Source organism: Crinia signifera, chromosome 7, assembly GCF_055691185.1.
Source record: "Crinia signifera chromosome 7, ASM5569118v1, whole genome shotgun sequence".
Taxonomy (NCBI): Eukaryota; Metazoa; Chordata; class Amphibia; order Anura; family Myobatrachidae; genus Crinia; species Crinia signifera.
Window position 1 is genome coordinate 32,467,571 of NC_139223.1, and position 72,089 is coordinate 32,539,659.

Consider the following 72,089-nt stretch of genomic DNA (forward strand, 5'->3'; position numbering starts at 1 on the left):
AAGTATTTATATTGCGCAGCAGATTCCGTTACAGTTTCTTATATAGCGCAGCAGATTTCATTGCACTTTACAATAGTACAAGATGAAAGACCACTATATTCTAGTGTTAAAATTGGGCGCTAATAGAGCTTATAAAAATAAGACTAATATAAACAAAATTAAGTGATATAAATTGGTTTATAATTTAGCTGCAGTCCTCTTACATGCACCAGTACAAGTACACTATGACTGCCTATTCCCTGGACCAATATATATATATATATATATATTTGCAGTGTTTTGCCGGCACTCCCAATCTCCTCTCAGCAACGGCCCGGTGCACTCCAGCACAAATAATACAGGGTTCCAATGAAGGAGTGCTGGCATACACTAGGGGGAGAAATTTAAGAGATCGGCTGGTACATGCCGACATTACCAATTCCCAACCTGTTATCACCCCCCAATGTGTACACTAAACCTCCGGGATGTTACAGCTGTGGCATCTGTGCTACGTGCAAATTTATGGTTAGCTGTAAAGCCTTTGAACATCCTCGTTGTGCAAAAAAGTATGATATTCGCTCAGTTTTGACGTGTACAACTACTCACGTTGTATATATCATCACTTGTCCATGTGGCTTGAGATACGTAGGCCAAATTACTCATAAGTTCAAAGAGAGGATGGCGGCCCACCAGGTCTTCAATCCATCTCACTCTCAAGGGGAAGGAGGTGGACCAACCTGTCCCTAGACATTTTAAACAGGCTGGCCACTCCTTAGAATCACTTCGATATTATATCATCGATCAGGTCCCCCCCATGGCTAGGGGAGGATATAGAGCCAAAAAGCTCTTGATCAAGGAGACACAATGGATACTGAGACTTGGGACTATCAGACCCGGAGGTCTCAATGATAAAATAAACTGGAATAGTTTAGCTTAACTCGCCTGTTTCACTGTCAGTTTTAATTAGTCAGTTTTCTTATTGGAGTATTAGTCAACCTAAAAGTCTCCCATATAGAATACGCCAGGGTTGCCGACTTTAATATTCTCCTCTCCGGGAGAAGCCCGGAGAGGAGAGTTTCAGCAGCTGCTCGGGGGCGGGGCTTGAGCGTGCCGTCACTAAGCCCCGCCCCCATGATGTTAAACAGGAGAATTCAGGCATCTCCGTGGAGGGGGCGGGGCTAAAATGACGGGATTTTGTCATTTTAGCTCCGCCCCCTCCTCTGAGGCCCGCGGATTGCAGCATTTAAATGCCGCAATCGGGGGTGCAGCGGACCCGATTTTCGGGAGACTCCCGGCCATTCCGGGAGGGTAGGCAGCCCTGGAATACGCCACTCAGTATGATTATATCTTTTTCTGTATATTTTTCTGTATGTTTTTCCTCGTTTATTAATTTTTTTAGCAGTGATATTTGTTCTCACTGTTATTTTCACTGTGGTTATCATGTGTTTTAATGTGGTGTGGCCCTCTGCTTCATTACTGGCTTACGATCGCCTATGCCAGCCCCCCAGTGACAGATGGAGCCCTCAGGCGGACTGGTGGAACGCAGAAGTTAGCAGCTGGAACACAGGAAGCTGCGCTCCGGTGACAACGTCTGGCGAACTACAGGAAGCAGGATGAGGCGGTGCTGGGAGGACGGACGGCGGCGTGACGCGCTGTAGAAGCGGGTATGTATAAATCTGTGTTTGTTTAATGTCATACTTGTTGTCCACCTTTCCTGTAAGGGCTGCTATCCTGACGACAGGGATGCTTCCCCGAAAGCGCTTGAATTGTGCTATGCCCTAATATACTTGTTGCTTTATCTACCCATCCGTGTGCCTCCTTCATTAGAACCATATATATACACATAACACATAAACACATACACAGTTCTTACTTTTAATTGGTAACTTGTAAATAATTCATTTATTCTTAAAAATATATGAAAACAATACATGTATTATAGGCGGCCACCTACACATTAATAATAGCAATACATTGATTATCAAAATTATATCAAAATATCATGGAATTAAAAATGAGCCTCTGAATAATAGTGTGTATATAAATGGATTAAGCACAGTCCATATCCTAGGAATAGGTCACTTGCTTTGCAGTCACACAATATTGATAGATATATCTCCAGATAAAGTCTGTAGCTTTAAATTGGTGTTGGGCTACAACACCCACTGTATATAGAAGAAAACGTTCATCGATTTGTATTAAGCGCACGATAGCGCGTCTCTCACCTGCGCACACTGTGCACTATGGATCCAGCCGATGTTTGAGCGTAAGAGCGTCCCTCCGGTGAGAGGGCTGTGGGGGGACGCCGTCTGGATGTTGGATCCCACAATGTTTGTATTTGGTAATTGCGGCGGGCGGCTAGCGCTTCTCTCACCTGGGCTGCCGCTTGCTCCCAATCTCACCGGAGTTCTCTTTGCTGCTCCCTGGATGTGATGGCGGTTGATGATGTCAGATCTACTCCGGTCGTGCTCCAGGTATAGGGTAGTATATACAAATATTGAATGGACACTGGATACATGCAGACACAGGAGAGACAGTAGATTAGCTGGGTAGACCTCTAACGCGTTTCGCCCTATCTGAGGGCTTTTTCAAAGAGTATATCTTTACAATAGTAGATAGTGATAAAACAAACTGGGTAACAACAGACAGACTTGGAGGTAGGAGGGCCCTGCTGCAAGCTTACAATCTATAGGGATATAGGAGGGAAACACAAGGACAGGCACCAGTAATAGCATAGCAGTCACACCAAGTTACAAGTCCAGAAGGGAAGCTATATAATACATAAGTGCCTCAGAGGGTTATGGGTGTAGAACTTAAATATGATAGGCTTGCCTGAAGAGGTGAGTTTTCAGGGAACACTTGAAAGTTTGGAGCAGGGGCAGAACTCCGGGAGGCAATGGAGGCTCCCGCCGCCGGGGCACTGAGCCTTGAAGGGGCACATCCACTCTTTCAAATGCCGGCTCTTGGAGCAAGTTTCCCCAGCAAGTTTCTCAATCGGCTGCGGTTCGCAGCGCAGGCAGTAATAGACAGCTGCCGGCGCTGCAGAGCTCAGCTGATGCCAGCGGCTGTCCAGTAAAATTTGAATCTGCAGCCTGCCTGCGGTTCAAGAACAGGACGGCGGGCAGACGGGCAGTAGCTGGCGGGAGGTCACATACAGATAGGCACAGAGTGCTGGAGACACAGGGGGTATTGCCACTCACTGCAGGACAGGTCCAGACTCCTGTGGCTTTGGTCACCGTGGCTCCAGGCTAAGGTGGGGGCTGCTCATTTTCTCACTTTCCCCGATTCCCCCCTCTCCCCCTTACATTATTTCTCTCTCTCTCTCTGACACTCTTGTTTCTCTCTTTCTCTGTCATTCCCTATCCCTCTCATTTTCCTCCTCTATTTCTCTCCCTCGCTCCCCCTATCTCATTCTCCCTTTCTAGTTAGCTATCTATCCATTGGGGGGGGGGGGGGGTTGGGCATCAACGCTTATCTTGCCTCCGGGCAACATGGGCGAACTTACGCCACTGGTTTGGAGGATAGTGGAGAGTCTTATTGTGGGTGAAAGGGCATTCCATAAGGATGGGAACAGCCCGCTGAAAGTCCTGTAATAGTGAATGGGAGCTGGCGGAGAAGAGAGACGCAGATCTTGTGCAGAGCGGAGTGGTCGAGATGGGAGATATTGTGTGATAAGTGCAGAGATATATGCTGGCGCAGTGTGGTTAATAGCTTTATATGCGAGTAGAAGTATTTTATATTGAATACGGTAAAATACAGGCAACCAATGGAGGGACTGGCAGAGCGGATCAGCAGACGATGGGCGTCTTGCTAGGAACATCAGCCTAGCAGCAGCATGCAATGCTGCCACCAGGAAGGTCCTGGGCGGCTCAAAGGGGATGGCTGGCAACTTCTCAGAGGGAAGAAGTCTCCCTTGTGTATGCCCAACTTAATCCTTTGAGTGGCAAGGGAATTTGTCAAAAGAGGTGTGAAAATTGCCAAGCAAACATTTGTATCCATCATAATGACTAGACACCTCTCAATCATCACCCATTAATCTTCTGCCACCTTTCTGATACCATGTGACCTGATTGCATGACCATACATTCTGTGACGCATGCGGTGTAGGTGGTTTCTCATTTTCACACAATAATCCCTCCTATACGTGAACATCAGCATTGCATGCGGACGGGGCGTGACTCAGAATTAGTCTTCCTATGAAGAAAGGTTATGTGTTCCCCGGAAAATTGCTAGAAAATACTGTAGTCATGTTTATTTCCCTCCCATGTTTCCGTGACAGCAATCACTTAGCCAACTTCCCAGCATGATTAATTGCTCCTGCCAAGGTTGTGCGATCTCTGTGCACCAGCGTAAGCCTCTTACAGTGTGGTGCACATATGTAGCTGTATAATACCACCATGTGGTTACAGACAGAGTGGCTGAGTCACAGCTCTCTGCACCGCAGTGAAACAAGTGGGCAAGTAGACCATGTCGGAGTTGCCAATAGCAACCGATAAGCTTTGACTTAGCATGCATAAAATACGTTCTAAAAATGATCAGTTTAAGCTGGTTGCTAGAGGCGATTCTCCACTGGTGCGCTACTCCACTGTCTTTAATGTTTAATCGGCATGGACATTGGTGGGTTTTCTGTTGATGGTTGCCATCGATAGTACCATTGATGGATTACCTTGATGGTGTACAATCATTCATGGTTTAATCCACTGATGGTCACCTCTGCTTAAGCTGCAAACCAATCAGAGCCCAGGGTAGGTGTCAGAGCTAGGCTCCATGTCCTGACACTTGGTAGCTCAGGATCATCAATGGTGGGAAACCATCTGGTTCTCCCCATCGATGGAAAAAGTAGCCACCACAATCAATCATTTCAAATCATCGATGGTGAATTGCTATCGCTAATGGTTAATACCTGAACAGCTCATGGGGGAAGTGCGAGGGCTTTATCGGAGTGTTCAATACTTTTGAATTGATTGTTGATAAGGAGCTGAGCAGCTGATGTCTCTGTGACACCCTGTGTCAGTTACCTCACGGGGTTTGTTGGCTTAGTCAGTACAATAATAATTATGTAAAGTAAGGGTATTGGCCTATAAAATGTGTTTGTTTATGGCAGAATAACCTTGGTGAGCGATCTGATAGCAGATGGGGATTAATGCAGCGAGCTGAGTCTGGCACGCATGGGAAGATCCTTCCATGTTACAGAATCATCCCAGTCACTGGGCAGGGGGCTTTTGGCAGTCAGAGAGACCTTTGCTCTGATGTAACCAAATCCTTCTGTGTGAGGATGCCATGTGGCCTCTATGCATAGCTGCCTACCCTCCTGCATTCTCCCTCATTAGTCTAGCCATCTCCCTGATGTCACCTAGACCATATTACACTGTGACATCATAGTTACCTCCCCTCCTGCATTCTGCAGGAGACTCCCTGACATAGCAGCAATCTCCCTCTCTCCCTCATTAGTCTAGCAATCTCCCTCTCTCCCTCATTAGTCTAGCAATGTCCCTCATGTCACCTAGCCCACATTACACTGTTACATCATAATTATCTCCCCTCCTGCATTCTGCAGGAGACTCCCTGACACAGACGCAATCTCCCTCTCTCCCTCATTAGTCTAGTAATCTCCCTCATGTCACCTATCCCACATTACACTATTACATCATAGTTACCTCACCTCCTGCATTCTGCAGGAGACTCCCTGACATAGCAGTAATCTCCTTCTCTCCCTCATTAGTCTAGCAATCTCCCTCATGTCACCTAGCCCACATTACACTGTTACGTCATAGTTACTTCCTCTCCTGCATTCTGCAGGAGACTCCCTGACATATCAGCAATCTCCCTCTCTCCCTCATTAGTCTAGAAATCTCCCTCCTGTCACCTAGCCCACATTACATTGTTACATCATAGTTACCTTCCCTCCTGCATTCTGCGGGAGACTCCCTGACATAGCAGCAATCTCCCTCATGTCACCTAGCCCACATTACACGGTTACACGGTTGCTGTGTAACAGTGTAATGTGGGCTAGGTGACATGAGGGAGATTACTAGACTAATGAGGGAGATTGCTGCTTTGTCAGGGAGTCTCCTGCGGAATGCAGGAGGGGAGATAATTATGATGTAACAGTGTAATGTGGGCTAGGTGACATGAGGAAGATTGCTAGACTAATGAGGGAGAGAGGGAGATTGCTAGACAAATGAGGGAGAGAGGGAGATTACTTCTCTCTCCACAAGTAACATCTGCCCCACCTGCAGTGCACATGGTTTTCTCCATCTAAGAAGGAATTTGTCAGAAAGAGTGAACCAAAATAACCCCGTAAGTGTTAAAGGTGTAAGGTAAGGTCATACCAGTCACCAGAAAGGTGAAATATGTTCCGGCTTCTCAGCGACTCGCCAATGGCACATCTTGGAGATGTGGCGATAAGGATTTTTTTTTATTTCAGCTGCAAATTATATTAAATATGGCCTTGAGAGATAAAGTACCAGCCAGCCAGCTTCTGCCTTACATTTTACAGGCTGTCTTTGAAAAATGACAGGAGCAGGTTATTTGATAACAAAAAATGTAAAAGTTTTATTATAATAATTAATTAGTGTATTTCCTTAAAACGACTTCTGCTCACCTCTCTTTCATCATAACACACAACAGCAGAGCTATAGCTCACTATATATATATATATATATATATATATATAAACTTTGATCTTTTATCACACATCTTCAGCTCAAGGGGGCTGCAAAGGGGTTTTGTGAGTCAGTAGTGATTGTAGCAAACATAGCACAAGTGGGGAGAGATCTATCTTAATTCAGCCCTCTGTCTTTCTTTCTTGGTGCCCCTCTGACAGATGGAGCCTGGTGGCTAGCACCTCCAATGTCTCTAGGAGTTACGCGGCTTACACTACACCTCCAATGTCTCTAGGAGTTACGCGGCTTACACTACTGCTTAGGGAACCGCACAATGGCCTGACTGCACTTCAATTTTTTTTCATAGATTTTAATAGAAAAGTGGGCCTGGCGGGCAGTGAGTGCAGCAAGCGGCACTTCCCTTTTGGAAGGATGCTCAAAATAGTTTCTAAGGGCCAGATGTATCAACCTTCAAAAAGTGATAAAATGGAGAGTGATAAACAGCCAGCCAATCAGCTACTAACTGCAATGTCATAGGCTAGTATTGAAAAATGACATGTGGGAGCTGATTGGCTTATCACTCTCCACTTTATCACTTTTGAAGCTTGATATATATGTCCCAAAGTCATTTTCCAGCTGTTTCTACAGTATGAAAGTTTTTGATGGAATCTCAAATTTAACCTAATAAAGTAAGACATTTTACCTCAATTATGGACATCCAAGACCAGATCTACTAAGCCTTAGAGAGTGATAAAGTGGAGAGAGATAAAGTGTTTGAAAAATGTCAGTTTACCTCCGTCCACTTTATCGCTCTCCAAGTCTTAGTACATCTGTCCTCAAACTTAAATGGCTATACTGTGTAATATTTTCCCATTTTCACACGAGAACAGCTAATGTCGTAATATAAATGAATACATCTAAGCAAAGTAAGAGACACCTATCTGTAATAATATACAAGCGGGTATTTTACACCAGCTGAAACAAACAGGTCTGGCAATGAAGCAGAAAGGATCTGAGGTAGGCACAGACATCAACCATCGATGATTCGAAATCATTGATAGTCTATGACCAATGTTGAATACGTTTGCCATCGACAGGAGAGATTCAGATGGTTTTCCACCATCGACGATGCAGAAGCAAGGAACTTTTTTTTTTTACAAAGGGCCAGTACACTGAGTTTAGCTCCGCCCCTGACACTCCTGAGAAGCTCCGCCTCCATGCTCTTATTGGCCCACAACCTACCATAGTGTAAAGCAGGGCTGACTATCGATGGGTGAAACCATTGAGGGTTCTCTTGCAGATGAATTCATAGCATTCAGGTTGCCCATTCAATGGTACCATCAATGGCGACCATCGATGGGTAACCGGCCGATGGCCATCCCTATTCTGAGACCCCGGTGAAGGTGCATGATAATGATCCAATGCACGTACCTGCCAGTCGTTCATCTAGCTTGCTGATCCCTTCAACATGCGGAAAGATGAACGACCTATCGTGCACAATGTGGCACACACGTTTCCTGTAGTCATGACGAACTATGTAGCAATGATGTATTATATGATTTGCAGTGTTCTGGATTTAAATGCAAATTGTATAAGAGATTGGATTGGTCATAAAATCTATCCGTGTGTGGGCACCTTCAGGGTGTGTGACCATCATGGAGCGATGTGTGGGTCTCACTAAGGGCGAGATTTACTAAAGGGAAAATGCCGTAAAACCCCCGTTTTACGGCATTTTCCTATGTATCAATAAACGTCCGCAGCGTCTGGGTGGCGATACCCTATAGAAGCCTATGGGCTTCTTTCGCCGCCCGCCGTCCGCGCGCCCACCCCCTCCCGTCCTCCTGTGATCATCTCCTCCCCCTGGTGTCACAGCCGGCAGGACATCTGGCTTCAGGGGGAGGAGGAGACACAGGGGGACGCTGGCAGCCGCTGGGAGGTGACGGAGACCCCCGCAGCCAACATCACAGGTATCGCGGGGTCTCCGTCACCGCAACCCGATGCTGGCCGCATATGTTAGTACATATGCGGCAGCATCGCGGCGGCTGCCGTGCGAAGGGCGGCGATGTATGTTAATACATCCCGCCCATAGGGGGTTATTTTGGTTCACTCTTTCTGACAAATTCCTTCTTAGATGGACAAAACCATGTACACTGCAGGGGGCAGATGTAACATGTGCAGAGAGAATTAGATTTGGGTGAGTTATTTTGTTTCTGTGCAGGGAAAATAGGGACTGCTTTATTTGGTACTTGTATACTTTCACGGCTCCCATCGCATGCCATATGTAGTGGCATGCGATGGCATGCAATGCGATTTTTCCAGGTTTTTTATGAATTTGTTGTAAAAATCACATGCCATCGCATCGCATGCCATGCGATGGCATGCGATTTTGATCACAAATGCATTTAAATTAGTAGCAAACATATTAAATGCACCCCAAATGTCTTTTTTCACACTGTACCACCCCCACTATCAATGCCAACCCGAAGCGTGGCGAGCGCATCGAGCCCCGCGAGGGGACGCGGATACCTGTGAAGCCCGCGAGGGGACGCGGATACCTGTGAAGGTATCCGCGTCCCCTCCCGGGGCTCGCTGCGCTCGCCACACTTTCTATTCTCAACTCCACGCCGACGTGGATAGTGGGGGTATGAAAAGGTCGTAGGACGCGCACCGCCGCTCCTCGCGGGCTCGCTGCGCTCGCCACGCTTCGGGTTGGCATTCATAGTGGGGGTGCTACAGTAACAAATGCCCTTTGGGGTGCATTTAACATGATTTTAACACATGTCAATGATTTCTGTGAAAAATGGCATGGCATGGCATGGCATCACTTCGCATGCGATGGCATACGATGCAATGCGATTTTTTCATATACGATGCCCATCGTGGGAGCCGTGATACTACACAAGTACCCCTTTATTTTTACACTGCCATATAGATCTTACTTTGAAGTAAAACCCAACCCAAATCGAATTCTCTCTGCACAAATAACATCTGCCCCACCTGCAGTGCACATGGTTTTGTCCATCTAAGAAGGAATTTGTCAGAAAGAGTGAACCAAAATAACCCCCTTAGTCCTACGTCTTCATGGTGACAAGTCTTATTATTATTATTAATATTTATACTTAGTCTACCCCCCTGCTCCGCCCCAGCCCATAGCCACTGGCTGGCACCCACAGACAGCACCATGTTCTGCACACATGCCCCCTGTTATATGGGCATGCCTGGGAACACAGTATGCTCCAATACTGACCAACTTTATATATGATGACGACTTCACCCCACAGGGTGGCAGCAACCGGCAGCGTACCAGCCGTTTAGGAGCTGCAAGTCCCAGCTTGCTGCATGCTGGGACTTGTAGTTCCACAGTAGATTGACATTCAGATCAAAGCCTACCCAGTTACTCCAAGGGTCTCATGTGGGTCCTACTACTAGTAGCACCCACTCACCCCCCCTCCCCCCTGTTAGTATAGCACTATACCCCCTTGTCACTCCTACCATACATTGTATCTGTCTGTAGGGTACAGTGTGGCTGTCTCTGTTATGGGAGCAGGGAACCAGGACACTCTCTCACTCACTCACTCTCTCTCTCCCCCTCCCTTCCTTGCAGGCTCTTGTTTCCCTCTCTCACCCTCCTCCCTTCTCTCCTCCCATCATCCTTCCCTGGCTCCCTCACACATCTCTCCCTGGTCTGAGGCTGAATCAGACACCCGATCCTCTTCCACCCGTGGCCTCTTCTGCGCTCTCACCCGGAGTTGGGAGGGGTGGGGGGAGAGGAGCACCCTCCCTGCCCCCCTGCTGCACACAGACCCTCCTTGGCACAGAGGAGACCCCCACAGCAGGAGGAAGAGAAGCCCAGTGGGGTGAGTGTGTGTCCCCCTTTTTCAGCTTTTGGTCTGGGTGGTGTTCATGTGTATGCATCTGGAGGGGGGTTACACTGTCCCTGCCTTCTCCATCAGCAGAGGAACCTCTCCCTCCCTCCCATCCCTCCAGCTGTACAGGGGCCTGTTGCATGAGATGTGTAGAGGAAGAGGCCTCTTAATTTTGGGTATGGGATGCATGCACCCCTCAGCTTCCTATCTTCCCCCTCCTCCAAAGACTGGCATTGAGGGACCCTCCCTCCACCATGCCCTCAGACATTCCAATGGGCAGAGCATGTTGGCATCTTCTCAGTGTGCTTGCTAAAATAACCTCTGCAGAGCCTGCCCTCCCTAAAATATTATCTCCTGGCACAGAGCTCTCTGAAGTGCTGCACAGCAGTGTTCTGTACCCCACCCTGTGCCTACAGGAGGGCACCCGTGCCCACCAGCACTGGATAGTGGAGCAGTCTAGCACATCTGTATAGTTAGTTAGTTGGCTATTTTATATAGGGACCCATGTAGTAGATTGCAGTAACCCTGTCTGAGAGTAGCTGAGGGGGTGGCTGCTATGGCTGTGGGGGAGGTGGGGGGTAGGAGGAAGTTAAGGGCTCAGGTCTTAAGGAACATTGTGCTTCTTGTATTGTTAGGAGGGTCTTGTCTTGGCATTGTGTTATTGTTGGATAATCCCGTCCCCCGAGCCCTAAAATTAGGCTCTTTAACGCTTTGTGTAACAGACGAGACAGTATATTGTCACTTTTGTGTACACACTTCATGTATTGCCTATATATACATATATTTGGGTATTATCTGTGTTGATAAATTTTAAGCGCCTTAAGCCTTAAGATTTGTGCTAAATAAAAAAAAGTTGGGCGTATAGGGGGTGCGTACTGTAGGAATTCACTTTTAAATGACGTACTTCACAGGTATGCTGCAGTCAACACATGCACTGGTCGGTCTGTCAACATTCCACAGAAGTAATACAGCGATGATTGTATTGTTCTAAGTATTATCAAATCTAGTGGCAGACATTACCAGCATGCACTGCGGCTTGGCCCATGCTAAATCTCGCCCAACTTACATGATGGCAAAGACCGGCAGGCCTGGCGGAGTATGCTAACCGACGCAGGGGGTGACTGCCTAATAAAGTGTTCCCCTTGCATCCGAGCCAGTAGCTTTAAGCACTAGAGCGTAAGGCCCAACTCTATATCATAAAAAGGTGCTCCTTACCTCTATGGGAGGATTTCAAGTGGTTTGCGCCCAGGCAGCCAGTAAATGGCACCCAATGGGGCAATTCAAGTGTTGTTCTGTTCGGTGGGTGGCAGTGAGCCATGGGAGCACGGTGGCTAGGATTGCATACGTCACACCAAATGTGCTCCTTTTGCATAGAATGTATCGTATGCGATTCACAGTCGTGGCTGCGGGAAATCCTTGTGTCAGCCATGGCGATCTGTGGGCCCTATCCGATACACAGGACCGCGTATCGGAGGTCAAACACATACGATAAGGTACTTTTCACTCAATTTATCGGCCCCAAAGGTCGAAATCGTGTAAACAAGGGTCGTACCGTATAAGTGTATGGGCAGCTTTAGATTTAAATTGACTAAAGTGGGAGGTTTTACAAGTTATCGATGTTACCCATAGCAACCGATTACTTCTAAAAACTCACACTTGAATACATTTACCTCTAATAGTCCATTGCTATCCCCCCCCTCCCCCAAAAAACAGGCAGTAGAATGAAATTGAGCTACACTTCTGATTTTTGGGCCCAGTTTGTGGATAATGTTCTGTATGACGTAGATCATGTAGGAAGCAGATCTAGCAGACATCCAGATAGCAGATCTATCCAGTAAGTTTGGCAACCCTGAAGTTTTGCTTGTGCAATGTCTATTTCCGTGGTGTGAATGTGGCAGCAGCAGTGGGCATGGAATAAGGGCCGGCAGCCTAGCATTACTGTGCAGCCAAGATGAAGTGTTTGTGATCATTAGGTGATTGTGGCAGAAATGCAATTAGCGGAGGAATGCCTGGGAGTATTGCACTTAACAGTACCATGCTCCTTCCGTGCATTCTGATGTGACACATCCTCCGGATCTCCAGTCTGCATGTTCCGTGTACATGTTGCCTGCACATGCGTACTGCGAACCATGCACGTGCGTAGTCTATCGATTATCAGGTCTGAATAACCCCCTAAGTCCTCATTCAGAATGTACATAAAATGCATTTGCAGCAACTAATTTGTAGGCGGCAGCTGTGGAAAATGATGCAAATGCCTCTGCTGCCTGACTTTGCATTGAGGACCTTATTCTGATTGATTCGCAAGGCTGCAAGGCTCCATCAGACGCTGGGGGGGGGGGGGGGCAGCGGCTGACATCCGGTGATATGACAGCTGCCCACACAACGCACCCGCGTCATGGCCTCATGAAACGCTGGGCGTTCCTATATGGTAATTTGGCTGCCCGGCGCCCCCCGTCCATGGTTTACAGAATGTTCACCATGGGTGCATTCACTCTGCGTCTGCAGATGAGCAGAAATGCGTCAACGCACAACATTGGTACTCCGTGCGAATGCACGGAGGATCGAATGATCTGAATAAGGTCTTGAGACTCCACCTGCAGCGTTGCAAATCCCAGCAGAAATGACGCCGGATACGATGCATATCAGTCCATTCTCGAAGCACTGAGTAGCGCTAGGGACCGGCAGCAAAGACACTGGAGACATTGTAACCTCCTCTACTGCAAGTTACTGTTCAGGTCAACCCAAAACGTTTTTAGAACACGTATTTCAGGATCTTGACGGAGAATTCTCTAAATAGCACATTGCAAAAGCTGGCCATATTAGTACATAGTGCAAGGAGAATGCTTGCATTGGTAAAGGGACGTTCCACAAAAACGTATAACCCTATAACCCAATCTCACCCATTAAAACAAGGGTACCCCATTTAAGTAACGTTTGTATATTAATATTTATGGTACTTGTTTCCTAGCACGGCGGCCAGATTTTCTACGTATGACAGCGTAGGGAAATCGCATCGCATGGGCCATTATAGCGGCATGCGATGCGATACGATTTTTTCATGTATTTTTTGTTTACTCATTGTACACCACTATATCGCATCGCATTGCATCGCATGTCCCGCAAAATCTCATGCGATCGCATGCGATTTTATAGGGTGTGCGATGCCATGACATTAGGTATACAATAATATGATTGTATGTCCCAAAAATAGATTTAACGCCCCCCCCCCCCACTATCCTCGCCACCCTGAAGCGTGGCGATCGCTTTACTTTACATGTATTCCGTGTCCCCTCACGGGGCTCGCTGCGCTTGCTACGCTTCGGGCTCGGTGGCTCGCTGCGCTCGCCACACTATATAACATCAGATCCGCGCCGACGTGGATAGTAGGGTAAGGAAAAAGTCGCAGGACGCGTTGCACCGCCCCTCACGGGGCTCGCTGCGCTCGCCACGCTTCGGGGTGGCGTGGATAGTGGGGGGTGCGTTAAACCTATTTTTGCGACATACAATCATATTATTGTATACCTAATGTCATGGCATCACACACCCTATAAAATGACATGCGATCGCATGCGATTTTGCGGCAGATGCGATGCGATGGCCCGGGGCTGAGATAGCAGTGAATAAATTACATAGGAAAATCACATCGCATGGCCCTAAAATGCGATGCGATTTCACTATGCAGAATAGCCCACTAAGCAAAAAGCTTAGTGGGCGCCGTGCTAGGAAACAAGTACCATATTTATTTATATAGCGCCGGCATATTCTGTTGCACTTAAAAGCTTGGTATACACGTGTAGTTATTCTATTATGGTTATGGATGGTCTGACAAGCAAGGGGACACCTCTGTTACAGTCGGGCCAGCAGCAGTATCCCACAATGCATTGCTGTGTTCCCAGCCCTCATTAATAATTTTTTTTTTTTTTATGTAAAATGATCACTTGTGCTCATGTGTTACTGAACGTTTATAGAAGAGGATCTGTTCAGGCTCGTGGGTCATATGGTATTTTGAAAAGTTTTGTTCCCAAGCGAGACATTGGAGTTAATTTGTTTACCTCAGACATATCAGCCCAGTCAGTGTCTTTTTTATGGGATTACCAGTCAGACAGAGAACGGGTCAGGAAACGGGTACTGTGCCTTCATATATGACAAAACAAGGGAAAGGACAACTGTAGTTTGCTAACGGCTTATACCCAGCTCTTGCGTTAGGATTTGCAGCACCCTAGTCAAAAAATTCAATCTACTGCCCCCCCCCCCCCACTCCGCACTGCCACCAATACCCACTTTCCGGTCCATCAATTAAAAGTGTGGAAGTGGCGTCTGAGAAGTTCCACAGCCACCACCTGTATTAAGAAGAACAAGGAAATCGTCCTCATAGAGGCCCTTATTCTGATCGGTGCGGCCGGATCCGAATATGCGGCCAGGACCGTGCGTGCGAAACCCCGCCTTCCATACGTATCGCCAACTCCGTCCGTACGCAGTAAGAAGCTGGCCGAACGGACCGCACGTGTAATTTTCATGGAATACGCCTCCTCCATCTCAGGGAACCTCCCCCATCATTCGATGGTCGCAGACCATCGAATGCAGGACCGAGTGGTCCACCAGCTCCCGCAACCTCAGACCACACGGACATTTTTCCGTGCAAAATCAGGGATCTGGGCGGGCAGCTGACATCCGGCGATGTCATATGTCCGCCCCCTACACGTGCGTCACGGCCGCATTACCATACGTACGCCCAGCGTTTGCATGGGAACGCCCATGAAACGCGGGGCGTATGCATATGGTAATGAGCCCAAATAGCCCTTCACGCCCCTCTCCACCCCCTGTTCGGAGTGTTCACATTTCATGCGGGATTTTGCCGTACGCCCCGCTTGCACATGCGCAGACACAAAACATCGGCGGCACGAACGCACGCGGATATTACCGCACCAACCAGAATAAGGGCCAGAGATCCTTAATTTTGACTCAGTGTTGCTCCCCCCCCCCGGATCCTGGCGCCCTAGGCAGCTGCCTAATTGTAGATCCGGCCCTGCATATACTGTCTTTATGACTAATGAGCACCTCTGTGACCAGTAGCAATCAACATAAAACAAAAGCTGTAAAACAAATTGAGTTCTATGAAACTAATAGTAATAGCAACATATGATAATTAGTTTTCGTGTTCAGCTTTTGCCCAGGTGCCAACATTTTTAAATATTGCCCAGTGGCACATTGCTGGTGATCAAGGTGCATACATACAGGTTACTGGTGATCCTGTCTGACGACCTTGGAGAACTTGTATCCCCGTCATATTAGGGTTACTGAATGGTAATAGTGCACTTTTTAAATTTACACATCTCGTGAATACATATTAATGGGCATGGGCCATTGCGTCGACCCAATTTAGGTTGACATACATTGGGTCGACCATTAAAGGATGACACCTGTAATAGGTCAGCATGGCTAAGGTGGACAGGGTTGGAAGGTTGACACAAGCAATAGGTCGACATTGGGGAGGTTGATTTTTTTTTTGAGCCGACATGCGAGGGGACGTGGTACACTTTGACGGTGTCAGTACTGAAATAAATGGAATATATACTGTATAGGGCAGTCAGGGACAGTGTCAGTGTGTAACCATGGACTTTGTGCCTTGGAGCAATCAGCTTACGCCTTTATACATTGCAGATGTCTGTGTGAATGATCATGGAACAATCCATAGGAAGCCACTTATGTTTACCTAGAACACATCTCACAGTGTCAGCTATCCGAAATGCCTACTCTTTATTTGTGTTTGTTTGAAGCACCCAGTGCGGTGCTCATGATGTACTGAGGAATTAGATATTTGGACCATATCCCTTACAACCATAAGGCCCCTTAGGTTACGGGAGTCTTCAGGCATCAAGACTCGGGCAGATCTTGAAGATCATACGCAGCTTTCCCTGGAGAATTGGATCTTCAGCTGGAGAGAGGGTCACAATGATGGTTCCCTCAGTCCCTTCACGAAAATATGACACACACACCATTTAAAAATGAACAAAAAGCACGTACAAGTGAGGAGTGAGTGAAAAAGACAGTGGTGGCCAAAGTGCCAGTCACGGACACTGAACCATTCGATTGCAGTGGAATTAGGGTGATTCTTAGCTGGCTGCTGCTGTTTTTTTTTTTTTTTCTGCGTGGGACAATACATTTCTTTCCCCAATGTGCGACAATATCTTTTTTTTCCATGTGGGGTCAATGTTTTTATGGTTTTCTACCCTGTGAGGACAATGTGTTTGGGGTGTTTTCCTTTGGTGGACAATGTGTTTGGGTTTTCCCCTGTGGGGCATAATGTGTTTTATTACTGTGGGGACCAATGTGTATATTTTTTTTTCATGTGGAGACCAATGTTTGATTTTACTAGGACAGTCCTTACCCACCTTGCCCCCTGGTCACATTCACTTTTTGGCATGCTACACCCCCTTTTTTTTCAGAGGCACACTTGCAACTTGCGCAAATATACCTACTTAGTTGATCACAAAGAATGTCCAGCTTATAAAGTCCAAAAGTCTGCGTTGTAAGATTAATGGTATAACAAGTTCCGTGTCTTATGTAGTATAATGGTTCTCACCGACATTTCTCTTGGATAAAATGACGTGTTAAGTGTCAGTGTCCAACCAATTCAATCACCCCCTATGTGTAAGTAAACATGCACTATACCATTTTAATGGGTACGATGCGCAACACTGTACTTATCTTCCTTACTGCAAGCTATTGTCTTCTGTTATCAGCAGTTCTAGCATGCTTTACAACCGTCCCAATTTCAGCAGCACTGCTACTTCTGAATTGTCCCTATCAACGGGTAGTTGACAGGTTTGCCTGTTCTCTGGGGTAATGAGGGGGCTGTAGCACGGAGACGGGGAGGAATAATTTATCTGCTCAGCTTATCTCCAATGTTGTGAGGTATGATTCCAGTATCCCTGCGCTGTTCTTTAATGGGGATCACTATAATCACAGCCCGGATCTTTTGTAAACGAATGACTGGTCATTTTCCATAAAACAATTTGCATTTTAGGTTCAGTGTTCTGTGATGGGAACAAGACGGGGTATGCAATAGCTCAGCTGCGATTAGATAAGACACCTTTTAACTGGAAGCTGAATGCGCCAGGAACAAATACAATAAAACATTCAAAACCATTGCACAAGTCAGTCATTTCTATTAACCACTGAGGACGCTTCATCCAAATAGTTCCGATTTATTGAAACGTTCATTTAGAGGGGTGCAAGCCTAATGCCTGGTACACACCAGGACGACTAGGGCCCGATCCCCTCAATCTAGATCCAATTCCGACCAATTGGATGTAGATTGTAGGTAGATTGGGCCCTTTTTTTTCCTGTTCTGGTCCGATCCCGATCCGATGCGCGGCCCCGCGGGTCGGTCGGTCGTTATTCAGATCCTACCTGCTGCAGGTAGGATCTGAAGAACGACCATACAGCCGGGTTCAGGTCGCCATCGGATCGGACCCGCTCACGGTGCACATCGTGAGCGGGTCGTGCCCCCCCGCGTCACCGTGAGCGGGTCGGACGAGACACTGACGACCCACTCACGATGTGCATCGTGAGCGGGTCGTCGTGGTGTGTACCCTACATAATGTTTTGCACAGTATTTATCACCAATTTGCATACAGATAGCAATTCAAATGCATTGTTCAGTCTGGTTTTCTATAGCTTGGTACACAGTGGAGCGACGGGGATATGTTCCGAATCCCCGATAGCCCAGATCGCCCGTACATACTGAAGGATTAACATGCATGGTGTTGCTAGTGATGGCGCTAGGTTTGATGTGCAGCACATCAAACCTAGCGCCATCACAAGCGCCTGCAAGAGCACGCATATCCCGCACACACGCAGTGATATGCGCAATATGTAATATCACTCTGTACGCTGGGATTTTGGTGCGGAGGGTAACGCACTTTGTATCTCCCACCCTACGTTTGAAAACTGACAGTTAAGGAGTCATTGGGGTGTATTCAATGCGGCTTGCGAAGGGGTTAAACGGCGGGGATCGCCAAAAACAAGCGATCTTCGCTGTTTATTCCCCACGCCGGCCACTCACCCTATTCAACGCACCTGGGAAATTCCCTCAAACAGCGAGGCTCGTGGCTAATGCACGGAGCCCGCTGCATTTAGCCGCGAGCCTCGCTGTTTTAGCGGCCGCACACGCAGTTTCCCCCTAGCTCCAAATACCTAGCGAGGGGGGGAAACGGGGTGTGGCAGGGGGTCAGTTCAATACTGTCTGAATACTCCCAGAAAGCATTGAATACACCATATTGAATTGTACTTTATCTCTCTCCACTTTATCTGTCTCCAACATTTATATAAAGATAGATAGATGTCCCTTCCTCATACAGGCTGCCTATGGATAGGTTGAGGCAGTGGCAGTGCAGGAATAAGCTGGGCCGGATGGGACCAGACGCTAACGATGTGTTGCTCGGCAACCTGACATCACGGAAAGTATAAATGGCACCGCCGTGCAGTTATACCACTAATGAAATACTGTGGAAAAACATTGTACAGTCTGACTGGTAACGGTACACAGAGCAGAGGCTGTTATACACACGCATACTTCACATAAGGCTACTTTATTTATTTGTTCTCTAATTGCACCATTGTGCTAAACAAGACACGTTGCATATTAACTCAGGATAAGGGACTCCTCAGACATCTCCACAGACATTTACTTTAAGTATATGCTTGTACTTCTGATAAAACAAATATATTGATAATAAATAACAAAGGGGGAGATGTTTCAAACATTGGAGTCAAACATTGTTCAGAAACAGCCTTTAAATGACAGAAGCTGATTGGATGGTACTAAAGTTGGCTGTGCCAATGTTGATATGGATGAATGCTGTAATGGATCAAGTTACTGAGATATCACTGAGGTATGAGGCAATGTGATGTTCCTAATGTGATGTAATATCCTGTATTCAGAATGTCCAGGTTCCAGGAATCCACTTCCTCTGAAAACTCCCAATTTCCAGAGTTTTCTGATTGCTAGCCCATTGGGCTCTTAATAATGATTTAGGGGGAATCCTATTAATCGCTGATTAACTTTTGACAGTCATGGCCAAAAAATTACAGTGAAATGCGGCCTGTCGCAAGTTAGCACTCTCCCGCAATTTGCTCTATTCAATTGCAAATTCGTGAAAATATATTCTTGCGTTAATTCCTGCCATCAAATCCAGAGAAGTGTAGGTAAAAATGGCGAAATCTGCTATCCCCCCCCCCCCATTGGTGGTCATAATAAAAGTATTTGAAGTACTTACATTGTGTAAATTGGGGCAGTACGGATGGTGTAATGGTTAGCATTACTGCTTCAATTCCCACCATGGCCCTATCTGTGCGGAGTTTGTATATTCTCCCCGAATTTGCGTGGGTTTCCTCCCAAAATGTACTGGTAGGTTAATTGGCACCCAACAAATTAACCCTAGAATGTCTGTGTGTGCGTGTGCATGTGGTAGGGAATATAGATTGTAAGCTCCACTGGGGCAGGGACTGATGTGACTGTTCAACTTTACTTTGTAAAGCGCTGCGGAATATGTGTGCGCTATTTAAGAAACTGGTAATAAATAATATGAATATTTCTTAAAAGAATGTAAACAAAAAACTTATAGAAGGCAAGTTTTTCAGAAAAAAAGGTGCTCAAATTAAATTGGGGGTACATAAAATGGGTATAGGTATATCTTTGGGTCATTTTAAGCCACTTTCATAAAAACTTCCCCAAAAAGATTTGTGATACAAAAAAAGCACCCAATACATACATGCCTACTTTTATTGTTGCCTCTCTGAGAGAAGCCTGGCGAGGCACACGTCAAGGGGGCAGGGACATGGCTGATGTCCCCAAGCCCCATCCCCATGCCACACAAATGCTGCGATGCGGGTCCATTAAGATGGGGCGGGGCTTAAAAATCTTATCATTTTAGCCCCTGTCCCCTCTCTGCGGACCTGCAAACTCCTGTATTTGTGTCAGCGGGGAAGGGAGGTGTGGGGGCTCAGAGTAGCAAGCGGGACACATGCCCACATTCCGGGGGGCTGGGAGGGGACCCGATTTTCGGGAGCCTGACAGTCATTCCGAGAGGGTAGTCAAGTATGCTTCAATATACCTGTCATGTGACATGTCATGTTATGCTGCAAATTGTGGGTCCTCGGCAGGGGACGGTGCTAAAATGACGCAATTCTTTTAGAATTGCATCATATTGGCCCTGACCGCTCCCTACAAATCGGCAATGCCAACTGATTGCCCCTTTAAAAAAACCTCTGAGTTAGACCGGCATCCCACACTGCCGCCGAAATCGGAGGCTATTACATTTGGTTTTGAATATAGGTTTTGTATATAAATATTGCCATTTTCTTGCATATCAGGTTCATCAGGGCATGCTGAGATTTGTAGTTGTGCGACAGATGCGAGCGGTGTATTTAATGGCCCCTCCTGGCTCTTTTACATCTGGAACACCCTGAGCATGGCCAGTCTGCTGTAGACATTATCCCTCCGTCAGAATGACTTCCATGTGTTTGGATACGGCCCAAAATAAGTGTGCGGCTCTCTGCTGACAAGCGTGCGCTCGGGAACCTGTGTCGACTTGCTTTATTACCTAACAGGATGCAGGCCTAGGGGATTATGTCCTTATAAAGACACTGCAATGTGAGCTCTCACTGGGAATTAGCACTTACACAGCCAGGATTGTAGAGGCTCCTATACACACCGCTGTTAGTAAGGTGGAAACCTCGGTAACGCGCTATAACGGCCTCTCGTAACCCTACGGTGTTGTACATATTTAGACCCAGTAAGTTAAGATGGCTGCCATTGTGACTGTGAGATCCAAGTAACAGGATTCCTATTCTAAGGGGGAGCTCTCCCAGGCCTGCTAAACAGGACATGTGATGGTGTTGCCATATAACAACCAATGAGATTCTAGCTATCCTTTATCTACTACAGTCTACAAAATAAAAGCTAAAATCCAATTGGTTGCCATGGAAAGCTGTTCTACACATGTGGGATCCAGTAATCATCCAGCTGGTTTGTGTGGCTGGTTATCATGATCATTGTCAGCTGGATCACTTGACCGATGTTTGGCGGAGTGTAGAGACTTTGTTGATTCCACAAATCTTAAGGTGCCCATACACTTATACGATATGGCCCTTTTTCACAGGATTTAGACCCATCGGGCCGATAAATCGTGTGAAAAGTGTCGTATGGTATGTTTTACCTCAGATTTCTTTCCGAAGCGCAGTTGCCGTACGCATTGGATTGGATACGGAGATCGCCATGGCTGCCACAAGGATTGTCAAATCCCGCAGTCATGACTGGGATCGCCTAAGATACATCAAATGCAAAAGGACTGTATACGATATATCGTATGCAATCTTGTTGTCTGGGAGATGCCGGGTGACTTGGTAGGGTATCACATGCGATACCTCGCAGTAGTGTATGGGGGTCTTTACAATGGGCCTAGGGGCACAGTAATGTGACACATTATACAACAAAATGGCTGCAGTCTGCACGTGTGCAGTAGCGCATCAAGCAGGAGGTTACACTTCTCTGCAGACTTTAGGTCCTAGTGCCCAGCATGTACGTACAGAGAGGTGTCAGTTCCGGCACGGACCGTGCTCTAACCGCTTCAATCTGCAATCTACATATGTCGGATGTGGTAGAAATCCATTAGTTTTCTTTACTGAGATATTTTTCCCACGTATAAGCAATTCTAGTGACTGAGAACTCGCCCGTCAAACTGTGCCCAGTTCCAAGGATGATTCCTTCATTCCGGAATAGTCCATGAATATTCTCCTTTATAGCAATTCATGAATCACTTTCCATCTCCGCTGTAAAACAGTGGAGGTTGTATTCTCTTCCTCTTCCATGTATTACAAAGCTCACTTGTCTCTCTTCCTGTCTGCGTTATCACAATATGTAATATTGTAGAATAAGGCCTGACACATCTAGCCGGCCAGCTGTAATACAAGTCTGAGGAGTCTGCCGCGCACATTGAGAGGTGTAGCTAAGTTCCCCAACTGTAAGATGCCAGGTTATTACGCTGGGAGGCTGATACTGATAACTCTGTAGATCCTGCGTGTGTGATGTTATAGGACTGATTTCTATGTAAACCAGCCTGTTGTTTCAGCTGTGCGCTGTTTAAACATGCATCTCCGAAGAGCATGCTGTTAAATCAGCAATTTCACATAGAGGATTTATTAGTATTATTATTTTATTTCTTTAAATATTAACTTATGGACCTTTTACGCATGCATCTGATTTTTATAGCTCTCCCCTTTTGCAAAATCGTTTCCTTTTCAAAATCTCTCTGGAAATGGCAAAATATGGCTGCCAATAACTGGCAGACTCACACATTTCTTAACAGCAGCCTGAAAAAACATTTAGTTCATCTAACTTTGGGCAGATCAGTGCTTTAAAAGAAAAAAATAATTAATCCCGATGGTGATTTGACGACACAGTCATCTAGGTCAGTGGTTACAAACTAATGGGGCCTACACACGGGGAGATTTTACTGAGCGATCGGAGCGATGCTAGATCGCTCAGCAAGTGCCAGCACTGTGTGCTGAGCGATCTGTCAGGATCAGTGTTCTCCAGTGAACATCCGATGGCGATTAACTACATTTATCCAGCGTGCTGGATTATAATCACTGGGTGATAGCGACGCTATCGCTATGGCTCCTACACATGGAGTGATGTAGGGGCATTTTCTATGCGATCTACTGAGATTGCTTAGAAAATGCCCCTAAATTGCTATGTGTGTAGGCCCCATAAGCTTTGTTGAGAGATAAAGTAAACAGAGATAAAGGGCGGGATGTACTATTACTCGCATTTCTGTAGTGAAGTGTAGTTGTTTTTTTCGTGATGATTTCGCTCTCTTTTTGCGGAGATCTCCGCGTTATGTACTAATTTTTTTTCCTATCTTCATGTCCGCGTTAACTCTGATATCCGTCGGAATAGTTACGCATTTTTTTTTTTTTTTTGCGCATGCGCAATGACGTTTACTCCTGTCATGTCAGTTGTTTCTGTGTGTGCTGTGCGGCGCGGGTTTCTCTCACTCCCAGGCGCCACCTACTCTGCCCATCACCATAGCCCTACCACCCCTCAGAACCTACTGTGCCCATCACCAACGCCCTACCTCCCCTCAGAAACCTACTGTGCCCATCACCTCCGCCCTACCACCCCTCACACGTGCCTATCAATTCAGCCCTACCACCCCTCACCCTAACAACATCCCTTGCCCTAATTTAACAATGACGACACCTTAATCTGCTTCAAACCAAACCCCATTTTGCAATTTGGCATTACCTCAAACAAATAATCCATGCAAACATCACATTGCCCTCATGGCTATCCAGCAAAATGCATTCTAATGAGATGCCCACAAGACAACCAACGCCTAACTCAGACAAATAAAAAAAAAAAAAAATTACCTTCTTGTTTAATATATTTGTGACATAAAAAAAACCCCCATGAGATAAAACAGTGTATTAACGCCTGAAATACAAGGCGAATTAATTCCACACAAAGCTGAGCGCTGCGAGTGTTAGTACATCACACAGGCGCTTCAGCTACACAGAGATGAATGAGGGGATCTGCCGCGCCGGAAACTCCGCGAGAACAGAAGCCGGCGGAGTTTTTTTTTTCAACAACACAACGAAACTTGATTAATACATAACACGAAGCCATTGCGGACGCGAAACATGGATGTCTACGGAGCGGTAAGCGTTAGTACATCCCGCCCATAGTGCCAACCAATCAGCTCCTAACTGCCATGTTACAGGCTGTAATTTACGAGGAGAAATGACTAAATAGCACGACCTTATAAACCATTTGAAGACTGTCATACTTTAAACCAAAACAGGAAGACATTTCCCTACATTTAAATCTATGTTTGTTGTTGCAAATACGGAGGATACTTGGACATAACTGGGAGAGGAACAGTCCTGGATTTGCACAATATGGCCTGGGGAAGTTTTATACACCAGCGGTTCCCACACTTACTTGGATCATGGCACTCTACAGTATCAGCATTTTTTCATAGGCCAAAAGTTTCCTATTGAGAAATCAGCAAAATGATTACATTAAGTAAATTGTGCTTCTATGTCCTCCTTAGGTTCTGTTATATAATGGCGCACAGGGTTACGCTTCTCTTATACCCCTTTCGCACCAGCCAAAATTCCCAGGTTGGCCCCGGGAACTACCCACGACTAGCGGGTCAAATACCTGGGAAAATTTGCTGGGATTTAGCAGGGTTGCTCCCGCGACCAGCTCAGGTTACTGGCTGGTGTGAAAGCTACTGTCCCGGGCAGCAGGGTCAGGGTGCCGGGCAGCGAGTGGCAGGGTCCGGGTGGCAGGCAGTGGGGTCCGGGCAGTGGGCAGTGGGGTCCAGACTGCGGGAATCCGAGCACCGGCGGCTGGGCTTGTAGCGCTATTTGCCAGGCAGCGGGAAGCGCTGCTGAATTTGAAAACAAAAGCCTGGCAGGATTCTCTCAACCAATCAGCGTCCGCCCCGCTGCCCGACAAATAGCGCTACAAGCGCCCAGCCGACACTGCCCGGATCCCCGCAGTCTGGACCCTGCTGCCCGCCACCCACTGCCCGGACCCCGCTGCCCGCCACCTGCTGCTGTTCATAGGCACCCTCCCAGCATTGTCTTTCCCCCCTCACACCAGAAAATGCAGAGACTAGGCTGGTGTGAAAGGGGCCAACCCGGGAATGTCCCTGCTTGATCCCTGGACTGTTTTTCGGGTAAGTCCCTGCATAATCTGGTGTGAAAGTGGTATTACACTGCCATGGGATATTGGGCCAACCCAATTGAGGTTGACATACATTAAGCAGACCATTGAACGTCAACAGGGCTTAGGCAAAAGCAGTTTGAACCCTCCCGACAGTCGAATCCCCCCCCCCCCCCCCCCCTTTTAGAGAGATATGTACAGAAGTTGTACATAGCAATCAATTATCTTCTGTCATTTATTGTGTCAGATATTTAGCATGGGAAACTAATCTGTTGCTGAACCAACTTCACTTTAGGGGTGGGATGTACTAAACAAAAAATGCGCATTTCCTGTACGTGCCGAGATCCGTAATGTGATCAGTTTGAATATTTTAATTAGTATCAGGCACATTAATTCATCTGGTGATCTCACAAACACTATCAGACAGATCTCTTTTACGTCAATCGGGCTGTTTATCTGAAACCACCAAAACTTGTCCAATATTGTTACCTCTCTGTTTGACCAGATTGGACAATGGTCCTGTCACTCGCACCATGACGTGGCATGTCCCGCCCATTTAGGATAAATCCTCTCCTGCCATGTAATTAATATGTAAATAGCTGGCCACTGTACATCACACATTCAGAGGTATTCACGTAGCTTCCGCATGCTGACTTGTATTTGCCTGACACTTGTTGCACTTGTGTTACTTTTTATATGGAAATTACTTAGTTAGACCCATGCAGAGTGTAATGCTGCATCCGAGGCAGGTGTACGGGGGTATTCTGTATTTGTAAGAAATCTGGGTCGGAGCTGCGGTTTGGAACTGTGCGCCTGATTCAGGCAGCCGAATGTTCACAGCCTAGCAAACAGCTGAATGCCCGCCCCCCCTGCCACACGAATCCCCGCATTTGCATGCCACACGCCCCGCATTTGCATGCCCGCCCCCCTGCCACACGAATCCCCGCACTACCACTTAGATGCAGGTGAAAAATCATTACTTCAGTGCAGTACTGTAGTAATACTGCTGGAGGTAATTAGTGCAATACTGTTGTCATACTGCTGGAGGTAATTAGTGCAATACTGTGGTCATACTGCTGGAGGTACTTAGTGCAATACTGTGGTCATGCTGCTGGAGGTAATTAGTGCAATACTGTGGTAATGCTGCTGGAGGTAATTAGTGCAATACTGTAGTAATACTGCTGGAGGTAATTAGTGCAATACTGTGGTCATGCTGCTGGAGGTAATTAGTGCAATTCTGTGGTAATACTGCTGGAGGTAATTAGTGCAGTACTGTGGTCATGCTGCTGGAGGTAATTAGTGCAATACTGTGGTAATACTGCTGGAGGTAATTAGTGCAATACTGTGGTCAATCTGCTGGAGGTAATTAGTGCAATACTGTGGTAATGCTGCTGGAGGTAATTAGTGCAATACTGTGGTCATACTGCTGGAGGTAATTAGTGCAATACTGTGGTAATGCTGCTGGAGGTAATTAGTGCAATACTGTGGTAATACTGCTGGAGGTAATTAGTGCAATACTGTGGTAATGCTGCTGGAGGTAATTAGTGCAATACTGTAGTAATACTGCTAGAGGTAATTAGTGCAATACTGTGGTCATACTGCTGGAGGTAATTAGTGCAATACTGAGGAATACTGGAGGTAATTAGTGCAATACTGTGGTAATGCTGCTGGAGGTAATTAGTGCAATTCTGTGGTAATGCTGCTGGTGGTAATTACTGCAATACTGTGGTCATACTGCTGGAGGTAATTAGTGCAATACTGAGGTAATACTGGAGGTAATTAGTGCAATACTGTGGTAATACTGCTGGAGGTAATTAGTGCAGTACTGTGGTCATACTGCTGGAGGTAATTAGTGCAATACTGTGGTCATACTGCTGGAGGTAATTAGAGCAATACTGAGGTAATACTGGAGGTAATTAGTGCAATACTGTGGTTATACGGCTGGAGGTAATTAGTGCAGTACTGTGGTCATACTGCTGGAGGTAATTAGTGCAATACTGTGGTAATACTGCTGGAGGTAATTAGTGCAATACTGTGGTAATACTGCTGGAGGTAATTAGTGCAATACTGTAGTAATACTGCTGGAGGTAATTAGTGCAATACTGTGGTAACACTGGAGGTAATTAGTACAATACTGTGGTCATACTGCTGGAGGTAATTAGTGCAATTCTGTGGTAATGTTGCTGGTGGTAATTACTGCAATACTGTGGTCATACTGCTGGAGGTAATTAGTGCAATACTGTGGCAATGCTGTTGGAGGTAATTAGTGCAATACTGTGGTAAAGCTGCTGGAGGTAATGAGTGCAATACTGTGGTAATGCTGCTGGAGGTAATTAGTGCAATACTATGGTAATACTGGCGGTAATTAGTGTAATACTGTGGTAATACTGGAGGTAATTAGTGTAATACTGTGGTAACACTGGAGGTAATTAGTGCAATACTGTGGTAATACTGCTGGAGGTAATTAGTGCAATACTGTGGTAATACTGCTGGAGGTAATTAGTGCAATACTGTAGTAATACTGCTGGAGGTAATTAGTGCAATACTGTGGTAACACTGGAGGTAATTAGTACAATACTGTGGTAATACTGCTGGAGGTAATTAGTGCAATACTGTGGTAATACTGGAGGTAATTATTGCAATACTGAGGTAATACTGGAGGTAATTAGTGCAATACTGTGGTAATACTGCTGGGATTAATTAGTGCAATACTATGTCGCTAGTGAGAGCTGCATCCCCCACCCCACTGTCGCTCATCTCGGCCGCCATCGCCAAGTATGTATGACGGCCTCCCGCTAAGTCCCGATGCTTATGATGCTGCCGGGTACATACATCGTGTGTGCACCGGCTTAATACTAATTGCAGCCTAACCCTAGTTACACCTTACAACTCTGACACAACTGCAGAGCCTAAAGTGTGACATTCTGCCCGTTGACACTCATAATGCAGACATTTTGGACATGACAACGTTACGCCAATGTCGCGCTTGCGAATGTTTACATACCAGTGAACACGCGGAAGGGTATATATTTAATATAGTTTTAAGTCGATCTGCTGGCCATAAGCTAATTTATGCGGATGTGCCTGCTACATCGCTATTATATTTCTGCACATGGCCACACCCACAAGAACAACCCGACACCCAGCCCCCACCTGTCACACTTATCCTCCATCATTACTCCACACCCCAAGCTATTGTATTGCCAGAGGATAATCTCACCTCCATTAGACTGACAGGGCAGAGCTGGAACGAAATAAAGGGATTATGGCACGCTCTGCGAACAGATTTACCCGCAGCATCATAGAAACCTGATACAGCCCTAATGGGGCCTACACATGGTCCTAATGCCCCTACATCGCTCCGTGTGTAAGGGCCATAGAGAATAGCGATGTGCGGCCCCACGCATCGCTATCCCCTGGTGATTAAGATCCAGCATGCTGGATAAATCTAGTTAATCGCCAGTCAGGGCCAGTGTTCTCACCAGAGAAAGCTCTCAGCCAATCAGTGGCTGCCCATTTATTTGTATGTTTTTTAAAAAAAAAATTGCCCGCCGCTCGGCCTTCCCCACCTCTCTGCATCCCTTCACTGGCTCACGGCATCACCCGTCCACCTCTCAGCATCCCCCACCTGGCTCCAGGCTTTATTTATCTTATGTGCAGCCCGCTCGACCTCCGACACCGATCCGATGTGATACTGGTAGCTGATTGGCTTAAGCATCATTTATCATGCATAATTCATTTAAAAACCCGTTGCTCATGATCCTCATTGATAAATCAGTCCCTATGTATTAACCCTTTGTGCAAAATATCCGTTAAAAAAAATGCCAGGGCCGGAGTCGCGGAATATGAATCACTTTAGTCAATTCATTGAAGTTTTGGTAAACATTGCACCAAAAAAATAACAGTCGCTGTGAGCGAGGGTGGCATTTTTAGCAGATATTTTTGCACATCTCTCACATCAACGTTGGCACTCAAAAGGTTAAATGTGCTGCACTATAATTTCCTTCCTCTCTTCCGTTTTGGGGCTTATGCATGTGGTACTTTGACCTGCTCCCAGACCACCACAAGCCTGGGAGAGTTGGAGAGGATGTGAATACTTTCCTATGAATGTTGAGATTATGAGTTGTGGAAGTTTGGGTTCATTGGGTCTAGGTTGACCCCAAAAGATCAACATGACAACTAAGTAATTTCCATATAAAAAGTAACACAAGTAACACAAGGAAAAAGAGGACATGGACCCCCAATTAGTGCACCACTTCGCTCGTCTTGCTTCGTGCAAGGTGCCTCACTGGGCTCATTGAAAATAATGCATGTAAGTACTGTATTTCATCCATAAGGAAGCAGAAGTGTTGATTACAGTGAAGGGCATGTTGTCGCTACCTATGGGCTGAACACCAAGGACATCAAAAGTCTGTGTGTTATTTATGTTTTTATGTTCTGAATATTGTTGTTGACACTTTCCTTTCTTTTTTCCCGCCTTTTTTTTAGCTTCTGGGTTTAACAATGCACGTTGGCAGAGGAGATGCTTTTAACCAGAAGGGGGCCTCATTTTGTCGCGTGCCCTGACGCTTGTGCCGGATTCCCTTCTCTTCCGTGCAAGGCAAGGACGCCTCGCTCCTGGATTACCACTTCCCTTTTGTGATTCTTATTTGTTTTTATTAAAAAAAAGAAGGACCTTGAGATATTTTTTTATTTTTTTTTATTTTAAATCCTTTACAAAAATGACGACCTCGTCAATAAGGAGACAAATGAAGAACATTGTTAATAATTACTCCGAGGCGGAGATAAAAGTCCGGGAAGCCACCTCCAATGATCCATGGGGTCCCTCCAGCTCCCTCATGACAGAGGTCGCAGACTTGACCTACAACGTGGTGGCTTTTTCCGAAATCATGAGCATGATCTGGAAGAGACTCAACGACCACGGGAAGAACTGGAGACACGTTTACAAAGCTCTGACTCTGCTGGATTATCTCATCAAGACCGGCTCCGAGAGGGTTTCCCACCAGTGTAAGGAAAACATATTTGCCATACAGACGCTGAAAGACTTCCAATACATTGACCGCGATGGCAAAGACCAGGGGATTAATGTACGGGAAAAGTCAAAACAGTTGGTGAGCCTCTTAAAAGATGATGAGAGGTTGAAGGGCGAAAGGGCCCAGGCGCTAAAGACCAAAGAGCGGATGGCTCAGGTTACTACTTCAGTAGGGAGCAGCAACCAGATCAGCTTTGGCCGAGGATCTAGCCAGCCAAACCTGTCTACTAGCTATTCCGAGCAGGACTATGGGAAATCTGGTGGCTCTCCGGCATCGTACCATGGATGTAAGTATCAATGCGTTGCCTTTATGTTTATAAAGACCGTGGGACACTTTTTTAAAATTATCAGCTACTTTCTAAATTCCGATGTCCTAAAAACCCAATGCCAATGTTTTTCGAAACCCGATGCTGATGTTTGAGCGATTATTTTGCTGCTTTTCCTGTGTGGAAATCCTTTAATGGGGCGTGGCCTCGCAAATTCCAAGTACCCTGGGAGCTCCTGGGCTGCCCCATCCTCTTCCCTGTCTCACTGCTGCCTGATGATACGTCTCAGAGGGTGACACCAAAATAGCAGAGCCGAGGCTATTTTGGTGTCACCCATGTAGTGTTATCCCCCTTGTCTCACCACCAGTGGGTGTGTAGCTACTTTAGTTGCAAACCCAGGGGTAAATTTATTAAGCTCGGTGAAGTGATAAAGTGTCTGGTTTTTATCACCGGCCAATCAGCTCCTACCTCTCATTTTTCAAACCAAGCCTGTAACTTCAAAGGTAGTAGCTGATTGGCCGCTGATAAAAACCAGACAGTTTATCACTTCACCGAGCTTAATAAATCTACCCCTGGGTTTGCAACTACACACAGCTACACACCCACTGGTGGTGAGACAAGGGGGATAACATTGAATCGGGCCCCTAGACTGTACTAAGAATCAGACTATAAAATGCAAGGTTCTGACGGAACCTTGTGCTGACGTAATTGCATCTGTCTGCTTTTAAATTGGGCAGCTTCACAATGTACCTGTAACGCCCGTAGTTTTACCCCATGCCCAAACCTGCAGCAGCAGGGCCATCTCCCTGCAGACTTATGTTAATGCCATTTACCAGCGTTATTTTTAGACCCCTGTCAGCGAGCCTTACTCATGTGCTCCCATTTTAGAAGCAGTCACATGACATTAATTCAGCATGAATACATCTAGGTAACGCCGCTGTGTCAGCCGCCATAAGATAGAATCATGTATTTGCTGTGTGTGTGTGTCCTTGCCTAAAATGGAGTAATTTCACTGCTCCTAGTCAGGGATGCCGACAGGTCGGCCGGGCCATTATAAAAGGAAGTGGACGTGGCCTCTGCGAGGGGGCGTGGTCACCGGGGAGGTGTGGTCATGCTCCTTTGAAGGAAAAATAAGAAAACATTGGATGGGTGGTCGCCGGTGGGAGTGTGGGGGCATTGCAGCACACCACGCCACTGTCTCTATCTTTCCCCAGCTCATGCCGGTTTCTTGCCGATTGACCTGGTAATTGGTGCAATATGAAAGGGGTTACCGGGGCCAGCAAAGCATTATAGCAACACGGCAATACGAACCAGTAAAAAAGAATGGCTCTTACCGGCTCATTGCTGTGCAGTGTGAATTGGTTCATCGGGTCGAGCGACCCGTTTCCCGTTCACACTACGGAGGAGGCATCGCTTGGAGCTGCTTCCTCCCCTGTCCTTGATGATGCTCCACAGCTCTGCCCCGCCCCCGCGTGACATCATTGAACCGGCAATATTTCCATTTAGCTGTGATCTGAACAGCGCAAAATGCAGGGTCGCACCGGGATTGAACCGTTTCCACGTCCCGGTGCGACCCTGCATTTTGCGATGTGAAAGCGGTATGACCTCTCTGCGCCACACTCCCTCAGGCTACTGTAATTCGTCGCTGTAGAATAGAATTCTCGCCGTGTAAAGTAACAGCCAATCTTAAGGCGTCCAGCCCTGATGTGTAACGAATACATACATCTAATGAACAGTTTCTATACATGTGGTGTCAGGATACACAATCCCTTCCCTCCACCTTATGTCATTATCACCCCCTGGCTAATCCAATTTAGCTGTCTTTTGAAAAGGAGATCGGCATTCTGCCTGCTGACTGGGTTTAAATTAATTATCCATTGAAGGAGATGGAGTGTTAAAAGCTTCTTGCTCGTTTTTTCTTCTTCTCCTCGCAGTGTGGGAAAGCCTAAAAATGTGCTGATATTTGTGATTGCAATTCACACACATCACATTGTGGTTTATTACATTAAAGTGGAACTGAAGCTGAAGTAAAACATGAGGAAGACTCTGAGGTGTATTGTAATCCTGTGTTTGTTGCTCTGTTTTTCCTTCCGTCAACTTGTGGAGAGAGAGATAAAGTACCAGCCAATCAGCTTCTAGCTGCCATGATGCAGGGTGTGTTTGAAAATTGATTGCCGGAGCTGATTGGTTGTATTATAGGCAGGTTGTACTGCAGTTTTCCATATCTACTAAGCAAAGGAGTGCAATGGATTCCAGTGGCTTGGAAAAGCCTGTGGGCTTTTCCACATTCTCCCTGGAGAGGGATCCAATTGGATCCCTCCCAGCACCCCTTGCACCTTGGGTCGGAACCTGGAAGTCCAGACATCGCACAGGACAGCTCCTACCAGGAGAGCTGTCCTTTGCTTTACTAATCACATATATAAGTATAGCAATAAGCATCTATGCCAGGCCTGGCCAACCTGTAGCTTTCCAGCTGTTGTGAAACTACACATCCCAGCATGCCCTGACACAGTTTTAGCATTCCCTAATAGCAATACAGTGGCAAGGCATGCTGGGATGTGTAGTTGAAGAGCCACAAGTTGACTGGGCCCAATCCACATGCGGTAAGTAGTGGTTTGTACCAAATTGCGGAACGGGTTGGGATCATTTGGTCTACAGCATGATGGCTGACAGTCATTAGGTCGACATGGGAAAATGTAGACGTGGGTCTAGGGCGACATGGGAAAAGGTTGACATGGTTCTAGGTCGTTAGTTCGACAGGTCATTAGTTTGACAATGTCTAGGTCGACAGTCAAAAGGTCCACATGGAGTTTTTCACCCCAGTTTGGTGTGATTCACAGGGAGTCAGATTTTCCATTAGGGACGACAGTAATACGCTCTGGTGTGTAGAACATAACAAATCTCAGTAATGTGCATTATAATCCACTGAATGCAATATTATTGTGTTATCTCGCCCCACCTGCCGCCAGTCATGTGTGAGGTCTTAGCAGGTGAGTGTTTAGGCATGGCTGGCTTGCATGCTTGGTTAGTATAAGGCTGCTGGTCAGACCGGGTCCAGCTGCATGGTACTGTCCCTCCTCCCTCCCCGCACAATAAACAGACCCGCTCTTCATGAGAGAAAGATGAGGCGCCTGCTAATGCAAGCTCACATAGACGGCTGATTGTCCCCGGTCTCTTTCCCCCAAGACCCCTATTGTGATGGCACCGGGACGTGGGACTCCCCTATTCCAGATGTGCGGAGCTTCTCTAGTTCCCAGCTACTGCAGTAGAATAAGGCTTATGTAATCGCAAAGCTGACAGATGTCACCTATGACAAACAGTAAGACATTGGCTGTCACTGGGCTGATGGAAGCTGATATGTGATTGGCTGCTTTAAGTAGCACTGTGCCGCGTGTTTTAAAAAAAAACATTTTTACGGCTTGTGCATAACTCCCCAGCATTATCTCTCTCTCAGACACCCCCTAATTTCAGGGGGGGGCAAGTTTACCACAGGTATTGGAACAACATGTGCTTTCGCTGTCTATGTGCTGTCCCTTTGGCTTAGGAAAGGTTTTGCCGCTTTGCATGACATGGGGGGGGTTATCGTATACAATATGGATCGTCCTGTGGCTTTTGCAGCTGTTGTGGAACTACAGGTGACAGAAAGCCCTGTCAGATAGACTAGAGAGTGTGTGTGCGGTAACGCGGGGAATAGAGAGCGTGTGGGCTGTAGATAAGGACTGAGGATGGCAGGGTGGTACACTGTGAGAGGCGTCCTCCCAGCTGGGCATTATAATTCCCATCTGCCCACAGACTGACCCGCTGATCTCATGCCCAGTCTCAGGGGTTAGACAATTAGGATGTCACATAATATATAACAGTACAGCTGTCTCATATATTGGAACTATAACTGCAACCAATCAGATCCTGCCCATTTGTGTATACCTTATAGGGAAGCAGCTCCGAGTGCGTGTGTCTGGGACTGGAAGCAGAGATTAGGGAAATTCCACTTGGACACATGGGTATCAGAGGCCGTCCTTGGTTTGGCTGTGGCGGGCTGCTTGCTGTCTTATGCTAATGTTAATATTCTCCTGTCTGTGGCACTTAGCTGCCTGTCTTGGCTATGCCCACTGGGGGTTATGCAGATCCCACGAAGGATCTGCGATGAGACCGGTATTAGTACTGGTTATGCAGTGTTGCAAGCAGGATGGAAGCAGACGGTCAGTGATTGGCAGTCTGCTACTGTTTGTGGGGTGGGGAGGAGGGGGCTGCGATGGTCTCTGTTTCCCAAAAAAGGAGGCGTGTTGCCACCTTTTAGGTTGCCGCAAGCCGCACAATGGGGAGTGACGCCATCTAGTGGTTGCCAGCACACAAAACACTTGAATTCCCCCCATAGAGATGAGGAGTATTGATAGCCTTTTATCATATATGGGGCGAGATTCAGCAAACTGAAAATGCCGTAAAAACCCAGTTTTCGGGGTTTTTACCGCATTTTCATATGCAGCAAAGCCCCATCTGGGGCTTCGCTGGGGGGGGTTACGCCAGTTCCTATTTGGTGTAACCCCATGGAAGCCTATGGGCTTCCCTTCGTGTCCCCCGCTGCCCCGCGCGCCCCCCCGCCGATCTGCGCCGCACCCCCCTCACCTGTGTCCGGCCAGCCTCCTGCTGTGCTGCCTGGACCAGTGATCTCCTCCTCCCTGCACCACTTCTGAGTGCAGGGAGGAGGAATCGGAGCCCTTACAGCTGTGTAAGGTTTCCGGCAGGGAGGGGGGGACCCGGTGCACATCGCCGGCCATCGCTTTTGCGTTAATAATCGCATATGTTACTGCATATGCGATTATTAACTATGCGAATGCCGGCGATGTGCACCGGGGATCATTATTGAATCCCGCCCACAATGGGCTCCTGTATATGTATTTTATTGTTGGCCATACACTGTATAATTCCACACGATAGTGTGTTTCCCAAACTCGGTCCTCATTGCACACTAATTCTCCAGGTTTTAAGGATATCCATACTTAAGCAGCCAATCAGCTTCTGCCTTACATTTTACCGACTGTTTTCGAAAAGTGACAGAAGCTGATTGGTTGAAACTTTATCTCTTACAACTTTATCTCACACCAAGCTTTGATAAGTACCCCCCTATATTAATACCTCAGTCAGTTTCACTATACCATCTGTGCACAAGCATGGGTATCCTTAAAACCCTGCCATAGGCAAATTAATACAGATTTATTATTAGATTCATTCAGTACTCCTAAAAAATACTATATTCCCGTGACTTATGCAATTAAAGTCTACGTGTCTCCTTCACACAGTAGAGACGGCCATCTTGTATGCGGCTAGTGGGGGGAGCCATCTTGTGTGCTGCACCAATATTGTTGACAATCCTTATAAGGGACCAGAATCACCATGAGATACCTATTAATTCCAAAAATGCAGACTATGGGGTTTATTTATGAAACACCCGGCAAATCTGATCTTTATTATGGACGAAAGGCCAATGATTTTAATGGCCATCTTTGGCTAGAAAAAGATTGAGCAACACTAACAATGGCTACCTTAATGTTTGCAGCCAGAATCACTCAGATTCTTTGACAGGTGCCCGCATCGCCCGTTGGCCCGCTGGCTGCGGCTCTGGCACAGAAAATGCTAAGTATGACGAAAGTAGAGAGAGGAGACAGATGGTGCGATGGGAATCCTGCTTTAGTGATTAATTTCTACTGTGCTGGAGGCAAACGGGGAAAACCAGCCTGCGCTGTTTGTAAATAGGAACACGGGATTTCCCAGATCTCCTACTGCCCCAGATACTGCATGGCGACAGGTGTATTTCACTGATCATTACACTTCACTCAAAGCAATAAATTGTCAGATAGCTTTTACCTGCCCAGCCAGTATATTACTGTACGTATGTAGTCATGAAGTAAATTAGATTTGTGTTAGCCGCTTTTATTTTGTCACTCCCAGTACTACAGGCTGCAGCTTAAATAACGCTAAACATTTGTAATTCCACATTGCTACAGCTGCGCATGGGGAGGGGAGCATGGTATGTATTATGTGGCCATGCAACATATATTGCAAACACTCCACAGACTCCAATCTTCCTCTTCTCCCTTGAGGCTTCATGCCCTATCCCAAGATGGCCACTGAGCTCTTTACTCAGCATGTGCAGGAGCCATCTTGAGACTAGTTACAGTGAGTGACACGGTGGGAGACTGCACATGCATTATTTCCAACGTGTAGGTGCCATATCATAACTTGGCTACATGAGTTTCCAAGTTCGGTACTTGTGTAGTTTCCCGGCGGCAGTTACGCCATCAGCGTAGCGTCCCTGTCAGAATCAGCGTAGTGTTCCCGTGGCCAGTGTAGTTAGCATAGTCAGTCAGAAGTAGTGTAGCATCCCAGTCAGAATCAGCGTAGTGTTCCCGCGGCCAGCGTAGTTAGCGTAGTCAGTCAGAATTAGCATAGTGTACCCGCGGCCGCTTAAGCGTCCCTGTCAGATCTTGAAACACCCCCACTATCCAGCCCCGCAAGGGGATGCGTTACGCTTCCTCCCGACCTTTTCATACCCCCACTATCCACCTCGGCATGGAGTTGATATTATATAGTGTTGCGAGCGCATCGAGTCCCACGTGGGGACGCGGATTACCTTACATGTAATCCGCGTCCGCTCTCCACACTTCGGGCTCGATGGCTTGCTGCGCTCGCCACACTATATAAAATCAACTCCATGCCGACGTGCATAGTGGGGGTATGAAAAGGTTGGGAGGACGCGTAACGTGTCCGCTTGCCACGCTTCGGGCTGCTGTGGATAGTGGAGGTTTGAAAAGGAGGCATTTGCAAGTATGTAACATGGAACACTGGCAAAAGCCTCCTTCATTGTGAATGAGACGCACTTGCGTCCGCACCCCCTCTTTGGACAGGAGACGCACGTGCTACAGAACCCCTAACCCTGTCGGCAGGGTTGCTGTACCCTGCCGCAATAGCTACTCAGACGCAGGAGCGTCTCATTGCTGGAGTGCCTGAGACGCTCCTGTGTCTCAAACAGATGGAGCGCCTCTCCTCCGGCGCCAGCATGATCCCCTCTCTTTGGCAGAGAGGGGATCATGCTGGCGCCGGCAGTGTGAGAGAGGCGCTGAGTAGGCTTGCCAGGGACACGGTGAAACTACACAAGTAAGGCAGCCGTTGGGCTATGCTGATAACGTAGCTTAGGCTGCCGCCGTGATACTACACAAGTAAGGAAGCCGGCAGTCTACGCTGATAATGTAGCTTAGGCTGCCGCCGTGAAACTACACAAGTAAGGCAGCCGGCAGTCTACGCTGATAACGTAGCTTAGGCTGCCACCGTGATACTACACAAGTAAGGCAGCCGGCAGTCTACGCTGATAACCTAGCTTAGGCTGCCGCCGTGAAACTACACAAGTAAGGCAGCCGGCAGTCTACGCTGATAACCTAGCTTAGGCTGCCGCCGTGAAACTACACAAGTAAGGCAGCCGGCAGTCTACGCTGATAATGTAGCTTAGGCTGCCACCGTGATACTACACAAGTAAGGCAGCCGGCAGTCTACGCTGATAACGTAGCTTCGGCTGCCACCATGAAACTACACAAGTAAGGCAGCCGGCAGTCTACGCTGATAACGTAGCTTAGGCTGCCGCCGTGAAACTACACAAGTAAGGCAGCCGGCAGTCTACGCTGATAACGTAGCTTAGGCTGCCGCCGTGATACTACACAAGTAAGGCAGCCGGCAGTCGGCAGTCTACGCTGATAATGTAGCTTCGGCTGCCGCCGTGATACTACACAAGTAAGGCAGCCGGCAGTCTACGCTGATAATGTAGCTTCGGCTGCCGCCGTGATACTACACAAGTAAGGCAGCCGGCAGTCTACGCTGATAATGTAGCTTCGGCTGCCACCGTGATACTACACAAGTAAGGCAGCCGGCAGTCTACGCTGATAACGTAGCTTAGGCAGCCGCTGTGATACTACACAAGTAAGGCAGCCGGCAGTCTACGCTGATAATGTAGCTTCGGCTGCCGCCGTGGAACTACACAAGTAAGGCAGCCGGCAGTCTACGCTGATAACGTAGCTTAGGCTGCCACCATGATACTACACAAGTAAGGCAGCCGGCAGTCGGCAGTCTACGCTGATAATGTAGCTTCGGCTGCCGCCGTGATACTACACAAGTAAGGCAGCCGGCAGTCTACGCTGATAATGTAGCTTCGGCTGCCGCCGTGATACTACACAAGTAAGGCAGCCGGCAGTCTACGCTGATAATGTAGCTTCGGCTGCCACCGTGATACTACACAAGTAAGGCAGCCGGCAGTCTAGGCTGCCGCCGTGGAACTACACAAGTAAGGCAGCCGGCAGTCTACGCTGATAACGTAGCTTAGGCTGCCACCATGATACTACACAAGTAAGGCAGCCGGCAGTCTACGCTGATAATGTAGCTTCGGCTGCCGCCGTGGAACTACACAAGTAAGGCAGCCGTTGGGCTACGCTATTAGCGTAGCTTCAAACGTAGTGTAAGCTGCCGCCGTGAAACTACACAAGTACCCCAAGTTCATTGGTATGCAGCATTTAGAAAGTTTACTCTTTTTGTCTACAGCGGAGGCAGCCATTTTGTAGCTAATATTTGGCCTATTACTAAAGACTAGTAACATCACTAGCACATAAGGCATGGAAAATGGAGTCTATTAATACAATAGTAAGCACCGACATGACTGATGACTGAGGTGCTAGATCCCGGTGGATTGCAGTGCTGCATTCTGGCAATGACTGAATAAGCCCACACAATGGCTGCCCCCTCTGTGCACAGGTGATTGTTTTTTTTTTTTTAATATGTTAAATGTTGATTAGCACAGTGGCCACACATTGTGCAAGCTCTCTTTACGCTTTCTCCAGCACATACCAGCACGGCATGTCCCTCTCACAGGAATTCCGGGAATGAGGCCTTGTGACCCTGTACATCCCATAGCACTGCCCCTGCTTCCTGTCTGTGGGGTGATGGAGTATTTTAAGGTTTGCTGACATCGCCAGGGCTGGGAATTATGCACAACCTAGTTTCCCCTGATGTTGAGAGCTCGCTGCACCCTGTCAGCAATGTTTTGGCGGTGCCATGTGGACAGCTGCGTGCCTGATATTGTGCAAAAGGGCACGGGTAGCGTGTCTGCCCATTGCTGCTTCAGTTCCCACACTTTCCGCGCTCTGTGAATGCGCCTACGTGGTAGCGGCAGAGCAATGGAGGGCAAACGCTGCGGTCTTTCTGATGCAAAAGAGTTTAAAGTACATGGAAGAAGCGGTACTGTGCGTATCGGTGGTTTCTGATTATGAAAGAGATACTGAGAATTACATTCGGCATACAGACCATGATACTGTGCAGTTGTCCACGGATTCTGAGAATTACACTTTTAGGGTATGATTCAGGGCAGCCCAGCCAGCAGGTAATGCCACCCCACCGAACGTGTACCCCCTCCTCTGTACACATCTGCGAACGCGTATGCAGCCATTCACACAGGGGGAAAATCATTCACCATTAAATAATCCCCCCCGTCTGCCACAGTGCTGAGCGAGCCAGGGCTCACTCGGTGCTGTTAAGGACGTGGGAAGAAGGAGACCACTGATGACATCAGCAACCCTCCCAACAGCTGGGGGACGCCCACAAAACGCATACGGCAATCCAACAAGTTGTCAGTCATCCTGCAAGCAGCAAGCGAGGGCAGACAACTTGCACATGCGCACTGCTCACCATGCGCAGGTTAATTGGGGTCTTAGTGTAGAGAAGTGCGGCAGCTGAGCAGACTAATGTGGCCCTCTGTGCTTAAGGCTTTGATTGGGCCGCAATATCACACCGCCATTCTAGTGCCTTTTCTGAATGTTGAAGAAGCAACAGCCCAACTTATTCAACTACATCTAGAACAGCGTTTTCCAACCACTAGTGTGCCTTGAGCTGTTCTCAGGTGGGCCCCAGATCTAGAGATGCCCAAACCAGTTTACAGCCACCACCAGTTCAACTGCTATTTACTGGTCTCTACTTTTTATGTAAAGGGCCAATGTATTTTATTTTTGTTACCTGTGGGGACCAGTGTGATTGTTTTTTTATATGGGGGCCAATATGTTTTTTTTTTCCTGTGGGGGCCAATGTGTTTTGCCCTGTGGGGATTTAATGGTGTACCTTGGCAATTTTTAAATCTTATTTAGTGTGCCGCAAGGTAAAAAGGTTGAAAATCACTGATGTAGAATATAAAAAGGCAGAACATCCTGACGCTGCTCCTCGTCTCGATGGGGGGATTCAAGTGTGCACACCGGTGGCCCCTTGATGGAGTCGTTGGCCGCTGGCACTGACATTACTGTTATGGTCTTCCTTCGTGTTGACCGGACGGTAACTAGTTTAATACCAAGGACTGATTGGCAGGGCTGCTGTGAGCTGGGCAGGGCCCAGGTGTATCAATGATTGGTGGCTTTGACCAGTGGATTTAACAGCGATTTCTCTTGCCATCAGCGGCATAGCTTAACCAATAGATAATATACCCTCAAATATTTGGTGTATTTAAAGTCTTTTTCTATTAACAAATGAAGCCCAGGGTCATAGGGGTGAACTGAATTTATTGGGGGTCTGTACGGCTAACAGAGATGCCGGTGGTTTTAATGTACCCACTGAGCTGGCACTTTATGCTTTGTGATATCTGTGACAATGACCTCTCTGTGTGTCGCCCCTTAGCCACCTCCCCCCGAGTATCATCAGAGTTGGAGCAGGCCAGGCCCCAGACAAGCGGAGAGGAGGAGTTACAGTTACAACTGGCCCTCGCCATGAGCCGCGAAGTGGCGGAGCAGGTGAGTCCCTGTACATTGTCGTACAAATGCCGTGTATATCAGATGCGGGGGTGCCCCTGCCAGTCTTATGTCATGAATAACCCACCCTTTCCTTATTTGCATTGTCTGTATGAAAGTCATTCTCAGTAATACTATATATATATATATATATATATATATATATATATATATATATATATATATATATATATATATATATATACCTTTAGGTAAAACATTTCTGTGGGACACAGCAGGGGGGTTTCCAGGCAGCCAGCAGCATTGACTGATCCTTTGTGTCTTATTCTGTACTCTTGTCCTTCCTGGGGAAAAAAGGTATCAAGCCCTAGAGTGAGATAAAGTGTAGATGTTACCCATAGCAACCATTCAGCTGAATTTTATACAGCATGCTAGATAAATGACAGTAAAAAAAGCTGGTTGGTTGCTATGGGCAACTCCTCCACAAGATCTCTCTCCTCAAGACTGCACGGAAAAGCCTTTATATACAAACTCGTTAAAAGTCTATCAAAATGGCGGCTTCTGAAATGTACTTTCACTTTGAGCTGTGACCGTTTTCAGCCCAAAAACTCTCCACCCCACCCCAGTCCCTACCTGCTCCTACCTCCAATCTCTGTCTTCACAGCTCCCTCTCTCCATATCCAGCAAGTTTTAAACAGATCATTGTCCCTACAAAAATTGCGTTCACTTTCTGTTATGACATCTTTTAGCACACAAAGGAGTAATATGGCCCGTCGAGTGGCCTCAAGTGGTCACTGGCGGTTACTTCACCTCATAGAGGTGGGGAGTGGTTAACCTTTTATGTATAGAGATGTTTAGCCTTTAAAAATCCATACAATTATTTACGTGAAAAAGATGCAAAATGGGTCTGAGGTGGGTGATTGGTGTTCTGACTGGAAATGCTCATCGTTATTAGCGCGGTTCGGTAAGGCATGCATGCGGAGTGCTTTAACCCCTTCCTGCTTTGTATATTTGGAAAGGAGGAGCGAATCCGTCGAGGAGATGACTTGCGACTGCAGATGGCGCTAGAGGAAAGCAGGAAACACACCATTAAAGTCCCCAAAAAGAAAGTGGTAAGATCAATAATGAAGTCAGTAAATCGGGTAATTGCCTGCACAGTGGGGTATGCTAAAACAAAACAGTACATGGATCTTTGGTGGGGCATATCTTCTATTGGCTGCTCAGGCCTGGGGAGTCGTGTCATTGATGTTTTATAGAAGCAACTTGTGTTTAACTTTTCATCAAAAACTCAGGGGTAGATTATTAAGCCTGATGAAGTGATAAAGCGGCCGGTGATGTCTTTATTTCTTGGCCTGTACCTAACTTGGTACTCATGCTGTGCTCGTATATCCATTTTTTTTGTTTAACAGCAGCAACCGTCACTGTTGGACCTGGTAGACGCACTACCCGCCGGGGCCACCGCGGCCCCACAGAAATCTGAGCCTTGGGCCGCAGTAGCAGCAACGACATCGAATACCCAGCAGGACCCCTGGGGAGGCGCTGGTGCCTCTCAAGCCTCCGCAGATCCCTGGCAGTCTTTTGGTAAATACCTTTTATGCACAGTCATTACAGCTCTCCTCCCAGCTGCTATGAGAGCTGAGGCACTGTCATTTTAATTACCTCATTATTAAGCACTCTACTTATATTGCCTGCTTTACTGTGATGTCATAACCAGACCAGAGTAAACTCTTCTATTGCAAAAAACATGTTTTTATCTATAACCAATGGTGCTTCAACGCAATGCTGCCCATGCAAATTCTTGGCCGTGCTATCAAATGTGAATCGCGCCCTAGATACTTAACATTTGAACAGTAGCTTTTTTTTATTTTAGTGTTGTAGGTACCCACTAAAAACAGATTTGTCTAAATTCCACTCCCAAAGGGGTGAAATGAGGTAAAATGTGTTTTACATAATTTTTTTCTTTGCTTGCTGCCCAATAAATGGAACCTATTATCCCAGGGTGATATATACCCATAGAAGTTGAAGCAAAAGGGGTAAAACATTCCATTTTACATTTTTTTGTAGGTGTATATATTTTTAGCAGCGTGTTTATCTAGATTTAAAAACAAAACATTTTTACCGATTCTTTTACTGTCAATTTGTCACTTTTTTTTTTCATTTTAAACTGAAGGAATGTTAAGGCCTTAGCCTGAAGGAAAGACCGAAAAAATGTAGTTTACCCGGAAGTCCTTAAAAATTTGTTGCGTAAAGCCACCAACGCTAATATTACTTTAATGTAATCTATGTATTTGCCAGGCGCTGCAGACCCCTTGTGGCGCCATATAAATAAACAATAATAATGTTGTTCCATCCTTTTGACGGACTTCGTGCTAGTTTTGAATATTGGTTCATCACACAAAATGGCTACCTCTCCTGTGCATAGGCGATGGGAAGGCTTAGTGCCACAGAGGACTACCAACATTATTTTTAGTATTTTAGTTTCAGCTAAATGTATTAAAGTACGTTTGGAGCAGTTTTTGTGAAAAACTGCTCAAAACCCTTCAATTCGCATTTTTTTTTAGTAAGCAGATCACATTTCCCATCCATATAAAAGGGAAATGTGATCTGGCCAAATGTACTTAAATAAAATGTTAAAAAAAAAATTGCATTTGGCCCCGTGATAATAACAGCAGCTTCAGCTGGCGAATCACAGGGCTCAGATACAAATTCTGGGCTTCTGCACAGCTTTCTCTGCTCCTAGGCAGAGAAAGCTGTGCAAGGACGGGTCCAGGGATGTGAGCTGTGTATGTCCGATGGACACACAGGCTGATCACAGTGTAAAAAAACAAAACAAAAAAAAACATACCTCACCAGGGTACAAGTATCGGTGGTCAAGTGAGGGCTGCCGGTCTCCGTGACACCCGGTGCAGTTAAATGATGCTGCAAAGCGGCAGCTCACTTTAATGCAGCGGGGGTCACAGGAGAAGGAAGACCGGTAGCTCGGCAGGAAGGGGGTGCTGCCGGCGGCGGTACTGGCGATGATGGCACTTGCGCAATACAATTGGTGCTGCGTAGACCCATTGCAGGTACAGATCTTTATCACTTAGATGCGGATGGCGATAAATGGGCCCCTAAAGGAGAATACAGTACAATGACATAAAGCTATTAATTCATTTGCCATGAGGAGTGTTAACCACTTGAGCACCAGCATAGAATACGCTACTACAAGCCCCGACTTGGCATCTCCCACCAGCCTCCTGTTTCCCGTAGCAGTGGAGGCGGGAGCATTCTGGGAAATGTTTACTTAATGTATTGCTCCAGGAGGCTGATGCCTCAGTCACCTGCCCCTTCCAATAAATTCCTTTGGAAAGTTTGCTGGCAATTCCGACACATTCCTCCCCCGTGTAGGGTCACAGGCAGCCGTTGCCTCTGGAATTTGAAAGGCAGGTCCCATTCCAGGGCTTACGTAGGAGCGTCTGAGCACTTAGAAAGCCCACATTGTGTTATGTAACGGTAGACTACTGTCAGCGTACATACAGATTATCCGCAATGCCGTGTTACATCTGCGGAAAGTACGCTTGTTCCATAATCCATAGCAACGTATAAGATCTGCTGCTTAGTTGACACCACACTGATGCTGCATTGTATTCAATCGTCCTTGAGTTCCTAGCGTGCTTGGGAGGACAGTGATATATCTGGCAGAGGTACAGTAGTATTAGTAGGGAAGCCAGAGCACATGAGGGAAGAGGGCCCTGCTCGTGATAGCTTACATGATATAGGAGAGGGGCAGACAGACAGGGGTAGATGGTGGTAGACAGTAAGCACGAAATAGAGAGCCTGATGCAATTGTTTAAATCTCCCGCGATCTCCCATCTAAAGTAACGGGAGATTGCAGGGCGATATTCAATTGATGGATTTTATTTGGGGTTCCACCAAAGTAACGGGTGCAACTCAAAATGTCCCGTTTGTGTGCCCAAACGGGTGACTTTTCTCAGCTTTCAGCTAGACACTCTCGGGGAATGCCAGCTGAAATGTGGGCGCTGGCAGCCATACACGCCTGAATGGAGCTGCATTTGAATAGCTCCGTCAGGCGCCCCCTTGTGGCCGACGGCTCGAAAACTGCTGCAGCATAGTTAAAATTCCAAATAAGGGAGCCACGTCAACTGCAGCCAACTGCCAATCCGAACTGACTCACTGGCAGAGGGTGTGGCTACCCTATTTGAATATTAAACTCTGCTGCAGATGCCACCTCCCTGACGCCACCCAGGCACGACGTCAGACACACTGCGTGCATCTGATATCACAACTGTGACTCTTCATGAACGCGATCCGCCTGATCGCTGAGACCTGATCGCTGAGCTGCATATTTGCAGGACGGCTGATTATCGGTCTACTGTGCGTGTGTACGGATCATAGTGCGCATGCGCGAGGCTGTCCTGGGATAAAATCCAGCGTCTTTTTTTAATCGCAAGCCGTTTGCAAGTTGACTGACACGAAGACGGCGTTTGCGGGGTGGTAACTAGCCGCTCTCGAGGAAGTCACGTGACGTCAGCTCCAGCCCTGATCAGCCTGTCTCAGTCGCACAGTTGTGAAAGGGTCAGACTGTTTTTAAAGGGTCAGACAGAATTGTTTGGAAGGTTTGGGTTTGCAGGTGAATAGCAAAGAGCGAGGTTTTCACAATAAAATCGCACTTTGCAGATGAGCCGTCAGGTCTGAATGAGGCCCACAGCCTGTAACATGTAAGGTAGAATCTGATTAGCTAGTACTTTATCTCTCGCAGTTTTATCTCCCAAGCTTTGATAAATACCCCCCCTAACACTGATTTACACGTCAGCTTTGCGTTTCTTGCCCTGGCTTACCAGCTGCTATTTAATAGGATTATTTCAACACCCTGGCCGCGTTCCTGTGACTTGCAAATTTCTCCAGGTTCTTAAATCAATATAGGACAGGATATGCACCACAGGCATACATAGCAGGGAAGTGTGTGCTCCTGCAGCTTGTGACTTGGGTGGCACACACCATTGTGTCAGATGTAACATTCTGCTGTTAATGTTGAGCATTACACTGTGTTATATGGGCTGCTTGTGTAGCAGGTACAAAGGCCACTGCGGCTGGCGACCCTTGGAGAACGAATGCAGCTTCTTCGACACAGCCTCTTCCAAAAAGCCAGGACCCCTGGGCACCGTCGCCAACGTCAGGAGCAGCTAATTCTACAGGAGACCCCTGGGGACCTGCTCCAGCAATTAAAACTAGCACAAGCACAGGTAAGAATTGGGAATACTGCATTCTATTTTGGAAATGTGAGTAATCATTGCAGTACCATTTATGGCCACTGGTGGCATATTAAAAAACAGTACTTCTCTTCACAAGTTCCCTTTTTCATAAGGTAGATGTTCTAGTGGACAAAGATGGCTGTGGCCTATAACATTGAGACAAGCGAGTGGCCTGGGTGGATAGATGCATTTTCTGAGTGGTTCGGAACGTGGCCTTGGTGGATAGATGCGTAGTCCGAGTCCTTCGGAACGTGGCCTGGGTTGATTGATGCGTGGTCCGGGTGGAAATATGCATGGTTCTGGTGGATGAATGCATTGTCGGGGAGGATATATGCATGGTCTGGTTAGTTCGATACGTGGTCTGGGTGGATGGATGTGTGGTCTGGGTGGTTCGATGCGTGGTCTGGGTGGATGAATGCATTGTCTGGTTGGCTAGATGCATGGTCTGGTTGGGTAGATGCATGGTCTGGTTGGTTTGATGTGGCAATAAGGATATATGATGGTCAGCTTTCTCAGTGTACATTTACGCATAATAGGTAAATCCTGAATTAAAATTAAAAAAATCGCCAGGACAAATTTATTGATTATTAATTGGCAATCAGTTATTGATTGATTAATTTAATTAATTTTTTGTTCTAATATTATTTAATAAGTTTGGTTATTATAAACACTCAGCAATAACAAAAAAACACACAATAAAAAATTCTTTATTAAAATTTATAGAGTATCTTTTGAACAACTTTATGATTGGGATATTAAGAGTGCACCCCACCCGAGTTTCTTTTTTCTTTTTGTTTTTCATGTTAAACTTCTAATAAACTCGGGGGTGCACCACTGACCATTACATTTATCAGGCCTTAAGCTAAAAGCAGCAGCTTGTTTGTAATGTTAATCGTGGAAGGCATTCCCTAAATTACAGTCAGTTATATTCCCAATCCACTATCCGCATTTAAAAATATTTGAAAATTAATTAACCCCACCTAGTGCAGATTTCCCTCACAAACCCTCTTTTCCATTGGTTTGATGTGTGTCTGGGTGGATGGAAGCGTGGTCTTGGTGGAGGGATGCGTGATCTTGGTGGATCGATGCATGTTCTGGTTGGATTTTTGGGTTGTTTGATGTGTGGTCTGGGTGGATGGATGCGTGGTCTTGGTGGATGAATGTGTGATCTAGGTAGATGAATGTGTGGTGTTGGTGAATGGATGTGTGGTCTGGGTGGATGAATACATTGTCTGGGTGGATGGATGTGTGGTCTGGGTGGTTCAATGTGTGGTCTGGGTGGTTCAATGTGTGGTGTGGGTGGATGAATACATTGTCTGGGTGGATCTGGGTGGTTCAATGAGTGGTCTGAGTGGATGGATGCGTGGCCTGGGGTGGATGGATGTGTGGTCTGGGTGGTTCAATGTGTGGTGTGGGTGGATAAATACATTGTCTGGGTGGATAGATGCATGGTCTGGGTGGTTCAATGTGTGGTGTGGGTGGATGAATGCATGGTCTGGTTGGCTAGATGCATGGTCTGGTTGGGCAGATGCATGGTCTGGTTGGTTTGATGTGTGTCTGGGTGGATGAAAGCGTGGTCTTGGTGGAGGGATGCGTGATCTTGGTGAATCGATGCATGTTCTGGTTGGATTTTTGGGTTGTTTGGTGTGTGGTCTGGGTGAATGGATGCGTGGTCTGGGTGGATGAATGCATGGTCTGGGTGGATGGATGTGTGGTCTGGGTGGTTCAATGAGTGGTCTAAATGGATGGATGCGTGGCCTGGGTGGATGGATGCGTGGTCTGGGTGGATGAATGCATTGTCTGGGTGGATGAATGTGTGATCTAGGTAGATGAATGTGTGGTGTTGGTGAATGGATGCGTGGTCTAGGTGGATTGATGCATGGTCTGGGTGGATGGATGTGTGGTCTGGGTGGTTCAATGTGTGGTGTGGGTGGATGAATACATTGTCTGGGTGGATAGATGCATGGTCTGGGTGGATTTTTGGGTTGTTTGGTGTGTGGTCTGGGTGGATGGATGCGTGGTCTGGGTGGATGAATGCATGGTCTGGGTGGATGGATGTGTGGTCTGGGTGGTTCAATGAGTGGTCTGAGTGGATGGATGCGTGGCCTGGGTGGATGGATGCGTGGTCTGGGTGGATGAATGCAGCGTGGTCTGGGTGGATGGATGCATGGTCTGGGTGGATGAATGTGTGATCTAGGTAGATGAATGTGTGGTGTTGGTGAATGGATGCGTGGTCTAGGTGGATTGATGCATGGTCTGGGTGGATGGATGTGTGGTCTGGGTGGATGAATACATTGTCTGGGTGGATGGATGTGTGGTCTGGGTGGTTCAATGTGTGGTCTGGGTGGTTCAATGTGTGGTGTGGGTGGATGAATACATTGTCTGGGTGGATAGATGCATGGTCTGGGTGGTTCAGTGTGTGGTGTGGGTGGATGAATACATTGTCTGGGTGGATAGATGCATGGTCTGGGTGGTTCAATGTGTGGTGTGGGTGGATGAATACATTGTCTGGGTGGATAGATGCGTGGTCTGGGTGGTTCAATGTGTGGTGTGGGTGGAGGAATACATTGTCTGGGTGGATAGATGCGTGGTCTGGGTGGTTCAATGTGTGGTGTGGGTGGATGAATACATTGCCTGGGTGGATGGATGTGTGGTCTGGGTGGTTCAATGTGTGGTGTGGGTGGATGAATACATTGTCTGGGTGGATGGATGCGTGGTCTGGGTGGTTCAATGTGTGGTGTGGGTGGATGAATACATTGTCTGGGTGGATAGATGCATGGTCTGGGTGGTTCAATGTGTGGTGTGGGTGGATGAATACATTGTCTGGGTGGATAGATGCATGGTCTGGGTGATTCAATGTGTGGTGTGGGTGGATGAATACATTGTCTGGGTGGATAGATGCATGGTCTGGGTGATTCAATGTGTGGTGTGGGTGGATGAATACATTGCCTGGGTGGATGGATGTGTGGTCTGGGTGGTTCAATGTGTGGTGTGGGTGGATGAATACATTGTCTGGGTGGATGGATGCGTGGTCTGGGTGGTTCAATGTGTGGTGTGGGTGGATGAATACATTGTCTGGGTGGATAGATGCATGGTCTGGGTGGTTCAATGTGTGGTGTGGGTGGATGAATACATTGTCTGGGTGGATAGATGCATGGTCTGGGTGGTTCAATGTGTGGTGTGGGTGGATGAATACATTGTCTGGGTGGATGGAAGTGTGGTCTGGGTGAATAAATGCATGGGCTTACAATATATTTTACATTAACAGGTGGCCCATCCTTTGACCCCTTCAGCAATTTAAATGGAAGTGCGAAAGATGATTTCTCTGAGTTTGACAGCCTGAGATCTTCTTCCAAAGTATCAGGTACATCTCTTGTAGTGTGGTTCAACGCTATGCAGAAGGAAGTTGCGGTGTTGCTATGCAGAAGGAAGTTGCGGTGTTGCTATGCAGAAGGAAGTTGCGGTGTTGCTATGCAGAAGGAAGTTGCGGTGTTGCTATGCAGAAGGAAGCTGCGGTGTTAGGGGCTGATTGCGAATGGGCGGCTGTTGTAGATCTTGTAGCTGAAGGCTGGCATCTATGGAATTGCTGGGCACTCTAACTCGCTGGCATCAACCCAGCACCCATAACAGCGATAATCATCCATAGATGCCTACTTCAGCCATAGAATGGTTACATGCACCGCCTGTCTGCGTGTATTGGGGCTCAAATAATCTCCCCTAACTTGGCGCCTATGAGCTTACTGTATGTGTCTGACATGCCCTCTCCACACGCTGTCCAAACCCCATTGTCTCCAATGTATGTTTTCCATATCCGGCTCCAGTTCTCCTTCCTCTGTGCCAGCAGGATCTTCTGTGTGGACACCTCTGTGGGTATAGGATGCTCCTGAGATAGCAGGGTGGTCTTAGCAAGTCCTCCTATTCTGTGTGCTCTCCTATGTATGGCCTCTTTTTCTTCAGAGGCCGTATGGGGGTGAACTCAGCTAGTCTGCCAGGGCCTGGCTGGTAACGGTATAGATGATAGAAAATGTCCATGACTAGGTCAACATAGAAAAGGGTCGACATACCTTAAGTGGACACTGCCAGAAGGTCAACACAAGCCTAGGGTCTACATTGGCAATGTCGACAGTCAAAAGTTCGATGTGAGTTTTTCATGATTTTTTGTAATCATACATCGTCATGACCACCGTATATATGTATTGCGTCCCCTCAAATGGCTCGCTTCCTTTGCCATGCTACGGGCACGATGCCTTCCTCCGCTCGGCACACTATTATATTCACACTCTGTGCCCACTTGGATAGTAAAGTATGAAGAACCACCTTTTTTGAAAAAATGTTGACCTAAGGTATGTCTTCCCTTTTTTTTGGTGTCGACCTAGTCACTATCGTCGATTAGTGGTCTACCTAGTGACTGTCGTCCTAGACATCATGTATCCACTGATACCCATTGGCTGGAGATCAGGGTGGAGCTTCCCTCAGTGCTGAAATTACAGGTAGACCAATAATCCGGGACCCTTGGTTCCAGCACTGCCGGACTATTGGTGGAACAGCGACATCGGCATTGACTGCAGTACAGTCACAGGAGATACATTTAGTAACGTTGTTTCTGGTCTCAGATCTGATCGCAGCACACACCTGCAGTGCACGTGGTTGTGCCCATTTTGAGAACACATTTGTACTGCGATCAGATCTGAATAAGGGCCATTGCCCATTTTCGGGTAACAGCACCGCAGGCCAAAGTGCCCATCCTTCCATAAACGTCCGCTGACATCCTGATGCAGTGCTTTAAGTTCGATCTGCGCTCCCCACATGTCGCTCCATCACAGTCGGTCCCCCCCACCCCATGCACCTTGGAGTCAAGCAACAGCTGCAGAAGTAGGCGTATGGCGCATTAATCCAGCAAGCACTGGAAGCACCACAACATTCCAGCGGCGACCTTGGCTTTGCGAGGATTCCTGATCTCTCTTCCTCTGCATGGTAACATGTGATGTATCCCAGGTGCCTGCTGGACCTGAACATCTGGCTGGAGTGTGGGGCCAAAGGCCACACATGTGCTCCAATCCCCTTACTAATGGGACATGTGGAAAGGAAGGCCGTGAAGTAACAGGAGACAGACGGTTTGTCCTGTGATGTATTGCAACTGTGACCTCACCTTATGTTACTTGCATTACATTCCACAAAGTCTCCCCCTGGGATTTGTAAGCTGCTAATATGGAGGCAACGTGGCTGTGTTGTTCAACTGCAAGTCCCAACTTAACCTTCCAGCAGATCTCAGAGGAAAATGAGGCATGAAACAAAAACTATACATCTAGTAGTGAGCAACTGGGTAAATTATTCGTAGGGGTAAATTTACTGCAGTTTCAAAAAACATTGGTGATGTTTCCCATAGCAACCAATTATATCCTGTTTAGCATTTTCTAGGATACAGTAGAGAAATGCTAGACATGATCTGATTGGTTCCTTTAGTAAGTGAACCCTTTATGGCAGACATGGCCAAACTGGGGCCCTCTAGTTGTTGTGAAACTACACATCTGATTCTGATTCCAGCATTCCTTGCCATAGTTTTAGCATTCCCTAATAGCAAAACTGTGGCAAGGCATGCTGGGACTTGTAGTTTCACATCAGCTGGAGGGTCATAGTTTGGCCATGCCTGCCTTAAGGTAATGAACCATATTTACTTTTTTATCTATGACTAATGTAAATATTCAGAATGAGTGTATGATATTATTCCTGTAACTTAGCGGCTATACGATATGCTTTCAGCGTTTATGGGTCGCAGGTCAGGGGTTAGGCAACGTAAATCACTCCAGCTTCTGTGGGACTACTCACGCCAGCATGCCCTGGCACAGTTTTAATATACAATAAAACTGCTGGGATTTGTAGTTCCACAGAATCTGGAGTGCCGTACACCGCCTGTCACTGTAGGAGAGACCCCATTGTTTTGTCTCTGTCCCATAATTTACCTGTCATCCCCAAACCTCTCCCCTGTAAATCTTATTCCTGTGCGATGGTCCCCCTCACAAGGCAACAGCATGGGGCCACACCAGTCTAGCACTGGGAACCAGTTAGATGCACATTAAATTTTGGTGGCAATAACGTCTCACGGGTTGCAGAAATTGGCCCGGAGCTGGGAATTGTGGGTAAATATTTGTACATACGTTACAACGTACATTTGAAATGTCTTCTCTCACGCCTTCATCTCTTCCAGCGGACTCCATATCTACTCTCCCGTCCTTACGCAGCGGCACCACCAGCCCGGACCTGTACGATTCTCAGTCTGTCACCACTACCAGCAAGCAGACCATAGCGAGGAAAACCCCAGAATCCTTCCTGGGCCCCAACGCCACCTTAGTCAACTTGGACACGCTCGTCACCATGCCCACTCAGCTCGCCCCTACGTTTAACCCATTCTTGGGTTCAGGTAAATGTCCTATAACGCCTTGACTTTCCATGCATTCAAATATGAACATTCTGTAATCAGTGTTACACAAGAAACAGGCCGTGTTTTCCCTGCGGTCGCTGAGGACTGGAATCGGGGCCACGCATGTGCGTCCATATTGTATGCTCGTCTGTATTCAGAGAGGGATTTATCCATGTTACCGCATGTCCCTGAGGGCAGGACTGGCCACTTGGCACTTCTCGGTTGATGGGCCAGCGTGAAAGTCATCTCGCGGCATTCTGCTTGCAAAAGTGAGAAATTAGTTTTTTTGCCGACATGTGCCGACAGGCAGTATTTCATGCCCAACCATCCACTAGGGCAAGGGTGTCCAACGTTTCACCTTCCCTGGGCCACATTAGAAGATGAAAATTTGGTTTGGGCCGCACATAAAATAAAATAACAGTAACGATACCTGATCATCCAAAAAAACCATAGAAAACATAGTTAACATATTAAACTTAATTGGAAATGAAGTTAGTGAGATGTTTTACATTGTTTCTCACATTCTGACACAGAGAATAGGCCGAAATTCACATTCTGACACAGAGAATAAGCCGAAATTCACATTCTGACACAGAGAATAAGCCGGAATTCACTTTCTGACACAGAGAATAAGCCGAAATTCACTTTCTGACACAGAGAATAAACCGAAATTCACTTTCTGACACAGAGAATAAGCCGAAATTCACATTGTGACACAGGGAATGAGTAAAAAATTCACATTCTGACACAGGGTGCCAGATAACACATATGCCCCCACAGTGCCATATGACACATATGCCCCCACAGTGCCATATGACACATATGCCCCCACAGTGCCATATGACACATATGCACTTTGACGGTGTCCATGTCAACTATTTCCCCTTTTAGCCCGCACATAGGGGGTTATTCTAGTTCACTCTTTCTGACAAATTCCTTCTTAGATGGACAAAACCATGTGCACTGCAGGTGGGGCAGATGTAACTTGTGCAGAGAGAATTAGATTTGGGTGGGGTTTTACTTCAAAGTGAGAGCTATATTGCAGTGTAAAAATAAAGCAGCCAGTATTTTCCCTGCACAGAAACAAAATAACTCACCCATATCTAATTATCTCTGCACAAGTTACATCTGCCCCCCTGCAGTGCACATGGTTTTGGCCATCTAAGAAGGAATCTGTCAGAAAGAGTGAACTAGAATAGTGGTCCCGCTCTGTGTATATCTAATGAGCAGGACCCAGTGCAGTGATTAAATATGCAGTGTGGTCATTAGATATACCCCCCCAAGGAAGCATTTCTGAACCCACACCCACACACAGAGGCATCCCCCCCCCACACACACCTGGGCAGCGCAGGGAAGGGATAGCGCTGGCGGGCAGGGGGTCCCGGCAGTGTATGTGAGATCAGCGGCGGGGTCCCTGCAGCGGATGGGAACTAGTAGTTCCCCCTGCCCGCCGGCGCTATCCCTTCCCTGCACTGCGCTGCCCAAGTAGGGGGTGGGGCGACCCTTTACACACAGGCAACTGTGTGTGTGGGACAGAGAGCGAGGAGGACTCACCTCTGCCTGAGCTCCCCGGCACTGTACACACTACAGCTCGGACACCACATGCCACCACAGATAATGTACTCCTGTCAACACAGCCTGTAACATGACAGTTAGGGGCTGATTGTTAGGCACTCTGGGTCCAATTCACACCTGATTGCGCGGCCATGAATCGTCCCGGCCAGTGTTCAGTGGAGATGCCACACCGAGTGAAATCCTGCCTTGAGAATGAATGGATGTGTAGGGCTGCACATCTATTCCCTGGGTGCATGCACTGATTCCTTGCGAGCGGAGGGGGCGGCCCCGCTCATTAGCATATGGGAACGCCCAGTGTTCCCATGAGAATGCTGGGCGGACTCATGCTAATAAGCAGATGGCGGGGGTGCGAGGTGGGTGGGCAGCTGGCATCACCGGATGCCCACCCACTTCCCTCAGAATGTGCACGCACATGTAAGGTTCTGCGTGCACGTTCCACAACATTTGATGGTCACGCGACCATCACGTGACCTGCAGGCATTCGCAGCCAGTGTGAACGTACGCGCCTTGTGAATGGTGGGCCGGCGTACCACCATTCTCAAGGCTGGATCTGGTTGACTCGCAAAGACGCGACTTCGCATCCGAGCGAATGAACCAGGATAACTCCCTCGTCCTGTAAACATTGCAGGGAGACTGTTCCTAGAGTGTATACGATTGGCTGCAGGTAATCAGAGATGTTAGTAAGTGCGGATTATTTGTAGTAGTGCAACATGGCAGTCCAGTGTGTACGGGGGGAGACGCAACAGGTAACACAGCTCTGACTGTAAAAACGGTGAATCCTGGGTACAAAATATTCTGAACACATCACATATTTTAACTATAGGCATATGATGGTGTATACAGTATTGATAACATCCCTTTGATGACAGTAGCATGCTGGATCAGATGTGATCTGGGTCATGACCAGAACCTCTGCTCTAGAACAGGACAGCCTGGCTGTAACGCTGACCTAGCCGGTCCCAGACTGGCCTGTGTTGTGCTAATTTGGTAGGAGGCACAGATAAGTGGCCGGTGGGAGTCTGCAGCGCAGGAATGCTGCCCGTGAATGCTGACAAGGGCGATTTGACCCTTTGCCGAGCTGAACACAGTGTACAAGGCCCCTCAGTGTCTGCAGCTGATCGCTGTGGGACTGTGCCAGCAGTAACGCATTGCCCTGTTGTGTGTTGTAGCCGGAAAAGAATAGCAGGCAGGAATGAGTTAACATTGCCTGGGGTGTCCTGAAGCCCCTAATCCGCTCTGCCCCCCAGGACTTCCATGGATATCCTATTCTTCCGGATTGGCCTGGAGAGACTCCATTTTCACAAAGACATTGTAATTGGCTCTGGCTCCAGGCCAGAGGCTCTTATTGCTGGAGAAAGTTCCTTTCCTGTGTTTTTCCTGTCTGCCTGGAAATCGGAAATGACTTGTTTACATTGGGGATTCCTGAAATGCCTTGTAAGCCGCCCCCACCTCTGCTCCTCACAGCGGTATAAAGAGGCCTCTCACAGTAGAGGACAAGCTCGCCTTACAGCCCAAGGAATTTCCCAGGGCTCTCCAGAGCCCTTCCCGAGGATTTGATCCTTTTACGTGTTGTTTTGGTTCTTGGGTTGTATAGAGGTTCCCCGGGTCCCCAGTCCTTCCCCTTCCGGACCCTCTATTGGGCTCAAATCAGTGGCCAGTGCTCCAGTCATGGTTCACTCCGGGGGAGTGGGCAGGACTGTTTGCTGTACGGACAGTGTAATGGTTAGCAGTACCGCCTCTCAGCACTGAGGTCATGGGTTGGACTTCCACCATGACCCTAACTGTGTGGAGTTTGTATATTCTACTTGTGTTTGCGTGGGTTTTCTCTGGGTACTCTAGTTTCCTCTCACAACCCCCCCCCCCATGTGTGCACTATATAAATAATCATAATAAATAATACTTAAGGTTTACCGCAGTCACCAGAGCTGGTAATTATGCACAATAGGTTTAATAAAAACATGGGAGTTCTATTGAAGGTGGGATGTTGCCCTTAGCAACCAATCAGATTCTACTACTTATTTATTTTGCACCTTCTAGAAGATAATAGATAGAATCTGATTGGTTGCTATGGGCAACATCCCATCTTAGTAAATTTGCACCAATGTGTTTTCTATATTGTTACCTCATTTTTCACTAGTTTGTGGTAAATGGTTTACAATGCACAAAATGGCCGCTAAAACTGTGAATAAGGGACAGATAAATGCACATTTCATTCCTTGCGGCTAGTTGGAGTCCCCCCTAAGGGTGGGTACTTGCTAAAATGTTGGACAATCTCGCCTATGGTCGGGCCAAATTCCGTTTGACCCGGACCATATGAGATTGGGCGTACACAATGATCGATGTAATGAACTGCACCGAATCTTCTCATTGGCTGTAGAGCATGACACGCCAGGAAATGTTGCATGTGACCCGATGGAGCCGGCTATCAGGCATACACATTAGGCGATATGCACAATATATCATTACAATAAGTCAAATCATGCCGATATCGGCCTACTGTATACACGGCCTAAGTGTTAACATCTAGACAGCGAAAACTAGCAAAAAATCAAAAATCAAACAAAAACACTGTCTCTTTGCTGATTGTTTTGTCATTTTTTTTTCAGGAGCCCCTGCACCCGTATCCGCTCCCCTCGTCAACCCCTTCCAGGTCAATCAGCCCCAAGCTCTCACACTCAACCAGCTGCGTTCCAGTCCCATGATGGGAGTCAGTCCGTCCTTTAACACGTTGCCAGCCACGGCTAGCGAGGTCTCCATGCCACCCCCGTTACTCGGAGTCTCAACGTTGCCTGCTGTACCGCCAACGGGACTGGGAATAAACATGAACATGGCGGCCACCCTGCCCCACCACAGCTCGTCCATCTCGCCCTCCACAGCACAAGCCATGAATGCCACCAACCCTTTCTTGCTATGAAGGGCAGGATGTTCAGAGCGGAGAGATGGACAGGATAATGTATAACTACACACTACACTATGGAGTTACATTGCTTAGCAGTTGGCATCTCCCAATAATGAGTAACGTCCGTCTGGTCCATCTTCTAGGGTGGGAGTGACCTGGGCCCGGTTGACTTGATGATGATGACAACAAGGAGCTCTTTAACTGCAAATGTAAGCGAGACACTCCTCACCAAAGCTGGGCCTTGTCCTTTCTGTCTTCTACAACGTTGCGGCTTATCACGGTATTCCCGATGGTGCACAGTCTCCTGCTCACTGAGGCTCCATCCTTCGCTCACACCGGCCTCGATTAAGCTCTTGGTGTACGTCGGCCAGGGAAATCAAACAAGCAGCTTGTGGATTTGCAGCAGGCGTCCCGGCAAGGAGATACTATAATGGGATCTGGGTATTTCTAAAGATGGAGGAGAGTTGATAAGTAAGAAAAAATGGCGGTGCGGATCTGACAGGAAAATGCATTGTGTGCCTACAAAAACACCTACGTGGTTATGTTACCGTTTTATATTTAACAAGTCTGCACCAATGGGATGTTTTTTGTTTTTTTTTCGGTAACAGAGACGGTATCCGGAAGCATCACTATACTAGTACATAAATAGTTCCTACGCATTAAGTCGCCTACGCACAGTGCAGGCAGCCATTTTGCAAGCAGAATTAGTATCTAGCACGCTCTCTAAACACCAGGAACTAGTGACATCATCTAGGCTGTTCGTGCCTCATGACTCAGTGTCCTCACTAGCAGATGGTTGACTGTGCACTGGCCCAGTCCACAAAATGGCTGCCTCCTCTGGGCCTAGGCGATCGGTACTCCCTGAAGATTACCAAACAACTAATGTATGAGGTGTGCGTCTGTATCTGGGGAACTGATGATTGTTTTTAAAAAAAAAAAGAATATATAAAAAAAATTGCATCATCACCAAACGAAGCCCAGGATTGTGTCTATAAAAATATTCTTTACCTAAAATAAAAACCTATATTTTCATCAGTTCCTCTCAGTCTGTACTACGGTGGAATATTGGTGGTTCCAGCAGATCATCATTGTGTGTCTCCTGGTACATCAAAACATGGAAGGGGAAATTTACAAAAATTTAAACAAAAAAATAAAATAAAATAGGTGATGTTGTCCATCGCAACCAATGAGATTCTGTCTATCATTTTCTAGGATGCAATAGAGAAATGATAGGCAGAGTTTGATTGGTTGCTATGAACAACTTCAACTCTCTTAATTTTAGAAACTGTCTGAGGTAAAGTAAGTTGCTGCGGCTTAGGAAAGCTGGTGCAATTTAATATATTTTTCTATGTAAAGTATACAGCAACACTTGCGTCTTCCAAGATACCCAAATACAGGCAATCGTATGATATCATCCTTTATAAACCAAATTATCTTGCAACACCGAGCATTAACACTAGATGTCACCAGTGTACAGATTAACTTTTGGCAACAGGATAGCTCAACTTGCATTTCATTATTTACATTGAGCAGCAACTTTTGCATATTGTTCATATTGACTACGGTACCGCACCATCGCACGTGGTCCAGAACACCTCTATGAGGTGCGAGGCATAATACCTGATGATGAAGGTTGCACAAGGAAACTGATCAGACATCACTTCTCAGCCTTTGCCCACAATTAAATAACTCCCATAATATAAGTATTCCTTAATATTACTCCCACACCTAACTAGTAACCCCCCGGGGTGTTATCATAGCATCTTATCATATGCAAGCCTTACTGAATCAGACTCTATGGGCCTAATACAGACCTGATTGCAGGACAAATTTGCTATCAAAATGGGCAAAACTATGCTGCGGTGCAGGTGGGGTAGATGTAACACGTGCAGAGAGAGCTAGATTTGGGTGAGCTTCCGCAGCACAAGACATTGCAAGGGTCATCCAGAAAACATACTCACATGCATGGTGAGTTAAAGGACAAATCAGGCCCTTGACCGTTATTAATTATTGGTTATCGTCTGTGTGCATTTAAAACATAAACTTGTCTTTTTGGTCAGTCATTATGACAAAGCTTTGCCGTTGGGATATGAAGTTTGCAGCTGTCCATGTTGGTGTTATTAACAGATAATTCATGGTTACATGCACACCTATAATTGCATTCTAATTAGAGATGGGCAAAACGGGTCACTAACGAGAGTTGGGATCCAGCAGATCAGTTAATGAAAAGATCCGGATCTTTTACGCAGAGCAACGGTTCGCTTTGAAAGAATGGGTAATTTGATAATAACGAAGCATAATTTGTTTTACAATCATTTATTTCAATTTTTTTAACTTTTTTTTTTTTTTTAAACAGTGAGCTGAACAAATAAGAACATACATGACCGAGTAAAACACTGATCGATGGCTGGGTGCAGAATAGCCATCGATGGCAACCATCGATGGCGTCTGCACCGATGGCCATCCCTAGCAGCAGCAGCCTTGTTATTCTTTCTTTCACTTGCAGTCGCAGCACTGTACTGTCTCCAGAGTTAGTACATCTCAGCTGCCACAGGTGGCAGTGCTGAGATCAGGCAAATGCATTGTAATGAAAAACGAAACTGAAAGTAAAAGAACGATGGTTCTTCATCTTTTTGGGACCGGCGGCTCACTCAGTCTTTTATGGGATCCGTCCGAAAGACCCGCTTCGTTCGCGAACGACCCATCTCTAATTCTAATGACCTGATTCAGACCGGACCGATAATCTGCGAGATTTGTGGGTGAATTTTGAATGGATCTCTAATCACTACCTGCAAATCCGTACGCAATTCACAAATCATCAAATCATTTTTCCGGTCTGTGCAAATGTGATCAAGTGTGATCCTTCCACTAATCTGCCACTGAGACGGGCTGATCGAAGCCACGCTGACACCGTACACCTTTCCTTACACGCCTGAGCGTGCCTGGGTTTTTTTTCAGACACTCCCTGAAAACAATAGGTTACCAACACAACCGCTCAATCAAGCTTCGTCCACTTTGCGTTTACAATCCATACGCTTTGTCTGTTGCTATTTCCCCTCACGCCTGCGTAGTACAAATGGTGCGCATGAGCAGTCATTCGATAATTGCTGATCTGCAAATTCTCTGATCATCGTTCAATTCTGCTTCAGGCATAAGTTCCAATGTTCTCATGTTTCAGTGCTGAACACAGGCCCTTATTTAGATCTGATCTCCGTACAAATTTGTTCTCAAAATGGGCAAAACCGTGTGCACTGCAGGTGGGGCAGATGTAACATGTGCAGATTTCTTAAAAAGTATTCTGTGTCCCCTCGCGGGGCTCCCTACGCTCGCCACGCTTCGGGCTCGGTGGCTCGCTACGCTCACCACAGGTTTATATCCAACTCCATGCCCACTTGGATAGTGGGGAAAGGAAAAGGACCCCTTTTTCCCATTGAATTCTATGTTAAAATGGTCTCAGACCATTTTAACATTGAATCCTATGGAAAAATCGGGACCATCGCATCGCATACGAGTTGGTCGCATGCGATGCGATGCTACCGATCCGACCCGATTTCTAAATCAGACGCCCAGATACTACATAAGTACCCACATTTGTACTGCGATCAGATCTGAATAAGGGCCATAGTCCGTTCAGTGGGCGCACACCATCGTTTAGCCGCAAGCATTGGAGACCATTGTCATGCCATAGTACTAGTGCTCGTCTCAGTGGTGCGACCAATGGTGACATCTAGGATGCATTTACAGGAATTATCACATGAGCGGACAAGGAAAGTGGGCGCCTCAGTGATTCCTCATTCGGCTGCACAGATGTACCCCAGGGAAGTCGCAGTCAGGCCACTTTTGCATCCTCTGAATAGTACAGGTGCCACCATGGTTATACATCAGGCAGTAGAGGTGCCACCATGCTTATACATCAGGTAGTACAGGTGCCACCATGGTTATACATTAGGCAGTACAGGTGCCACCAAGGTTATACATCAGGTAGTACAGGTGCCACCATGCTTATACATCAGGTAGTACAGGTGCCACCATGCTTATATATCAGGCAGTACAGGTGCCACCATGCTTATACATCAGGTAGTACAGGTGCCACCATGCTTATACATCAGGTAGTACAGGTGCCACCATGGTTATACATCAGGTAGTACAGGTGCCACCATGGTTATACATCAGGCAGTAGAGGTGCCACCATGGTTATACATCAGGTAGTACAGGTGCCACCATGGTTATACATCAGGCAGTAGAGGTGCCACCATGGTTATACATCAGGTAGTACAGGTGCCACCATGGTTATACATCATTTTGTACAGGTGCCACCATGGTTATACATCAGGCAGTAGAGGTGCCACCATGGTTATACATCAGGTAGTACAGGTGCCACTATGGTTATACATCAGGTAGTACAGGTGCCACCATGGTTATACATCAGGCAATACAGGTGCCACCATGGTTATACATCAGGCAGTACAGGTGCCACCATGGTTATACATCAGGCAGTACAGATGTCACCATGGTTATACATCAGGTAGTACAGGTGCCACCAAGGTTATACATCAGGTAGTACAGGTGCCACCATGTTTATATATCAGGCCGTAGAGGTGCCACCATGCTTATATATCAGGCCGTACAGGTGCCACCATGCTTATACATCAGGCCGTAGAGGTGCCACCATGCTTATACATCAGGCCGTAGAGGTGCCACCATGATTATACATCAGGCAGTAGAGGTGCCACCATGGTTATACATCAGGCAGTAGAGGTGCCACCATGGGTATACATCAGGTATTACAGGTGCCACCATGGTTATACATCAGGTATTACAGGTGCCACCATGGTTATACATCAGGTAGTACAGGTGCCATCATGGTTATACATCAGGCAGTACAGGTGCCACCATGGTTATACATCAGGTAGTACAGGTGCCACCATGATTATATATCCGCCATTAGTGATGCCGCCATGGATATACATCAGCCAGTAAAGGTACCACCATGACTATATATCAGCCAGTAATGGTGCCACAATGGTTAAACATCTGGCAGTAGAGGTGCCACTGTGGTTATACATTAGCCAGTCTAGGTGCCACCATTATTATATATCCACTTAATGGTACCACCACAATTATATTTAAGCCAGTAGAGTTGCCACAATAATTATATATTCACCATCCATAGTACCACTATGGTACTTTGCCACTTTAAAAAAAAAAGGGAAAACTCTCCTTAAATCTCTCACTTTCTTATTCTCACACCTTATTACATTTGGCCCAGGGTGTTCCTATACATACCCCTTGAGCATTCGGACCATTATATTGAAGATTTAGTAAATCCTTACAGTTTCAAGACCTAAGAACTGCTCTTTTGTTATATAAAGAAACCTCAACGTGATATTCATTGTGAGTAATGGTACGCCTATATCCCTGAAAAATCATATCCGGGTTAAAAAAGTCATATGTGTTTATAACCTACCGTATGTGTAAGTTAGGTAAGCCTATCCACGAAAGGATGTTCCCATAAAACTATAAGGTGGTGTTTAATTCCTTTTTCCTTAAAAAAACCCACCACGATCTATATTAAGTAAACCATATCTCACTGTGGAAATTCTATCAACTTCTACATACCTCCGGAGTATCTGGACCATCATATTTCGGGCTTTGAGAGTCTCCACAGTCGTGATACATAAAAAAAAACTGAAAAATGAAATCACCTGACTTACCGTGGGTGTTGTACGCTTTTCCTGATGATAACCTTTGCCTGGGAGATAGATACCTTGACATGTTTTCTGGTACCTCAATGTGAGAGTGGTAAAATAAAACACAAAGGAGAAATACAGTTTATTGTTTCACCATCAAATATTTATTATGTTATAAAGGTTTTACACAGATAGGTAGAATTATGCTCACCGATAATTCCTTTTCTTCCTAGAGATCCCATGGCAGCCAAGACCTTGGGATTTCATCCCTCTCCCTTCAGATAGACAGGCTGTTTTTTTCTAGGACCTCCCCCTTCCTGCATAAATGGGCGCTCCTCCCCTTTCTCCTTGTCTTTTTGAGTGTCTCCTCATTTTTAGGTCCTGAAAAAAACACAAGGGGAGGGCAAACTAATGGCTGCCATGGGATCTCTAGGAAGAAAAGGAATTATCGGTGACCATAATTTTACCTTTCTTCTACGATCCCCATGGCAGCCAAGACCTTGGGATAATACCAAAGCAGAAAGAGGGAGGGAAACATAAATGCTGAACATAACTTGTTTATTCAATCATAGCACTATGGAGAACCTTTTCCCCAAAGTTTGATCGTGACACATTCAGTGCGTAATGCCTGGAGAACGTGTGTATTGACTTCCAGGTTGCTGCATTGCAGATATCCTTCACCGAAGCTTGCGCCTTCCTTGCCCATGATGGCGCCATGGCCCGAGTGGAGTGTGCCTTTATGATACCCGGAACCTCTTGCCCTTCTTGTTTGTAGACAAAAGAAATGAGCTCGCGAATCCATCTTGACATGGTCTGTTTTGAAGGAGACATTCCTTTCTTTGCCCCTTCTGTGATTATATTTTTTGATTTTCTTATCTCCTTGACTCGATCCATGTAGATCGTGATACTTCTCACTAGATCAAGGGTATGCCATTCTTCTTCCATTTCTCCCTTTGGTTCAGGATAGAAAACTGGAAGTGTTATCTCTTGATTGAGATGGAAAGTACTTACTACCTTAGGTAGGAAATCAGGATGTGTCCGGAAATATTCTTAAGTAAGGTTCTTCGGTGTAAAGAGCTTGTAACTCACTGATCCTTCTAGCGGATGTGACAGCCACTAAGAACAGTATTTTCCAGTTCATATACTTCCAGTTCATATACTTCATATGGACTTCTTGTAAAGGTTCGAACGGTTCTTTTGTTAACGCTTTTAATATCATATTGAGATCCCAGGGAGCTACCAATGATCTTACTGCTGGACGCAATCTTTTGACTGCATTACAGAATCTTCTTACTAGATCTTCTTCAGCCAATTTCTTATTGAGTAAGACACTGAGAGCTGAGATTTGTACTTTCAATGTGGATGTTGCCAAACCTGAATCAAAACCTAAGTACAGGAATTGTAAAACCTGAGCTGTAGATGACTGTTCTATGTCAGTAGCTGACCCTTTCCAACGAATAAAAGCTTGCCAAACTCTGTAATATACCAGTGATGAAACCTCTTTCCTGGCTTTTAACAGTAAATTGACTACTTGGTCTGACAGCCCTCTGCTTTTTAGTAGCCCCCTTTCAATTTCCATGCCTTCAGAGATAATGTTTCTGGATCTTGATACATAACTGGTCCTTGGTGCAGTAGGCTTGGTATGTTCGGAAGAGTCAGGGGTTCCTGAATGGCTAATTTCAGGACTGTGGAGAACCATGATCTCCTCGGCCAGAATGGAAGGATCACAATCACTGTCACTTGATCTTCTATTATCTTTTTTAGCACCCTGTGTATCAACGGGAAGGGGGGAAACACATATCCCAGGCGAAAGTTCCAAGGAACTGAAAAAGCGTCTATCGCAGATGTCTGATGATGATAATATCTTGAGTAGAATTTCTCTACCTTTTTGTTGGAGTTTGTTGACATCAGGTCTATGTCTGGCTTTCCAAATGTCGCAGTTATGTGTTGGAATACTTCTACATCCAATTCTCATTCTCCCGGGGAGATCTTGCTTCTGCTCAGGAAATCTGCTAATGTATTGTTTTTTCCTGGGACAAAAACTGCCGTCAGTGAAAGTACATTTTCCTCTGCCCATATCATAATCTTCGAGATAACTGACATGAGGTCCTTGCTCCTTGTACCGCCTTGGTGGTTTAAATGCAAAACCACTGTGATGTTGTCTGAAAAGACCCTCAAATGCTTTCCTTGAATTTCCTGATAGAAGTGTTTTATCGTTCTCCAGACTGTTTCTGCCTCTTTCCAGTTGGAAGACTTGAGACTCTCTGTTCTTGTCCATATCCCTTGGGTTGTTTGATGAGCCATATGAGCTCCCCAGCCCAACGAACTTGCATCGGTTGTGACAACCAGGAATTGAGGAAGGGAAAGAGACACCGCTCTTCTTTCTATTTCTGCTTCTTTCCACCATCTGAGCGATTCTTTCACTTGTAGAGACAGTTTGATGTTTGTCTCTAGAGCGGTTTCCGTTTGTATATAGGGAAGAATAGCCCATTGGAAAGTTCTGAGCCTCCAGTGTGCCCAAGGTACTGTTCCTATAGATGACATCATCATACCTAGCATTTTTAGACATGTTCTTAGTGGTACATGACTTGATTGCATCAGCTCTTTGGCACTTAGTTGGATCTTTCAACATCGCTCTTTTGACAGTCTGACTTCGAATTTTTTGGAGTCTATTATCAGTCCCAAGAATTGAATGGACCTTGATGGCTGTAACTGGCTCTTTTGGAGATTTATTATCCAACCGTGTTCTTCCAATGATAATATCACTGTTGCTAGATCTTCCTGAATCTTTCCCTCTGAGGATGCCGCAATTAGTAAATCGTCCAGGTACGGCCATATACGAATATTCTTCATTCTTAGGGATGCTACTTGAGTGATCAGAACTTTTGTGAAGACCCGAGGTGACGTGGCCAAGCCGAAGGGTAGACATGTGAATTGGAAATGTTGTTTCATTACGCAAAATCTCAGAAACCTCCTGTCTTGATGCCTGACTGGAATGTGGTAATATGCATCTTTTAGGTCCAGTGATACCATAAAGTCTCCCATCTCGACTCCTGCCAGTATTGATTTTTGTGTCTCCATTCTGAATTTTCAGACATTCACGTACGAGTTCAATTTCTTTAGATCCAGGATAGTGCGATACCCTCCTGTGTTCTTTTTTACCAGAAAAAGATTCAAGTAGAATCCTCTTTTCTCCTGCTGTTCTGTTACAGGCTCTATAGCTTTGATGTATACCAACTGGGATATTATCTTTTGCAACTCTTTCTTTTCTAACCGTGACTTTGGTTCTCTTGATATCCAAAAGCGATCTTTCCTTGGTATCTGTAGGAATTCTATCGCGTAGCCTTCTTGTAGAATTTTCAGTACCCATCTGTCTTGAATGGTGTTTTTCCAAACACTTGAAAACTGGAACAGACGAGCTCCTACACAGGGACCACTGTGATTGTCATTGTCTGGGCCCTCTTCTAAAGTTCTGCCGAAAGGACTGCTTAGATGACTGAAAGGATCCCCTTTGATTATATGGTCTTCCTGGCCTGTAGCTTCTTGCTGCTCTATATTGTTGCTTTGATGAATTCTGGAACTGGAATTTATTTTTCTTTTCTTGCGGCAATCTAAGTGATTTCGCACCTGTTATTCTGTGTATTAACGCATCTAGCTTTGATCCAAATAACTGTGATCCTTCAAAAGGAAGAGAGACTAATCTATTTTTTGAGTGTGCATCAGCTGACCATGATCTTAGCCATAATGCTCTTCTCGCTGATACACCTGCTGCCATTGATCTTGCAGCAAAAGAGACGGTATCTAGTGATGCCTCGCAAATAAAATCTATAGCTTTTTGCATCATTTCTAAATTCTTAAGCAAGTACTGCTTGGAGATCTTGTCTTCAATGTCACTATGTAGTCTCAATGCTCTTGCTACTGAGGCCACCGACACCCCTGTTTTTAATGACACAGCTGCAGAAAAATGTAGCTTACGAAAGGAACCCTCCATTCTTCTGTCCATAGGGTCTTTGAATGAGGCCCCATCTTCCAGGGGGATTGTCGTTCTTGATGTTAGTTCGGCTACTGCCGCATCTACCTTTGGTAGCTCACACCATTTTAGAAAGAGGTCGTCCTTTACTGGGTACATACGGTCAACCCTGGATAGTTTACCTTGTCTTTTCTCAATATTCGACCACTCCTTAGATATCAGGTCTTTCATCACCTTGTGGACCGGAAAATGACGACCTTTTTTAGATCTGTCTTCAAATAAAATATCTTCCCCTTCAACTGGTGTGACTGGCTCTTTAAGATTCATGGTCTTATATATAGCTTTCAATATACTCTCCACATTGTCAAAATTAAAGACTCCTCTTTAATTTCACCTTCCTCTGCCGAGGTATCCTCTACTTCTTCTAGTAACTCTTCTGATGAGGCTTCTTCATAACTGAACCCCGCTTGGTCTCTTGATCTTTTACTGCCCTCGGAAGCCATGAACTCTTCTTTAGAAACGAAGGATTTTTTCATCCAATCCATTAAATCTTGTAGTATTTTTGGTTGATCAGAAACAGGTTTAGGTTTAATTTCACATTTTTGACAAAGAGATTTTCCTTCAGAAGTAGAGAACACTGTATCACAGGCCATGCAGGTTATATCCAAATGCTTCTTTTTTGCAACTTTCTTTTTTGAAATAGCAGCAGTTTCCTTAATAGTTTCCTTAACAGGCACACTATAAAAAAAGAAAAAAATTCCAAAAATATTCTATCACTATTTTTGAAAATAAATCATACTAACCTATCTATGTAAAAAACATACTAGAGCTTACCTCACAGGGGCACTATCAGACCTAGGGGGGGAAGGCGTATCCATGTTCTAAATTTGCAGCAGTACACCTGCGTGATTATGATATTTATATATTAATATAATCCATGTGTAAATATATTTCCATTATCTGGTCCATATAACAATTAGATAACCAGTTTCCATACCTTGTCTTCAAGAAAGAGCCGTTTAGCAGACACACACTCAGCTTTCCTCTCAGCAGCAGAAAGGTTTTGCATTAGTGCCATTTCCGTTTGCTGCACCTAGAATATATAGCCATTCACAGGCTGTATCCATTCAATTATAATTGCCATTGCCGCCTGATACAATCGCTATATGCGCATTGCATCTTGGTAGTTGTAGTCCTACATGCCTCTTAATGTCAGCGCTTGTTTGCGCATTGCATTGTGGACCCTGTAGTCCGTTAGCGACGCATTCCCGTGCTTCCGGCCGCCATTTGGCGGGATCTACCGCACAGAATTGTGGGGCTTGTAGTCTTCCGGTCTGCTCGGTGCTGGCGTCCCGGAAGTCTGTGTTACTGAACACAGAACTTTTCTCTCTCTATTTGCGGCATGCTGTAACTTGTTTCCTCGTACCTGCTGACAAAAAGGAGCCTCCGTTAAGGGCTTTTAACCACTTCTGGGACCCCGGCTCCATTATCCTGAACAGGATCCGATTTTCGGGCACGCTTTCAGGTTAGTTTATGGTTAGGAACCTTGTCAGGTCACGCTCCCATGTCGCTCACTTCCCCCAGAGTGAACCCTGTATTTAAGGTAAGCTCCTAGAAAAATAAACAACCTACTCTGCCTAGTCTAAAGGCCCCCATACACTATACGATTTTGGGACGATTTCATCCGATTTCGGCACTTTGGGCCGATAACCGGATGAAATCGCCCCAAAATCGCAGGTGTGTGATATATGATCCGATATATGATCCGATCCGATGCGCGGTCCCGTGCACCTGTCAGGCATATGCATGCAGACACCGGGGGGCGGGGGAGCACGGCGAGCAGACACACTGACCTGGCCGGCATGCTGTGATAACAAATAGCAGCGGCAGTAGTGGGGGAGGGCGGCGGCAGTAGTGGGGGCGGGCGGCGGCTCACAAATGAGTTCCCGGCGGGTGCCGGGTGCGGCGAGTGATGCTGACCTGGCCGGCATGCTGTGATCACAAATAGCAGCGCTGCCGCTGCGGGACGGGACGCACAGTGGCGGCTATTAGATTTTCAAAATACCTGTCAAATGACCGGCCGTTCTGTGATTGGCTGAGAGCTCTCTCAGCCAATCACAGAACGGCCGGTAATTTGACAGGTATTTTGAAAATCTAATAGCCGCCACTGTGCGTCCCGTCCCGCAGCGGCAGCGCTGCTATTTGTGATCACAGCATGCCGGCCAGGCACTACTGCCGCCGCCCGCCCCCACTACTGCCGCCGCCCGCCCCCACCACTGCCGCCGCCCTCCCCCACCACTGCCGCCGCCCGCCCCCACTACTGCCGCTGCCCGCCCCCACTACTGCCGCTGCCCGCCCCACTGCTCCTCACCGCCCTGCAGCTCCCCATTTGTTTTACATGTGATAAATCGCAAGCGATTTATCACATGTAAAAACTGGCTCATCAAGTGCCAAATTGTATGTGAGCCTCCCGGGGAGCTGCCGGGCGGCTCACAGGAGAATTGGGTCCGACTTGTCCTAAGGACAAGTCGGCCTAATGTATGGGGGCCTTAACTGTATAACTAGGAGACAGGAAAAAAAGACAAGGAGAAAGGGGAGGAGCGCCCATTTATGCAGGAAGGGGGAGGTCCTAGAAAAAAACAGCCTGTCTATCTGAAGGGAGAGGGATGAAATCCCAAGGTCTTGGCTGCCATGGGGATCGTAGAAGAAATATTGTTTTCTTTTTTCCTTATACTGAGCCGATCTGGAATCCAACATTCACAATAAGGGCAGGATGTATTAATATACATCGCCGCCCTTCGCCTGCCAGCCGCCGAGATGCTACCGCATATGTACTAACATATGCGGCTAGCATCGGGTTGCGGTGACGGAGACCCCCGCGATACCTGTAATGTGGTGTGCGGGGGTCTCTGTCACATCCCGGCGGCTGTTAGTGTCCCCCTGTGTCTCCTCCTCCCTCCTGCAGCCGGATATCCTCCCGGCTGTGACACCTGCTGGGGGAGGAGGAGATCGATGGAGGACGGGAGGGGGGGGTCGCGTGGACGGCGGGCAGTGGGCGGCGATAGAAGCCCATAGACTTCTATATCGGTGGCGATACCCTGCCAGGCGGAGACGGGGCGGACGGATAATGGTACATAGGAAAATGCGGTAAAACACCAGTTTTACCGCATTTTCCCTTTAGTACATCCTGCCCTAAGAGTCATTGCAGAAGAAAGAACACTTTGGAAAGAGGATTGTGCACATATTGGAAACACCCCCATTCAAAAAGGATCTAATTCAGATTCCAAGGGACGTTCTAATCTAGACGTATATAGTTTTCTACTTTTGATTTTTTTCACAACTTTACAGTGTCACTGAATTTACACTATTATCCAAATGTTTTCATTCTGGGACGTATTGTAATTGATTAATTATAATTTATGTAATTCTGGTATTCACTGTGCCATAGGATCACACTATTACCCACTTCTCCTTGTTGCTTTCTATTTTCTTAGATGTGTCCTTTTACATCGTTGGCGGGGCTAGGATGACATCATTCCATGTCAATTGCATCATCAAACCTCCAGGCCACCCAATTCAGGAATTGGGCAATTGCATGAGTCTGGCCAGCTCTGTTGGGAGGCAGTGAGTGCCCCCCCATACATTTTAGGACTCTGTCGGGCCCTTTTGGAAAGTTGGCAGGTATGTGCTATGGTTGTGTGCACATATGAACATAAATATCTCCAACTGTATCCTTATTTAGGGTAGATTTACTTCAATACCTAGAAAGCAACCAAATTTTAGCTGTCATTTGTCTAGTGCAGTCAAGAACATGATAGCTAGGACCTGATTGGCCGGTATGGGCTACACCTCCAAGGTTTAACAAATATACTCCTAAATGCTTACTGAAGAACAAGTACTATTTCTGCTGCCAAATTAATTAAATGTATGAACTATTTATAATCAGCAAACACCAGTCACCTAAATGCCCTACGATGAACAAAACCTACTAGTGCTACAAGGTAAGTCCTCTCATTTATATGGGTGTGGATCGTTTTATCGACCACACTTAGGTCGACACCATTGGGTCGACAGGTGGCAAAGCCGACAGGGTTCTAGGTCGACATGGGTGAAGGACGACATGAGTCTAGGGCGACATGGGACAAGGTCGACATGGGTTCGGGTCGACACATGCGGTAGGTCGACATGGGTTAGGTCAACAGGTCGTTAGGTCGACATGGGTTTTTTCACAGTTTTTTTACCTGAATGTCGACACAGTTGGAAGTGAACCGCAGCCCCCCGCATCACTCGCTTTGCTCGCAAATGTTCGGGCACTGTTTTTTTCTCACACCACGCCCTAGTGGATGGTAGGGCATGAAATACCACCTGTCGGCACATGTCGGCTCAAAAAACAGTGAAAAACCCATGTCGACCTAACGACCTGTTGCTCTTACCCATGTCGACCTAACGCATGTGTTGACCTAAACCCATGTCGACCTTGTCCCATGTCGACCTAGACACCTGTTGACCTTCACCCATGTCGACCTAGTACCTTGTTGACCTTGCCACCTTTTGACCCAACGGTGTCGACCTAATGACTGTCGACCTAAGTGCTGACGACAATACGACTGTATCCCATTTATACTATATGCATAGGAGTCAGGCCTCATTAATAATTACATGCCACCACTAGGCGGCGCTGACAGGCTCCCAGATTTATTTCACATATATTTATTTATTTATTTATTAACAGTTTCTTATATAGCGCAGCATATTCCATTGCACTTTACAAAAGGAGATAGTGATACAACAAACAGGGTATTTACAGACAGTCAAAAGGTAGGAGGGCCCTGCTCTCAAGCTTACAATATAATCAGCACTGATCAGCTTTTTTCATGTTTCTGAGGCAACAAACAACATTCCTCCCAAAAGTCACCATTTTACACTATATAAAGTAACATTCTTACCACATTTATATGTAATTATCATGGCTTTGGAATATAAAGGGTTGAAAGGGAACCAAATCAATAAATGAGCTACTTATTAGTATCTGCA

The 72,089-nt window shown here is 46.6% G+C and overlaps 1 protein-coding gene across 1 annotated transcript; it reads left to right on the forward strand.

Moving 5' to 3' along the window:
• The first annotated feature begins 10,173 nt into the window (after positions 1-10,173).
• EPN2 (epsin 2) lies at positions 10,174-58,430 on the forward strand. Its single transcript, XM_083152772.1, has 9 exons — positions 10,174-10,441; positions 29,679-30,509; positions 41,181-41,293; positions 42,271-42,363; positions 42,661-42,832; positions 46,321-46,494; positions 49,772-49,867; positions 52,709-52,921; positions 57,103-58,430. The coding sequence occupies exons 2-9, from the start codon at positions 29,912-29,914 to the stop codon at positions 57,408-57,410; spliced, it is 1,767 nt and encodes a 588-aa protein (XP_083008898.1). The 5' UTR covers positions 10,174-10,441; positions 29,679-29,911; the 3' UTR covers positions 57,411-58,430.
• Positions 58,431-72,089: the final 13,659 nt, after the last annotated feature.

Coding starts and splice junctions, on each gene's coding strand:
- EPN2 (XM_083152772.1), top strand. CDS start 29,912: ATGACGACCTCGTCAATAAGGAGACAAATGAAGAACATTGTTAATAAT. Junction 42,364..42,660: donor AAGTCCCCAAAAAGAAAGTG/GTAAGATCAATA, acceptor TTTGTTTAACAG/CAGCAACCGTCACTGTTGGA. Junction 52,922..57,102: donor TAACCCATTCTTGGGTTCAG/GTAAATGTCCTA, acceptor TTTTTTTTTCAG/GAGCCCCTGCACCCGTATCC.